The sequence below is a fragment of the Dipodomys spectabilis genome, unplaced genomic scaffold, assembly GCF_019054845.1.
Source record: "Dipodomys spectabilis isolate Male_0828 unplaced genomic scaffold, ASM1905484v1 ptg000783l, whole genome shotgun sequence".
Classification (NCBI taxonomy): domain Eukaryota; kingdom Metazoa; phylum Chordata; class Mammalia; order Rodentia; family Heteromyidae; genus Dipodomys; species Dipodomys spectabilis.
This window is the reverse complement of record NW_024871460.1, coordinates 23,603,992-23,675,856: the sequence shown is the minus strand read 5'-3', so window position 1 is coordinate 23,675,856 and position 71,865 is coordinate 23,603,992. Positions and strand designations below refer to the sequence as shown.

General features: G+C 42.2%; 1 protein-coding gene and 1 non-coding gene across 3 annotated transcripts; both read right to left on the bottom strand.

Moving 5' to 3' along the window:
* Positions 1-18,838: 18,838 nt before the first annotated feature.
* Cfap418 (cilia and flagella associated protein 418) lies at positions 18,839-40,288 on the bottom strand. 2 transcript variants are annotated; one of them, XM_042673221.1, is made up of 6 exons: positions 40,112-40,288; positions 36,363-36,441; positions 32,054-32,118; positions 31,478-31,543; positions 27,538-27,633; positions 18,839-19,939 (listed from the first exon to the last, which is right to left on the bottom strand). In XM_042673221.1, the coding sequence occupies exons 1-6, from the start codon at positions 40,264-40,266 to the stop codon at positions 19,786-19,788; spliced, it is 615 nt and encodes a 204-aa protein (XP_042529155.1). In that variant the 5' UTR covers positions 40,267-40,288; the 3' UTR covers positions 18,839-19,785. The 2 variants fall into 2 exon arrangements, with proteins under 2 accessions (XP_042529155.1, XP_042529156.1); XM_042673222.1 differs by lacking the exon at positions 27,538-27,633.
* A 437-nt stretch (positions 40,289-40,725) lies between these two features.
* Positions 40,726-40,807, bottom strand: Trnas-aga. Its single transcript has one exon. It is a non-coding gene; the product is annotated as a tRNA-Ser (tRNA).
* Between the last annotated feature and the right edge of the window lie 31,058 nt (positions 40,808-71,865).

Here is a 71,865-nt window from a genome sequence, read left to right as displayed (position 1 = left end):
TCAGGTAAGGGGTAGGTTTATTCATCATTCTGGCTGGTGCCAGGCCACGTTGGCCCTCCACCCCTCCACGCAGCTGGGAAAGGCCTGGGAAAGACCTGGGAAAGAGGTGGGAAAGAGCTAGAAAAGAGCAGAGAGAGCTGGGAAAGAGAGCGTTGGGGCCTGGGCTAGGCCTTATCTAGGGTATGGGCGGAGAAAGGTGTGGCCACATCAAATTCAGATGTGACCTCAGCGGATGCAGATGTGACCTCTTCCAGGTGTCCCAGTTGCCTAGGTAACGCAGGTACTGGGTGGAGACTTGCTGTGAGGAGGGTGGAGTCTGCTCGCCATCCTGGAGCGGACCTTACACTAATCACCTCCTAAAGGTCTCACCACAATTACGTTTCACCGTGAGGGGAGGGGACGTTCAAACCTTGGCAGTGTTAGTGATGGTGGTGGAGTGGTGGAGGCTAGGTGAATTAGATTTGACTAGGACTAGATGAGACCTGGCTGCTGAGGGACTAGAGTGGGGCTGTCTCTCCCCTGCCCCTGGCCCCTGGGGATTCTGATCAGCTATTTTTAATCAGATTGTACTCCCCCCCCTCCCCTCCCCCCCTTCTCCCGCCCCCGGGGATTCTGATCAGCTATTTTTAATCAGATTCTACTTCACTTGCTGCTTGTGCATTTGTTCCTTTTCCATGTAGCCAGCAGTGTTCTTGATGGTGGGCACTGGGGAGGCTCCTGGAATCAGCGTCAGATCCTAGGCATAGCTTTGAGGCTGGAGTGGCCCAAGACATCGGTACCATTAGCAGGAGCAGGGAAGGGAAAACCAGGGATAGCAGGTAGCAGCAGATGTCTAGTGTGGGAATTAAGTTCTTTAAGACATCCATCCCCCTTTCCTACCCAGTATTCCCTGGAATGTGTGTGAGAAGGGTTGGAGTTCCCTAAGAGTAGGAGGATGCAGAGAAAGACTGTCCCGAGTGACTCATTGTCATGCTGAGTTTTAATTCCAGTCTCCTGTTGCCTGGGAAATACTGTTCCTTCCCATTTCCCATCTCTTCACTTCTTCTTCCAGACTGGCCCTCTTTCTCTTGAGAGCCACCCCTCCTGCGTGTCTAGACTTAGACACCCCAGGCCTCGGGCCTGATATGACCCAAAGTGACCTCTTTCTCTATACACCTTCTTCCCCCACCCCTGAGTCTGCAGAGTGACTTCACCAGCCTGCTTGTGGCAGGGGCGGGGAGGGGGGGGGGGGGCTAGATAGAGCCCTGGCTCACAAAGGACTTCCTCTTCCTTTTTGTCTGTCGCTTGCTACCTACCATCAGACCATCCAAGCCACTTCAACATCACCCACATCCTCCGTAGTGTAGTATTTCCTTTAACATATTCCCTCTAAACACTCTCTGTCTCTCTCTGTTTAAACAGTAGGGCTTAAACTGAGGATCTAGTCACTTAACCCTTAGCTTAGTCACTCAAGGCTGGTGCACTACCACCTGAGTTACAGCTCTACTTCTGGTCTTTTGGTGGTTAATTAGAGATAAAAATATTATAGACTCGGCGCTGGGAAGGTGGCTTAGTGGTAGAGTGCTTGCCTTGCATGCATGAAGCCCTCGGTTCGATTCCTCAGCACCACATAAGCAGAAAAAGCCAGAAGTGGGGCTGAGGCTCAAGTGGTAGAGCACTAGCCTTGAGCTGAAGAGCTGGGGGATAGCGCCCAGGCCCAGAGCTCAGGCCCCACAACTGACAAAAAAAAAAAAATATTATAGACTCTTCTGCCTGGGCTGGCTCAGAAACATGATCCTCAGAACTCAGCCTCCTGAATAGCTAAGATTACAGGTGTGAGCCACTGGAGCCCAGCTCATTCTTACCGTCTGCTTAGAAAAATCAGGCCTCCTACCTTTGTCCAGCCTTGTCCCTCCCTCCCTACCCATATGACAGCATTCTCTGTGCAGCAAGCACCTCTCCTACCATTGTTTTCCTCCCTGGAAGCCTCCAGTGCTCCTTCCCTGCACCTTCCCTTCCACCACAATGCGTGCATTCTTCCCCTGATCAGTTTCTGAATATATTCAGCGTCTTCTGAATGTGTGCATGTGTCAGGGATACAAGCATGAATGATAGAATGGGAGCTCCTGGAAATGAGCAGTCTAGTGGAATAGGCACACTTTCAACAAAATGACTATCAAGTAACATGGCAAGTCCTGTACTAAATGTACAAAAGAGTCTCTTATGTGCCTAACAAATTCTGAGTCTGGTTGAGCAGCTGGTGGTTCATGCCTACTACTATTTAGAAGGCTGAGATCTAAGGATCACAGTTAGAAGCCAGCCAGGCAGTGAGACTCTTATCTCCAATTAACTGCCAAAAAACTGGAAGTAGAGCTGTGGCCCAAGTGGTAGAGTGATAGCCTTGAGCAAAAAAGCTCAGAGAGGGCTGGGAAGGTGGCTCAGTGGTAGAGTGCTTACCTTGCATGCATGAGACCCTGGGTTTGATTCCTCAGCAACACATAAACAGACAAAACCAGCAGTGGCGCTGTGGCTCAAGTGGTAGAGTGCTAGCCTTGAGCTGAAGAGCTGAGGGACAGCGCCCAGGCCCAGAGTTCAGGCCCCACAGTCAACAACAAGGACAAAAAAGCTCAGAGACACTGACAGGCGCTGAGTTCAAGCCCTAGGACTAGCACAAAAATAAAGTAAAATAAAGCCACGCATCGGTGGCTCACGCCTGTAATTCTAGCTACTCAGGAGGCTGAGATCTGAGGATTATGGTTCAAAGCCAGCCCGGGCAGAAAAGTCCGTGAGACTCTGATCTCCAATAAACCACCAGAAAACCAGAAGTGGCACTGTGGCTCAAGCGGTAGAGCGCTGGCCTTGAGCTGAAGAGCTGAGGGACAGCGCCCAAGCCCAGAGTTCAAGCCCCATGATTGACCAAAAAAAAAAAAAGTAAAATAAATACATATGTAAATTATATATATATATATAAATTTTACATGTATATTTTATTTATATATATTTATATATGTATGTATTTACGTATGTATATATACGTAAATATGCATATATATATATGTTCAAAATCTGTGTTAGGCTAGTTCTATAAGCACTGGTGTCCATTTTCATAGCTGCTAAGTGGGACTAATAGTACCTTTCTCATGGATTAAGGATAAAACATGGTGTGAATGCATCCTTCCAGGTTTTACCAGGCATGTTTAAAAAAAAAAAGACATGGGAAAAAAAGTTAACAAAGCCCTATTGCAAAACACAATCTAGACCTGACTGAAATGTGAAATGTAAGGTGCCCCGTGCTGTAGAAATGTGAAATGTAATGTATCCTGTTCTGTAGAAATGTGAAATGTAAGGTGCCCCGTTCTGAGGCAGAGGAGCCTAGAGCCTTTGCATGGGAACTGCAGGCAGACTACACGGGAGCCACTCTGGCTTTGTGTTCAGAGGAAGCAGCAGCTCTGGGCTGAGTCTTGGACACCAGTTTCCTGGGCTGGAGCTGGGGCTTGAGCAAAGACCACACCAGTGGCTCACCCCCTACTCCACACCCGCTCAGCTGCGCCCAGTCCCACAGGACTCAGCAAGGCAGCTTGGGTAGCAGGACAGGCCTAGACAAGGCCATGGCTGTCAAGCTTTTGTGCCTAGCTCTGCTTCATGAGAGCAGCTTGGAACCTTGCCTGCCCCTCTTGTCCTCCTCAGCCCAGGTTCCTACCGCAAGCTCCAGCTCACATTCAGAGTGGGGATGCGTTTTACACGGAGCTTTGTTTCACACCTTGCAGCCTCCAAAGCAAAGAAGCTGTAATTCCTATTGATGTGTGTGTATGTGTGGCTGGGATTTGAACTGAGGGGGCTCTAGGCTGCTAGGTGGGTGTCCTACCATGTGAACCCTCAGCGCTCCCCTGTTTTTGCTTTATTTTTCACACAGGCAAAATCTTGAGAGTTGCCTAAACCAGGCTCAAACTGAGATCCTTCTTCATCTGCCTGGAATTACAGAGTAGACCACCACACCTAGCTTGTGTTTTGTGATAGGGTTTTGTTAACTTTTTTTTTTTTCTCCATGTTTGGCCTCCAACCACAATCCTCTTATCTGTCTCCCAGCTATCTAGGATCACAGACCATTGAGAACATTTCCTCCCCATCCCTTCCCTCCTCTATTCCCTTCTTTTTCCCCTTTCTCTCCCCTGCCTCCCTCTCCTATTGTCCCTCCCTATCTCTGCTATATTCTTCTCCTCCCTCTCCCACCTTCTCTCTCCTCCTCCCTCCCTCTCTTCCTTCCTTTCATTCCTTCTTTCTCTACCTCTCCCTCCCTCTCACCCTCCTGCCTTGCCCCTTCCTTCCTTCCTTCCTTCCTTCCTTCCTTCCTTCCTTCCTTCCTTCCTTCCTTCCTTCCTTCCCTCCTTCCTTCCTTCCTTCCTTCCCTCCTTTCTTCCTTCCTTCCCTCCCTCCTTTCTTCCTTCCCTCCCTCCTTTCTTCCTTCCTCTCTTTATTTCTTTTCTTTCTTTCTCCCCTTCCCTTCCTTCCTGCTTTTCCTTCCTATCTTCTGCTTGCTAGTTTAGTGTTCCACCTCTTGAGCTACATTCTAGCCCAAGAGGCTATACTTCTAGCCTCCACGTGATGGGACCGGAGGTCCATGGTGAAATCCAAACTTGCTCAGTTTTTGACCTTGATGGAGATAGTAGCAGAATTGATGCTGCATCTCCTACCTTGCCTTGACTGTCACTGCAGCCGTGGGGAGGACTGAAGGAAATGTCCCAGAGTTGGGTGGATTCAGTGCTTCTGCAACTTTCATGTCAGAATCACCCAGGGAACATGACAGGCACATGTGATCCCAGTAAGCCTAGGTGGCCCTGAGAATCTCCATGTCTAACCCGCTCCCAGGTGATGCCTAGAGCACACTGTGAGACGGTGCTAGCCCTCGCTCCACCTGTTAGGCTCCCACCTCCTTGCAGTCTCCTCCCTCTGGGGGTCCTTCTTCATTTCCTGGTGACTTCCTGCCTGCAGGAGCCTTGGCTGCTTCTGTAGGAAAGGGGCAGGAGCCTGTAAGCTCAGAATGTGTTTGTGTCTAGAAAGCACCTGAGAGGCATCTTGGGGTGTGGGAGGTGAATCACCCAGAGCTTGTTTTTTTCTTTTCTCTGTGTCTCTGTCTCATTGTGTGTGTATGCACATGCATATGCGCACATACACACCTGGCCACTGCCCCTGAGCTTTATTGCTCAAGGCTAGCACTCTACCACTTGTACTACAGCTCCATTTCCAGCTCTTCTGGGTGGTTAATTGGAGATAAGAGTCTCAAAGGCTTCCTACCTGGGCTGACTTTGAACCGTGATCCTCAGATCCCAGCCACCGGTGTAGGTAGGATTTATACATTGTGTAAAGGTGATGTACAGAGGGGTTCCAGTTACATAAGTCAGGTAAAGTACATTCTTTTTGGACAATGTCACCCTTCCCTTGCTCACTCAATTCACAGCTTGTAGTCTAATGCTTAGCAGGACAGGCGGCTGTTGAAGACCAGACCTCTGCAGTGAATGGTGTCATCAAGCTTGTTGCTGTGGTCTGTTTCTCTGTTGATGAAGAGCTTAGCAGGTACTTGGGATCCTGGCCCATCCACTGCTGGTCAGTGAGAATCACCTGCTGGCGGGAGGAGACTGAGAGGAAGGGTCCAGAACAACTCTTTCTACCCATTTTATCCATTGCTACACAGCTGCAGTGGGAGGTGGGCAAGGAAGGGTTTCTTCAATCCCTCTCCCTTTCAGGAACAGTGGTGATGATGGAGATTCAGACAGATTCAATATTGCTTTTAAGAGCTCATGGTCATCTTCATAAGGTGCCCAGAGATACTCTGGAAAAAAGAGGAAACAGCTCCCAGAGATGATGGAATCTGTTTGGCATGAGGCTAGCTAGCTTTTGAGTGGGGCAACCTCCCCACAGTGTGTGTGTGTGTGTGTGTGTGTGTGTGTGTGTGTGTGTACATGCGCACCAGTCCTAGGGTTTAAATTCAGGACCTAGGTGCTGTCCCTGAGTTTCTTTTGCTCAAAGCTTGACCCACACCTCCACTTTTGGCTTTTTTGGTAGTTTATTGTTGGTGAGTGTATCATGGACTTTCCTGCGTCTGATTTGAACCTTGATCCTCAGATCTCAGCCTCCTGAATAGCTAGAAATACAGGCATGAGCCACTAGTGCCCAGCTGTGTGTGTCTTGTCCTTCGTTTCTTTTCTTCCTTCTTTCCTTCCCTCCTTTTTTCTTTCTTTTCTAGAATTTCAACTCCAGGCTTCATTTTTGCAAGATAGGAGTCTACCAGAGGAGCCACACTTTTATTCTTTCCCTATAGTTTTTTTCATCTAGCCCCAGTTCCAGAAGGATGGTGCTGGCCTCACCTAGTTTTGATGTCATGAATTAGAAAATTGAGATATACTCAATTGTGTAAAAATGAAGGAAAAGCTGTGTGCTAAGTCCTGAGTGGTACACAGTTCTGCCACAAGGGGTGAGTGAGACGTTCATCTCTTGTTAGATTCTGAGTAGATACGGAGGAGAGTAATTTTCTAGCTGACAAATGGAAAAATGCAGATGGGAGTCACTGAGCATAAAGCACATTACTGAGGACACTGGCGGCCTCTGCAAGGCTTTGTCCTCTTTTCGGTCTTCTTGCACAAAGACGATGATTGGTGTGAACCTGGCTGTTTGCTAGCCCAGCACAGATGTGTGCTTGCAGCTGTGAGGAGGAAATTGTACTCTGTGCATAATGAGCAACTGATTAAGCTGAGGAAGCTGAGTGTCCACCAGTGGACAGATGAGACAGGAGATCAAGTGCGTGCTGTAAGACATTTGAGGACTGGAGCTGATCTCCAACAAGTTTGTTTGCATCTATGGGGGACTCTGGCATTCGAGGACAGTTACAATCTTTCTTCTTTTAATACATTTCCAGAAAATAATAGACAGCTTTTAATTAACAAGACGGGCACTGGTGGCTTATGCCTGTAATCCTAGCTAATCAGGAGGCTGAGATCTGAGGATCATGGTCCAAAGCCAGCCCAGGAAAGTCTGAGACTCTTATCTGCAATTAACCACCAAAAAGCCAGAAGTGGAGATATGGCTCAAATGTTAGGGTGCTGGCCTTGAATGAAAAAAATGAAGGGACAGTGCCATGATTCTTAAGTTTGAGTCCCTGAACTGGTACAAAACAACAACAACAGAACATGTATGTAAATCGGGCTGCTTGAATGTAAGTCAAAAAGAGATCAGAGAGGAAACTGGGGGAAAATGGCTGACCGGAGACAAGAGGTAGAAGACAGTAGATGCAGTTTCGACACTGTCTTGCTCTTTCCACTTTCCATAGACAGGATGCTGGGGAGGTCACACGGCCCATGGCTTCCCCAGAGGAGTTGCGACACGGCTTCCCCACCGCTGGAGTGGGGATGAGCGCTGAGCAGCTTTCCGAGCCCAGAGTCTGCTCAGGTTGCTCTGCTCCAGCTCCACCACCCCAGGCCCTGTTCTCTCCTGGCTCAGAAAGGCCCAATTCCACACGCATCAAAAGCCCTGGGCTGGCCTCAGCTCACACAGGTGGCATCTGTGAAGACAGTGATGGCCAGGTACTGTGTCTGGATTTTGGCCCACAATTGATGCCCCTAACCAGGCTTGTCCAGCCTTCTTGTATGTGCTCTGCGAGAATGAGGAAACATACGCTTGTGGCTAGAACTCCCCTCTCCTGTGGCGACTCTTTCTTCCTCTGGTGACTCCTTAGTAACTGTGGCTGGGGGTAAGCCTTGGGGGGTTGGGGCCAGTGGAGCAGGGAGAAAACCAAAGGCAGGGAGAGACAGGAGGCTGGACCCAGGCTTCAGAGAGCAGGTGAGGAATGTAGGACTACCGAGTGCTGAGTGCAGGAAGATGGACCGGGGCGATCTGATCATCCTGTTCATAGCACTGGGCCTCAGCTGTCGTCGGGACAATAGGCCAAAGGCTCAGTTCACCAGGAAATTGACAGATGAAGTTGGGCAGTGCAAATGTCCTTGGACTGATTGTGGCAGATCTATCTTGTGGCCTCTTGGCCCACTGGGGCTGTCCATCTGACCCACGTCACTCACTCCCCTGATCTCCACCCTTTCCTTTCTGAGCTTGGTCAAATGTAGCTATTTAAGGAAACCCTTTCTTCTTTTCCTGTCTCTCGTGCCCTGGGGCTGACCTATGACAGTTTCCTTTTCCCGAATATAAACCAACAGCTTTCATACAGCCGACTGCTCTGTCCTTAGGAACATTGCTGATGTTTTATTATGGGCCAGGTCCTGTGGCACCGTTTGAGTCATTCTGCTCCCTTTTGATTACATGGGTGGGTTGGGAAGGCCTTACTTGATAGCCTAGCAGCCTCTCTGGTTTATGTATAGCTACCGAGCTCTCGTTTTGTTTTGAGGTACCATTCCACCTCAGCTCTCAGTCTGTGTGCTCTGGGGTCACGCCAGCCCAACTCCTGGGCTCTGAGAAGTGTGTGTGTCATGGGCTGGACTAGCTGGCACAATCCATCCCCCTTGGCTTCAGTCACTGCTTCATGAATGGACAAATGATCAAAATCTGCCGTCAAGGTTAAGGATACTGGATTTTTGTTTGGGTTTTAGGACCACTGACATACTTCTACTGGTCTAAGATAATGATGATATGTGCTGGAAGCATGCTAGAGATGCACTTGATGTCACTTAAGCTTGGAACCAAGCTGTACCTGAAACCAAATCCTGCAGGGGCTACTGTAATTCTTCCAACCTCCCCACCACCTTTTTTTTTTTTTGCTGAAGGCTGGCACTCTACCACTTGAGCCACCTCTCCACTTCTAGCTTTTTGATGCTTAGAAATAAGAGTCTCATTGACATTTCTTCCCAGACAGGTTTCAAATTGCTGTCTTCAGATCTCAACCTTCTGAGTTGCTAGAATTATAGGCATGAACTACCAGCATTTGGCTTTTTACTGAATCCCTTTTAACATGTGATCTGTTTGGGTTGGATTTATGTTTGCTTGAATTGAACCATCTCAATGATATCTTTGGCCTATTTTGACCTATTTTGTTTTCTTCTGGCTGTGAGTTCAGGGATGGATTCATGTCCCCAAGACCCAGCTTAGTGCCTGGTATCTAGAAATCTAACAGATGAATGACCAAATAGAGAGAGGGGCCTGGTAACTTCTCTATCTCTACCCTGGCTCTCTCTATGTCTTGAGTTGTGGTTCTTTTCTGAGTGATGATCTTGTGACAGAGTGCCATTGGAACCAATTTTCTTTAGAGTGAGGAACTTTAACAAGAAGACAGTCACATGGAAGTTGTGACAAAAGGGCCCTAGGAAAGATTGTTATTCCTTGAAGTTCTTAGAGCATTTGAAAATTTGTTAGCAATTTGACTGATGGTTCTTGGAACTTCCCTTTCTGAATATTCTCCCCCCCCCCTTTCATTTTGCTCAAGGCTCTCTCTCTCTCTTTTCATTTTGCTTGAGTATTCTCTTTCTGACAGACTTTGAACAAATATATATGAAATTAACAAAATTGGTTATTTGAAGAGTTGGAATGGCAAGGGGTCCAAATAGATATGAGAATTTTTATATTGTTATAATCTTGAGCTTTGTAAGTGAGCCTTTTGAATACACTATGTTACAAAAAGAACAGCTACTTAGGTGCCAATGGTTGATGTCCTCCTGCCCCTCACTCACATCCTCTGGGGAGGCCCTGAGCAGCCCCTTACGGCATGATCCCCTACAGGGCTTTTCAGCAGAGCTAAGTCTGTGCTGGTGACTGCACAGCAGAGAGGCTCTGGCCTTCATCTCTGAGATTCTCACCACCTGAGGGGTGTGGCGGGGGCAGTGGTGGTGGTCCATGGCAGCAGAAGGGGAATGGGCAGCATTTGAGGCCGACTGGATGCACACAAATTGAATGTTGGGTGATGGTAAAGCAGCTGGTTTGTCTGTGGGGCTGGAGGGTCGAGAACCCATAGCCACAGGGTCTGACAAGGGGCAGGGTAGCAGAAGGCCCAGGTGGAACATTCACCAAGGGCCCCAGGTTTAGATTTTAACATGACGGAAGTTAAGACAATAAATCTAGGATCAGGGATCCAGTGGCAGACAGAAAAACATTAATCACCCCATTCACAAGCGTCAGCCTCGCTGGCAGGGCAAGAACAGCAGCAGTGGCTCAGAGCTAGAAGAACAGAGTGGGCCAAAAAGGCCTTGCAAGCCCTGCAGAACCTCTACCATCCTTCCATCTGCCAGGCCCAGAAGCATGGACCCTGAGTGAGCAGTGCAAGAGTAGAGGGGAGTTTTGCTCTTCCCTCCCTCCCTCCCTTCATTCTTTCTTTCTGTTTTCTTTTTTGGTCAGAACTGGGGTTCGAATTCAGGGCCTTGGGACTGTCCCTTAGCCTTTTATACTCAAGGTTGGTACTCCACTACTTGAGCCACAGCTCTACTTCCAGGTTTTTTGGTGGCTAAATGGAGATAAGAATCTCATGGACTTTCCTGGCCTGGGCTAGTTTTGAACTGATTTTCAGATTTCAGGATTATAGATGTGATGACATGTATGAGCCACAGGCATCCAGTGACTTTTGCTTTTTTATTTTTATTTTGTTCATGGTACTTGAACTCAGGGCCTGGGAGCTGTCTCTGAGCATTTTTCCTCAAGTCTAGTGCTTTGCCACTTTGAGCCACAGTGCCATTTCAGGTTTTCTAGAGGTTAATTGGAGATGAGTCTCATGGACTTTCCTGCCAGGGCTGGCTTTGAACCATGATCCTCAGATCTCAGGCTCCTGAGAAGCTAGGATTACAGGTATGAGCAACTTGCACCTGGCTTTTTAATAGCACCATTTATTTACTTATTTGTTTATTCTTGTCAGTCATGGGGCTTGAACTCTGGGCTTGGGCGCTGTCCCTATGCTCTTCAGCTCAAGGCGAGTGCTCTACCACTTGAGCCACAGTGCCACTTCTGAAGTTTTGCTTTTTAAAATATTGCATTTCTATGTACAGAAAGGTGCTTTGAAATAATCTGTTTTTGCTGTAGTTTTTAAAAAAATTTTACCCTCTTAAAAACAAAACAGATCACTGTGCAATGGGAATATTTGTGCTGGGGTTCCTTCAGTGGTCTTGAAGATATGGTTTCCAGGATGCCTGTCAGCACAAACCTCTTCAGCCTTGTCATGTCCTTCCTGGGTTCAGGTCATCACCTTGACATCCAATCATTTCTTGCAGGCAAGGAATGTTTTTATTGTTCCTTTAGACTTCAGATCCACTTAGATTCCTTAAAGTGCTTAAGGAACCAGTTTGCCAAGTGACTCACTTAACATGTCCGAATTTTTTTCCGCAAGGCATGTTTCTGGGAAGAAAGGGTTGCTAAGCAAGCTTTAGTTATTGGGTACTTTTAAAATTTTATCCTAAAAACATGATTAGACTGGGGAGGATTTTTATTTTCAGCCAGAGATAAACATAATTCCAGTTCTACAGACTCTTGTTAGCAATAGCAGATTTTGATGAGGGAAAAAAAATGGATGTTTTAGAAAATTCTTGTGAGTGCTTTGAGCTCAGAGGTCCTCAGTACAAGTCTGCCCTCTAGGGGTTGTATACTTACTAGCTTCACTAAGTCTGCAGAACTCAGAATGTAGGTCTTTTAAAATCCTAGCGTTCTGGGTGCCACATTACCCATTTCTTTTTCATTGTAATTAGCTCTCCTTTGGCAGGGCCACTTCAAGACCTCCCTCCTTTTCTGGGAAAAGGCCTAGGATGTGATACTAGTGATTCAACAGCTAACTCAAAGTTGCAGTGAGAATTTCAGACTGTGAAAGGGGAAGTTTAAGTGATACGCCTTCCTTTTTCCTGTCTGGGAGCAGTGTACATTTCTGGCACAAGTACTGACCATACAGCATAGCGGTTTCCATTCTGGTCACATTCTAATTGATGAAAAACACAGAGATGTCCAGTGTTGGGTTTTAGTAGGTTGTGAAATAGTGTAATAGGCCAAGCCTGCCAGTAAATTTTGATGTCTGGTATTAACTGGAGTCAGATATCTGACATAAAAACCAGTTTTTACAATCGCCTATTTTGTTCCTCCTTCTTTTGCCAACTCATTTTCCCCAACATCTCCCACTGTTGCCTCCTGACCAGTTCCATTCACCATGGCTCTGGTTCGTGGGAAATGAACTCTTCATGCTCTAATTCTGCCTTAACTGAACATAACTTTTTAGGACTGTCTCCTCAAGACGTTTCATTCTCAGTGTGGGATCCAGTCTTCTCTTGAGTCCAAAAGGTGGGGATGTGCAATCCTCAGCATCTATGTGTCACTTCAAAAAAGTGCTTGTGGGCTGGGAAGGTGGCTCAGTGGTAGAGTGCTTGCCTTGCATGCATGAAGCCCTGGGTTCGATTCCTTAGCACCACATAAGCAAAAAGAAAAAAGCCAGAAGTGGCGCTGTGGTTCAAGTGGTAGAGCGCTAGCCTTGAGCTGAAAAGCTGAGGGACAGCGCCCAGGCCCAGAGTTCAGGCCCCATGACTGGATACCACCCCCCCCAAAAAAAGTGCTTGATATTTTTCTCACTTGCTTATTATCAATTGCTTATTTGAATTAGTTCAGTGTTTGTATCTACAAATTTAACTCTATAGGAGACAAGTTTAATTCTTCTTCTTCTTCTTTTTTTGGTTGGTTGTGGGGCTTGAATTCAAGGCTTGGTTGCTATCCCTGAACTTGTTTTCTGCTCAAGGTTAGCTCTCTTCCACTTTGAGCCACAGCACCACTTTTGGGTTTCTGGTGATTATGTACTTTCCTGCCAGGGGTAACTTTGAACAGTGATCCTCAGATTTCAGACGCCTGAGTTGGTAGGATGAGTCACTAGTGCCCGGCCACGTTTAATTCTTAATTCTGCTCTAGATCTCACTCTTGCAGCGTTTGTTCTTACAATTCCTTTTGCCTACATCACTGGAGGCAAAATCAAGCCAATTTCTTTTGCAAGTTTCCTTATAGTTCTTCAAACACATAACACCATCTTATGCCTCAAAGTATGCTCTTCTGTACTAAGTCCCTCTTAAGAATCATTTCCAACCAGAAGGACCTTCTTTCCTGCCATCCAATGGTGGGCCTTTGCACAGTGCTGGTTACTTGTCTCGTTGAGGATTACTAATCATTGCAGTAATAAGTGGTTCCTTTCCCCCCCATTGACTGGAAGCTCGGAGAGGACACAGATGATGTCATTTTGAAACCTGCTAAATCTCTAAGTTCTTCCTCACTACTTGAACCATAGCTCCCAATATATGGCTAGCGTAATTCTGGGCCTACAGAGGTGTTTTTCTTTTCTTTCCTTTTTTTTAAATTAAATTTTTATTTTTAAAAATTTATTTTGGGGGCTGGGAAGGTGGCTCAGTGGTAGAGCACTTGCCTTGCATGCCTGAGGTCCTGGGTTCGATTCCTCAGCACCACATAAGCAAAAAGAAAAAAAGCCAGAAGTGGCGCTGTGGCTCAAGTGGTAGAGTGCTAGCCTTGAGCTGAATAGCTGAGGGACAGCACCCAGGCCCAGAGTTCAGGCCCCATGACTGGACCCCCCCCCCCCAAAAAAAAATTTTACTTTGGGCTGAGAAGGTGACTCAGTGATAGAGTGCTTGCCTTGCATGCATGAAGCCCTGGGTTCGATTCCTCAGCACCATATAAGCAGAAAAAACTGGAAGTGGCACTGTGGCTCAAGTGGTAGAGTGCTCGCCTTGAGCTGAAAAGTTCAGGGACAGTGCCCAGGCCCAGAGTTCAAGCCCTACAACTGACGATTTTTTTCCCCTGGTTGTGGGGCTTGAACTCAGGGCCTGGGCACTGTCCCTGAACTCTTTAGCTCAAGGCAAGCATTCTACCACTTGAGCCACAGCACCACTTCTGGCTTTCTGGTGGCAAATTGGAGATGAGTCTCATGGCCTTTTCTGCCTGGGCTGAGTTTGAACCTCTTGAGTAGCTAGGATTACAGTTGTGAGCCACTGGTGCCCTGCTAATTTTTTTTTTAATTAAAAAAATTTTTTTTATGGGTCATGGGGCCTGAACTCGGGGCCTGGGTGCTGTCCCTCAGCTCTTCAGCTCAAGGCTAGCACTCTACTACTTGAGCCACAGCGCCACTTCCAGCTTTTTCTGCTTATATGGGGCTGAGGAATCAAACCCAGGTTCTCATGCATACAAGGCAACCACTCTTATCACTGAGCCACCTTCCCAGCTCCGATTTTTATTTTACTGTTATTGTAAAGGTGATGTACAGAGGGGTTACAGTTATGTAAGTCAGGTAAAGAGTACATGTCTTTTTGGACAATGTCACCCCTTCCCTTGCTCTCTCCCAGTTTTTCCCTCCTGTCTGTACCCACAAGTTATATAGTTCATTTTCACCATAGTGTCTAGTGAGTACCACTGCTGCATTTGTTTATCCCCTTTTTTCTTTTTTAAAGGATCAGTGTTCATACCATTATTTTAAGTAAAAGGAAATGAAGTTAAATTACTAAATCTGATTCTCATCTTATAGGTGAGCCTACAGGAACAGTGGCTTACAGTATAGATCAATTCTATATCAACATGTGGCAAGTGTGAGTTCCTTAAAAGTTAGCTGTAATGCAAAATCTAAAATCTTATCAAATGAACTTTGAGCACTGATTTACATTAAACTCCGTTGGTCTAACTTAGTATGAATGCATTGGTCTTTGGCAATATAAGTGCTGAATTACACACATTTCCCAAATATTGTTCTCTTTTATCACAGAGTATCAGAAATCACTTGTTAAACCTTACCAGGGAAGAATTTAAGTATTTGGGATGCTGTCTTGCTTACTGTGATAGATACAAGCTTTCTAAAATTCTAATTTTAGCTTAAAACCATATCCTTTATTCTTTGGTAGCTGCATCACTCATTTTCTGAATTCTAATAGTTAATCTGTGAGTCAGCCGTCAGCAGTTAGTTCAGCTAACTCCACTGCACAATGCTTTATGCATACTTCCCACGTAGACACCAAGAATATTAAAACTGTTTTGGATATTATTGAAGCCAATGATTTTTACTACCTGTATCAAAACCAATGAGAAGTGAAACTATTTTCTGGAGGAAACTGCAAGTGCACAGCGCCATTACTTTAAATGATGAAAGGGAGGGTGGCAGCAAGTTTACCTGCCATTTGTATCATCAGTGTAAATGTCCACAGATTTTAAACAAGGAAAATACCACCTAACTGCCATGAGAATAGATTTGCTGACCTGAAAAACTCTTGGAAGCCGGGCACTGGTGGCTCACACCTGTAATCCTAGCTACTCAGGAGGCTCAGATCTGAGGATTATGGTTCAAAGCCAGCCCAGGCAGGAAGATCCGTGAGACTCTTTTCTCCAATAAACCACTAGAAAACCGGAAGTGGCACTATGGCTCAAGCAGTAGAGCACTCACCTTGAGCTGAAGAGCTGAGGGACAACACCCAAACCCAGAATTAAAGCGCCATGACTGACAAAAAACAAAAACAACAACAACAACAACCCCCTCCCCCCAAAAATAAAAACCTCTTGGATATTCACCTGGGTGGACTTCACTTAGAGAACAGATGGTGTACAAGATAAGGGCTTGAAAAAATGTCTGGATAATGAGTGAGGGCAGTCCAAGATGAGGGGTGCTTGAGGATCAGTCTGCAGGTGCCCTGGCTGGAGGAGGGGGTGCAGGGGCAGATGAAGCTGCCTTCATGATGGCACACTGAAGTCAGCCAAAAAGAAGCAGGCCAGGGGCATCTGTTTTCATGCATAAAAGTGGCAGCCTCAACTTACATAAGAAGAATTGTAGTCATGTTTACAACAACTGCTAGGAATAGCACTGATGCTTTTCTCATAGGGAATGATCTATGGTCAAGTGATCTGCTGTGATACACATGCTACATGCTTACTGTAATTTAGACAGTATTTACTCTAAAGGGAAGATCAGCAAGAACATTTGCTGAGCACTTGATTGTAGACTAAACACTAGTCTAGTTACTTTTCATGTTATAGGAGTAACTCTTTCTGAACTTACAAATCACTATTCACTCAGATAAGGCAAATGAACTCCAAGGAGTCAAGTAACTTCCTAAGGAATATGATTTATACCTCTGATTCTATACACATCATTTTGTCATCCATGATTTCAAAGCATTTGAATATAGACAAATGGAATTATCATCATCCACGTGTAGATTTACACATCTTATCATCCTATACAATCAATTTTTTGGTTACTGTCCTGGGACTTGAATTCAGGGCCTGAACTATCCCTGAGCTTTTTTGCTCAATACTAGTGCTCTACCAACTTCAGCCACAGCTTCACTTTTGGCTTTTTGTTGGTTAATTGGAAATAAACATCACATGCACTTTCATGCCTGGGATGGCTTCAAACTGTGATCCTCAGCTCTCAGCCTCCAGTAGCTAGGGTTATAGGTGTGAGTCACCAAGGCCAGGACCTATACAGTCTTTTAAAATGGGCACACAAACCCAAAGAAATTGACTATTTCAATTTTGTCTCTGCTTCAAAACCTGTTGGAGATAACAGGTACAGCTGACTACTGGGCAGAGTGTGGTGGTTGATTAAGATTTTTGGTAAAATAGGATGGTTGAGAAAACTAAGTATTTGGAATTTACTGCTGAGCTTCATCTCACTCACTGCTGAGTATTTTAGATTCAAAAACTCTTTTGTATCCAAAAGCAATTCAGATTCATAGCCTCTACACGTGTACCTACAATTTGGCCCAAGAGAAGATATCAAGTTTACTGGCATTTGGACAGGAACTGTCATATCAACAGTGTCTGTGTTTCTTGGACCTGGACCTGCTACTTTGAATACCTATGTTCTTTTACATATGTATATATATTCTCTTTCAAACTTGTGGTGATATATCTCTTTTCCCTAGTGTAAACCAATTCTGTTTGACTAGATACTTGGAAACTTTTTTTTTAAGTCCATGAGACTCTTTTTTTGAAAATTTTATTTTTTGTTTATGTGGTACTGAGGAATCGAACCCAGGGCTTCGTGCATGCCAGGCAAACACTCTACCACTGGGCCACATTCCCTGCCCACTTGGAAACTTTTTTGGTGACATTAAATATAGCATCAAAAATATTTCAAATTAATGTCCATATAGTTTACTATAAAATGAAAACAATAAACACAGAGTAAAGCTATTTGTTATTTACTCATGTCTAGGAAGAACAACAGAGTTAGAATGTAATCAGTTCCAAATAAAGTAGTTTTCTGGCTTAACAATAGATATCTGCAAGTATAAAACAATTATAAATAATGAAAATACCCAAAATATCTTTTTTTTTTTTGGGTCCGGTCGTGGGCCTGGGCGCTGTCCCTCAACTCTTCAGCTCAAGGCTAGCGCTCTACCACTTGAGCCACAGTGCCACTTCGGGCTTTTTTTTTCCTGCTTATGTGGTGCTGGGGAATCGAACCTAGGGCCTCATGCATGCAAGGCAAGGGCTCTACCACTGAGCCACCTTCCCAGCCCTCAAAATATCTTAACAGTTTTAGATTTTTCATTTTTGAATTAAAGTTGACAAGAAGGTATGCTTTTCTTTTATCCCTACACTAAAATAGTTGCATTTATAGCAGATGATATCCATCTGTAAATAAACATAACCTTCTATCTACATTTTAGATGAAAATAGGACATGCTCATAAACATTAAGCTTATAAATTGCCAATAAAAGAAACTCATATGCATTTCTAACACTAAAGAACAATTATTATGTTATAGACTGTCAAACATGGGTAATGTGTCCAAGTTTCTGAATATTTACAATGAAATAAAAGAGAAAAAAGGAAACAGGACAAATTTGTCCCTCTAAAGGCAACATAGGTTTAATGTAGGTTAAAATATATAGGTTTAATATTTTCAAGCTAATGGTTTAGTACATTTGCTTACTGGAATAAAAAGAAATCACTCCCATTATGACTGACTTGCCAACTGTGAGCCTCTGTGTGGATCTTGTTGCTTGCACTTTTTTTTTTTGCCTTCAACCCAAATCTCCCTGAATTTCTGATGCAATTACAAAGAAATATAATTTTAGAGTAAAAAATTTTATTTAAAGATAAAGCTTGCAAATCATTTCAGCACAAAAAACGTGAGCATCAGTCACTTTGACATTTATTTTGTTGCAATGCTAGGCTCAGGGTAAGTTTTATAAGTATGCACGTGTGTCACAGTCAGGAAAAGGATTTGAAGGGTCACCTGTTCCTCCCTTTAGAAGGTGGCTAGAATAGGTAGTAAATACAAGATCATAACTTTGCTAAAAACTATTTCCTTTCGATCTACCCCATCTCATGTTTGAACCCAAATGTAGATACATGTATAGAGAGTTTTTGGCAAGCAGGAAGCCACCAGAATCTCTCAATGAAGCTATGAGGGGCAAACTGTGAGACTTGACTTTTTGAATGTGCCACTACTGTAAAGGTCAAATCTTAGTGATGTCAAGGGACCAGCACATTGTCTGCTGGTTTGTTATACTTCTATTTCTCTCTTTATATACTCATCTAATAAATAATATACCAATCTTATCCTACTAGAAAAATTCATGGGCTGATGAATTATCTTACTTGCTGTTCACTTGTTGGCATTAATTGTGAGAGTTCTTGAAAAACCAAACAATGACTTATTGGTATTAAGAATTTTTGTCACTTTAAGAGAGTTAGAAGAATTGTTTAGGGGCTGGGAAGGTAGCTCAGTGGTAGAGCGCTTGCCTTGCATGGCTGAGGCCCTGGGTTCGATTTCCCAGCACCACATAAGCAAAAAAGAAAAAAAGCCCGAAGTGGTGCTGTGGCTCAAGTGGTAGAGTGCTAGCCTTGAGCTGAATTGCTGAGGGACAGTGCTCAGGCCCAGAGTTCAAGCCCCACAACCGGACCCCCCCCCCCAAAAAAAAAAGAATTGTTTATACATATATAAATGGATATTTGTTAAGATAGAAACTAAATAACTTTTGATACTATAAAACAAAGGGAGAGGAAATAAGCTAAAACTGGTAATATAACATTATCATTATTGTGTATAGTTCTGCCTGTCACTGGTGAGGTCCATGAGCTATAGGCAGTGTTTTACAAATATCTGTATTCCTGACAACCCTTCAGCTAGCCACTCATTGTGTGGCTTTACTGAGTCCAAATTCTGATCTCTGGCAGTAACAGATCAGACTGGAGGAGGTGCTGTGAACATTTCTACAATGACTTCTCTACCCTGGCTAGATTCATCTTACGGCTATATATGAGGAATGTGTATATTAAATATATTAGCAGACAACACCGCAATTGCTAATTAATGGCCATATAGTTCTACAAACTCCATAATTAAACTTTCCATGGGACAAGAGATAGCCTAGCAAAAAGTCTGGGTTTGTTACCTTACTAAGTGAAGCATCCACGTACCAAAAAGGAATAATTCTGCCAGGCATGAGTGGCTCACACCTATAATCCTAGTTATTAAGGAGGCTGAGATCTGAGGATCACAGTTGGAAGCCTGCCCAGACAGGAAAAGTCCTTGAGTCTTTTATCTTCAAGACAAGACTCTTATTTCGGTGGTTAATACCACCAAAAAGGCTTGGGAAGTGGAGCTGTGGCTCAAGTGGGAGAGAGAGAGAGAGAGAGAGAGACACACACACACACACACACACACACACACACACACACACACACACGAATAATTCTAAATTGCTATAGTATAGTATGTCTGTCTCCTCCAGTTCATTGTGTAGGTAAGTGAAATTCCAAAGGCGTGGTATTAGTATACACCTCTGTCTAAATATGATGGCGATCAGTTAAGAGTCTATTCTTACTGATGCATTTGTCCAAATGTAAAGTCTGTATTCCTAATGTTTACCACAAACCCAGCGAAGCTGATGATCTGTCTGCAGGTTTGTCAGTTCTTCAATAGTTCTCCAGCTACACTGACAGGCATAAGCCCGGGCTCCTTTCTTCGTTACCAGTTTTGTTTTTAATTTGTGGAAGTCCGGCATGTTGTTCCTGTTGGTAAACAGGAAGGCTTCATCATTATGGCTTTGTTCAGTGTTTAATGACACAGAAGTTCTAATCGCTTTAGCTTCCTATTGTTTCCAAGCAGATTATCTTAACAGCAAATGACCTTAGTTCCTTCTCACAAATAGAAGACAGGCTTCAGCAGTTTCTTTCTGATGATATTTCTCTGATATTTAGTACTACTTTTTTCTTTTAAAGACAGGGTGTTGCTAAGTTGCCCGGGCCAGACTCCTATTCACGGTCCTTCTGTCTTAGCCTCCCAAGTGCTGAGATTATAGGCATGCTCCATCACACCCATTTAATATTCAGCACTTTTTAATGGTAATCCTATAGCATATTTATTAAGATATTGTACTGTAGAATACAGTAGTAAAAAGGTTGAAGAATTATTGATTTGACTTGTCAGAGATGACATGAATGAGAAAAATGGTAAGTACGGTGGTTCTCCTATCTCAGATTTGCATGTATATCATAAAAGTTAACAATATAGGAAGTGGAGAAAGTGTAAGAAGCATAAAGGTAATAAGCTCTTATGAAAAACCCTTAACAGAGGAAAAGGTGCCTGCTACTTCTGCATGTTGAACTGTCTGTATCTTTCATTTATTTCAGTGATTTTCTTATTTAGCCATACTATCAGCATCAAGTATATGCCAATCCCCAAATAAATGTTGACAAGGTTAAAGTAAGTAAATCATTGAGCAAGACAGTCATGAAAAATAATAATCATTAGATTTGGTGCCTTTACAAAAAGGAATATAGAATTCACTATAAATTTCATTAATAAAGAAAATCAATTATAATTTTATGATAATTCACATGCTAGGTTTATATAAGCATTCTGTGGCAAAAATGGACAAATTCAAAATGGAATGACAAAATATATAAAGTGAAACGATGAAACGGTATAAACACTACAGGGAGCATACTTCGTGCATACACAGGCATCAGAGTGCCCTCTGGTGGTCAGTGGGCACCACATTCATCCTGTACTACAAAATTAGGCAATGATTTAGGCATAGACCCTAATGAATCCTCCTCAGAGATATTCCAGGCCAATGGTCTGACTAGGAAAGTGAGCCTCTAACTAGTTAAGTGACTTAGCTAAGGTTATAGGGTTATAAAGTTATAAGGTGATAGGGTTAGAACTGAGTAAGTTTTATCTGAAAGAAAAAAAATCAGGCTATGCACCTGTGGTTCACACCTATAATCCTAGCTACTCAGGAGGCTGAGATCTGAGAATTGGGATTTGAAGCCAAACTAGGCAAACAAATCTGAGAAATTATCTCCAAGTAACAAGCAGGTCAATATACACATGAGGAAATGCTAAAATCTCCCTGGCCATCAAGGAAATGCAAATCAACATGGAGATTCCATTTTACCCAGTAAGAGTGGCCAGCATAGATAATTTGAATAATAAAAAATGATGGGGGGGTGGTGTGTGTGGAAAAAAAGGAACTCTATTACAATGTTGGTGGGAATGTAAACTAGTACAACCACTCTGGCAGTTCCTTAAAAAACTAAACATAGCTGGGCGCTGGTGGCTCACGCTTGCAATCCTAGCTACTCAAGAGGCTGAGGTCTGAGGATCACATTTCAAAGCCAGCCTGGGCAGGAAAGTCCATGAGACTCATCTCCAATTAAACATCAGAAAACCGGAAATGGCACTGTGGTTCAAATGGTAGAGTGCTTGCCTTGAGCTGAAGAGCTCAGGGATAGCACCGATGCCCAGAGTTCAAGCCCTATGACCAGCAAAAACAAACAGACAAAACTAAAGAGAACTACCCTATTATCTAGCCATATCATTCTTGCCCAGTGCACTGCAAGTCAGGATACAGTAAAGACTTTTGCACATCCATGTTCATTGCTGCATTGTTCACAATAGCCAAGTTATGGAAACAGCCCAGATGCCCTACAATAGATGAGTGGCTCAAGAAAATATAGTACCTATGTATAATGAAAGTGTACTAATTATACAATATGATAACATTGTATTAAAATATTGTATGAACAATATAATCATTTGTGGGGAAATGGATGGACCTAGAAAAAATTATGTTAAGTGAAGTAAGTCAGGCTCAGAGAGACAAATGGTGCACAATTTCTTTCATATGTATTTCTAAAATACAAACAAACATGACAACGTATACAGTTATATCCATATATACACAAACGATTTGCCAAAAGGATGATATACTTAGGGGAGGAGTCCAGTGGTGTAACTTCTCTGAATAGCTAAAGAACCATTTAATAAAAGGAATACCAGAAAGCCGAAACACGCGCTCTCTGTGTGTGTGTGTGTGTGTGTGTGTGTGTGTGTGTGTGTGTGTGTGTGTGTGTGTACAGGAGCACAGGAATGGAAGGAGGAAGGGTGAGCAAATGTAGTCATTACATTCAAGGCTTAGTATGTAGAAAGTGAGCTAGGGATGGGATAGGGAAAGTGGGAGGAAAAGGGGTGATATTGACCAGCACGCATTGTAATCATAACCTGACTTCTGACGTCTGCAATTAAAGCCCCTTACTTGCAATGACTTAATAAAAATAAGTATTTAAAGGAAAATAACCAGTGAAATGACGCAAGTAATGATGCAAGTGGTAAAGTAGCAGCTCTGAGGGAAAAACAGAGCCAAGAAAGGGTGTGAGCCCTTGAGTTCAAACTCCAGTACAAAAAAAAAATCACCACAACTAAGCTAATTAAAATGAGAGAATATGTTTTTTATTCATTTTGGTTTTTAAAAAAAATTGTACTGTGGTTTGAATTCAAGCTGACATACGTGCTAGGCTGCCACTCTACTACTTGAATTATGCTTCCAGACTTTTTTGCTTTATTTTCAGATTGGGTGTTGTGGCCTGGAGCACTATCTTTTTTTTTTTTTTTTTGTCGGTCGTGGGGCTTGAACTCTGGGCCTGGGCGCTGTCCCTCAGCTCTTCAGCTCAAGGCAAGCGCTCTACCACTTGAGCTACAGTGCCACTTCCGGTTTTCTGGTGGTTTATTGGAGATAGGAGTCTCACTGTCTCTCCTGCCCGGGCTGGCTTTGAACCTCGATCCTCAGATCTCAGCCTCCTGAGTAGCTAGGATTACAGGCGTGAGCCACCAGCGCCCTGCTGGAGCACTATCTTACTTCTGATTTCCACACAGTTGGAATGATAGGCCTACACTGTGTGTGTGTGTGTGTGTTTGTGTGTGTGTGTGTGTGTGTGTACATGAGGTCTAGCTAAATCATTTTTTTCCTACGCTGGCATTAAACCACAATCCTCTTAATCCCTACTTCCTAGGTAGGTGGAATTACAGGCATGAACTACCATGGCCAGATATATTCTGAATGACAAACCTAACCTAACTTCACATCTTATTGCTTTTATTTTTGTTTGTTAGTTTGTATTTGTTCCAGTAATGGGGCTTGAACTCAGGGCCTGGGTGCTGTCTGTGCCTGAACTTTTTCATTCAAGGCTGGTACTCTATCACTTAAGCCATAGCTTCACTTTTGTTTTTTTTTGCTGATTAATCGGAGGTAAGAGTCTCACAGACTTTCTTGTCCTAGCTGGCTTCAAACTGCAATCTTTAGACCTCAGCCAGGATCCTGAGTAGGTAGGATTACAGGTGTAAGCCACAGGAACCTGGCCTAATCTAACATTTTTATACTTGACTGAATCCTTAGAGATTTTAGGAATAGGAGTCATGAGTAGTCAGAAAACTGATACACTACAAGTGCTTTTTTCCTTTCTAAAGACAGGGTTTTCTTATACAGCCCAGACTTGGCCTCTAACTTATTCTGTTGTGTAGGCCACTCGAACTTGTGATCCTCCTGCTTAGCCTTCTCAGTGCTGGAATGATAGACATGTGCCATCACACTCAGTGCCGGGAGCTTTTTAGGAAGAATATATGTTCAAAGTTTAGGAAATAAATTATCTTATCATTTTTCCTTAATCACATAAATTAATAAAATGATAAAAGTGTTTTTCTTGGTGACTGTGGTAGTAATCACTCACTACTTACTGTGTTCAATAATTATTGATTTCATTCCTTCCTATCTTCCTTCCTTCCTTCCTTCCTTCCTTCCTTCTTTCCTTCCTCCCTTCCTTCCTTCCTTCCTTCCTTCCTCCCTCCCTCCCTTCCTCCCTCCCTCCCTCCCTTCCCTTCCTTCCTTTTTTTTTTTGTTGGTCGTGGGGCTTGAACTCTGGGCCTGGGCTCTGTCCCTCAGCTCTTCAGCTCAAGGTGAGCGCTCTACTGCTTGAGCCACAGCGCCACTCCCGGTTTTCTAGTGGTTTATTGGACATAAGAGTGTCACAGACTTTCCTGCCCAGGCTGGCTTTGAACTATGATCCTCAGATCTCAGCCTCCTGAGTAGCTAGGATTATAGGTGTGAGCCACTGGAGCCTGGCTCCTTCCTTTTTTTTGTGTGCCAGTCCTGGGGCTTGAATTCAGAGCCTGGCATTGTCCTTGAGATTCTTGTTCTCAAGGTTAGTGCCCTACCTCTTGAGCCATAGTGCCATTTCCAACACTATTGGAGATAAGAGTCACATGGACATTCCCATCCAGGCTGGTTTTGAACTGCAATCCTCAGACCTCAGCCTCATGAAGTAGCAAGGATTACAGATGTGAGCCATCAGTGCTCAGTTCACTCTTGTTTCTTTTAGAAAGTTCTAGCACTTGTCAATATTAGGATACCTGATTTCTTCATCTATAAAACAAGAGCAATAAAACAATAAAATGGCACCGCACAGCATTTTATCCTGCAACAGATATGCAGAGTGATACCATTGAAGATAGATGGACTCACTGCACTATGGGAAACACTTTCAATAGCATTTGCAAACCTGTTTTTCCCTCTCTTTTTCTTTTATTTAGTACTAGGGATTGAACTTAGGGCTTTGTATTTGCTAGACAGGTGCTCTATTACTTGAACTATGTTCCTAGCCCTTTTTGCTTGAAGTTATTTTTCGGGTAGGGTCTTGTTTTTCCATGTCCAGTTTGGCTTTGACTGTGATCTCCTATTTTAAACATCCTGTACAGCTGAGCTGACAGGCTCATGACACCATGCCCAACTTTCTTCACTGAGATGGAGTCTTGAGACCCCTCTCTCATCTATCATATTCACATTTATTGAATTCATCTATGATGAACTGTGCATTATTTGACAGCAAAAACTGGGTACTGAATAACATCTGTTGGATTAAGAAATGCTAATAAGTTGTGCAAAAATAAATGTCATTTATATCTTGGTTGGGACAGCCTATTTTTTTTTTCTGGTCCTGGGTGTAGAACCTAAACGCCTTTTGCACAAGGCTAGCACTCTACACATGAGCTATAACACCACTTCTGTTTTTTTTTTTTTTTCTGTGATTAATTAGAGATAAGAGTCTAACTGATTTTCCTTTCCAGTCTGGTTTTGAACCTTGACCCTCAGATCTCAGTCGCCTAAGTAGCTAAGATTATAGGTGTTAGCCACTGGCACCTGGCTAGCTTCTTCTTTAGTTGTTCCATTCTTTTATCTCTCAAACATATTCCTAGTCATCTTGATAGTCGAGATACTATCCACTGATTTAAATAATAACACAAAGTTTATTTTTAGTACAGTAATAAATCTTCTAGTAGTCACTATTTTTTTTCCTGTGCTGGTCCCTGAGGCTTGAACTCAGTATCTGGGTTCTGTCTCTGAGTTTTTTGTGCTCAAGACTAGTGCTCTATTACTTGAGCCACAGCTCTACTTCTAGCATTTTGGTGGTTAATTGAAGATAAGAGTTTTATTGACTTTTCTGCCCAGGCTGGCTTCAAACTACAATCCTTAGATCTCAGCCTCCTGAGTAGCTAGGATTACAGAAGTGAGCCACTGGTGTGTGCCTGCCTGCCTGCCTACCCGTTTTTTTTTCTCTTTCCTTCCTTCCTTCCTTCCTTCCTTCTTTCCTTCCTTCCTTCCTTCCTTCCTTCCTTTCTTTCTTTTTTTTGGAGACAGGGTGATAATATATAGCTCAGAAACCATTATCCTCCCGCCTTAGCCTCCAGAGGTGTGTATACCATGCCTGACTCCAATGTTCTTGCTGACTCAGATGCTGCATAATTCAGTTCCTCATGTACCAATCAAGATAGTTTATAAAAATGCATGGTGTAGAAATGGAGGGACAAAGGGTGAGCAAATGGAGCAGTAGTACTCACTAGATACTGTTTAAGATGAACTATACAACTTGTGGGTAGGGAGGGGAGGAAAAAATGGTGAGAGCAAGGGAAGGGCTGACATTGTCTAAATGTGCTCTTGACTTATGTAACTGTAACCCCTCTGTACATCACCTTTATAAAAACAATTAAAAAGTATGGGATCTAAGCCGGGTGTTGGTGGCTCATGCCTATAACCCTAGCTACTCAGGAGGCTGAGATCTGAGGATAGCAGTTCAAAGCCAGCCTGGGCAAAAAGTCTGAGAGAGACTTATCTCCAATAAACCACCAGAAAACCAGAAGTGGTGCTGTGACTCAAGTGGTAGAGTGCCAGCCTTGAGCTGAAGAGCTGAGGAACAGCACTCAGGCCCAGAGTTCAAATCTCCTAACCACCAAAAAAAAAAAAAAAAAAGGTATGTGATCTCTCTTGTTGACACATGATGATTATTAGCCAGAAGATACTAAATGGGTTTAGAAAAAGTGGGAAAGGCAAAGGGAAACTGAAATTAAAAGCTAACATTTCCAACTATGGGGAAAAAAGTAGGCTAAATCTGAGAGCAGGGGTTCTGAACTTTGGACTTCTGGGACAGAGCTAGGCTTTATTTGGGTGAGGAACTATAAAGCCTCTGAGGTTGTAATTTTCCCTAGGCTTGTATGTTTTATGTGTGGATTATGAGTGCATGTGTGAGTTTAATGCCAAACTGGGTGGTAAGGGAACCAGGGAAGATGCAGTACACACTGCAGTCTGAGAAGCAGGGAGGGCTTGGTTAGGTAAAATGTCAGGCAGGTCCCCCAGGAACTTGCACAGCCATCAGGAGTGGGCACTGAGAACAGAGATGGGCTTAAGTCTTAAGAAAAGTAAAAGTAGAAGAGAAAGCTGGGCAGAGCCTGGAGAGGCCTAAATGCCTGCTAAGAAATTTGATTCTGTGAGTAGAGGAGTGTTGGGTATAATAGTAGCAAACTTGGAGCTATGCTTTAGAAAAGCATGGTCTGAAAGACCAGCGAATACTTCTACACTGTTGTCCAGAAATAACAAATCCTTATTTAGACTGACAGAAAACAAATGGAAAGGAAGAGGTAAGATGGCAAGAAAAATATGGAAGAGGAAAGCCACATTGTCTCGTGGCCAAGACCAGGAGACAATACAGCAAAATGAGAAATGCAAAGTCTTTCATGTACTTTTTCAGAGTGAAGTTCCTTAAAAACATATCCAAGGGCTCTATCTGATGTCTCAGACCTCAAAGCCCAGGTACGTGGGAGGGGGAGAAAGCAGAATGGAGGCTGAGTGGAACAAAAGTTAGTGAGATCCTATTTTGAAAACAAACTAAAAGTGAATGGCTGCAGGCGTGGCTCATGTGCAGTAACACATTTGCTGACCAAGTGAAGTTCACAGCTCAAGCCCCAGTACTGAAAACAGACAGAATAGGAGGAAACATACCTGAAAAACAGATAATCACAGGATTTGTCCCACATATAGTCACTGTAGCTCACTACCCAGAAATCACAAGCTATACAACGCAGACGGTCACATGCTCTGATCAAAGAAAAAGAAATGTTCATTAGAAACTATAAGTATCACAGGGTACATTTACAGATTACAGATTAGTCAATATGTAAGCAAAAAGTACAGATTAACTATGAGTGTTTGTACTAAGGAATTATTTACACATCTAAATTTCAGGTTAATTTTTGCATACATCCAAGATCTTGCACATGAATACATATAAGCACACAGACATAAAACAAAGATCTATATATCTTTTTTTTTTTTTTGTCGGTTGTGGGGCTTGAACTCTGGGCCTGGGTGCTGTTCCTGAGTTATTCAACTCAAGGCTAGTGCTCTACCACGTGAGCCACAGCGCCACTTCCTATATATCTTTTAATTAGATGATGTTCAAATTATATCGGAGGGAGCTCTTTATTTAAGTGCTTTTCTTCCTACTGAAATTTCCAGAAGCTCTCCTATCAAAGAATATATGACACTACCCTGAAACAAATCTATCTCTACTGTAAAAGACTTCTGTGCTGGAATCATAGCTTATGTGTTTTAATTTCCCCATGACCTGGAATCAATGTATTCATTTGTTTGGTTAAAATGTATTCATTTGCTTGTTGATGGCTCATGGCTATAATCCTTGCTACTCAGGAGGCTGAGAATCCAGCCTGGATAGGAAAGTCTGTGAGACTTATCTCCGATTAACTACCAGAAAACAGGAAGTGGTACTATGGACTCAAAGTGGTTGAGCACTAGCCTTGAGCTAAAGATCTCAGGGACAGCACCAGAACCTGAGTTTCAGGTTCAGCCCCACGACCAAAAAAAAAGATGAAAACTTTTCAACAGATGGTCAAATATGTCTCTTTATTCCTTATCCACCAAGTGCTTATAAATGACAACAAAGGAAAAAAAATATTCACTGTCACAAGTACAGTTAGCAAAGTGCATGGACTCTGGGCATAGAGAGGTAGGCTTAAATGCTGATCCTATTATTATTATTGTTATTTTTAGTGTCAGGGTGGCTCAGCTTGCTTGGCTTTCTTGCACATAGCTGGTGCTCAACCATTTAAAAATATATATAAATTTCATAAGCAACTCTATATTTTCTTTCAATTTGTTAACCATTTATGAAGGTGTATCTGGTACATATGGAAATTCAACAGATTCACATTTGTACAAATTTGAATTCACATTTTGGATGTACAAGTCAGCAAATGCAAAGTGATGGTTCCCAAAGCGACCATTACTTGCTTGCTTATGCATCTAGCTTATTACATGACTGCACAGAGTGTTAACTTTAATGCCTTAATACATATATGCAATTTGGCTGAATTATTGCTGTGGTGGGAGTCATTATTTAGAATCTCCTGACATCTTATATGTGTAAAATCTCAACCATAATGTTAAACACAGCTTTGTAATTTAATTTAAAATTTAGTAGTTTATTTAAATCTATTCACACTACCACATTTTCTTACAAGTAATGTTCAGTTAAAGAAGTCATTTCACTGCTCTGACTCACTCTACTACATCATAATTAGTACAGTCTATGGAATAATCCAGTCTGGCAAATGGTTTAAAAAGTATGCTACAGATAAAATTCAGTTGGCTTGAAAATAACACCTTGGTTTTTTATCTATATCACTTACTAATATCACTACGCAACTATTCTTTCTCTTTTCCACAAACTGAGCTAAAGAACTAAGTCTTTTTTTTAATTTCTTTTTTTTTTTTTTTCTGTGCTGCTCCTGGGGCTTGAACTCAGAGCCTGGGTGTTGATGCTGTCCTTGAGCTTTTTTGTTGAAGGTTGGCACTTTGCCACTTGAGCCACAACTCTTCTGGCTTTATTGGTGATTAACTGGAGTTAAGAGTCTCCTGGGCTTTCCTGCCTGGATTGGCTTTGAACTTCAAATCTTCAGATCTCAGCCTCCTGAGTAGATGGGATTACAGGTGTGAAATACCAGTGCAGCTCCAATAGCAAAAGCAGTTACTTCCTTGCTACCCACATTAAATGCAGTAAATTGGTGCACTTGAAAGTGTATTTAACAGGTTAGGGGTCAAGTTTCCAGTTTGAGTCCTTGTTTCATAATAATGAAAATGACCCTGGGCAAAGCATATTACCTGGGAATTTTATTTTTTGTATTGGACCTGGGGATTGAAATTAGGGTCTGGATGCTGTCCCGGAGCTTTTTTTTTTTTTTTTGTCAGCTGTGGGTCTTGAACTCTGGGTCTAGGCACTGTCTCTGAGTTCTTCAGCTCAAGGCAAGTGCTCTGGCACTTGAGCCACAACACCACTTCCAATTTTCTGGTGGTTTTATTGGGGATAAAAGTCTCACAGACTTTTCTGCCCAGGCTGGCTTTTAACCATGATCCTCAGATCTCAGCCTCATGAGTAGCTAGGATTACAGGCGTGAGCCACCAGCGCCTGGCTATGTCCCTGAGCTTTTTTGCTCAAGGCTAAGTGCTCTATCACATCAGCCATAGCTCTACTTCCAGCTTTTTGACGGTTAACTGGAGATGGTTAACTGGAGACAGACTTTCCTGCCTGGATTGGTAGTAAAAAGTCTATGAGACCCTTATCTCCAAATAACCATCAAAAAGGTGGAGGTGGAGTTGGGGCTTAAGTGGTAGAGCACTAACTGTGAACAAAAAGCTAAGGAACAGCTTAGGCCTTGAGTTCAAGCCCCAGTACCAGCAAACAAATAAAAACCCCAATAAAGTAATGTAGGAGGTAGGTTTTTTGCCAAAAATAGAACCAAAGATAGAACCAAAGATAGCAAGGCAGTGCAAAGATTTTCTTTTTTTTTTTTTTGGTCGGTCGTGGGGCTTGAACTCTGGGCCTGGGCGCTGTCCCTCAGCTCTTCAGCTCAAGGTGAGCACTCTACCACTTGAGCTACAGCGCCACTTCTGGTTTTCTGGTGGTTTATTGGAGATAGGAGTCTCACGGTCTCTCCTACCTGGGCTGGCTTTGAACCTTGATCCTCAGATCTCAGCCTCCTGAGTAGCTAGGATTACAGGCGTGAGCCACCAGCGCCCGGCTTCCAAGATTTTCTTAAAATCATCCTGTATTGTGAAAATGGTGCTGGAATACGCTGGGAATTAACATGGGCTTGGAGTAAGACTGTCTGAGATAATGGGTAAGAAAGTGAGTCTGGAAAGGAGAAGGGAACATACAAGCAGTAGTGGTGGGGTTCTGGTTTAGAAATATGTAAATCAAGTGACTGTGCTTGAGAACTTTTTGTGTAACGAGGACCTGTAGTTTTCTGCTGTTTGGCCAATCAGTGTGGCTGAGGCATCGTGGGTAGTGCCACTGTACTGCTTCCCACTGCCTGGAAGGTGCTTTCTCCTGGTGCTTGTGAAAACCAAGCTTAAGGACTGGTGCTGGTGGCTCACTCACGCCTGTAATCCTAGCTAGTCAGGAGGCTGAGATCTGAGGATTTCGGTTCAAAGCCAGCCTGGGCAGGAAAGTCTGTGAGATTCTTATCTCCAATTAACCACCAGAAATTTGGAAGTGGTCAAGTGGCTCAAAGTGGTAGAGTGGTAGAGCAAAAGAGCTCAAGGACAGCGCCTAGGCTCTGGGTTCAGGTCCATGACTGACAGAAAAGAAAAAAAAAAGAACCAAGTTTGACCTTAGTGAGCTAGGAGTTTCTACACAATGAACACATACCCTACATCACAGCCATTGGTAGCTAATTGCCAAGAAAAAGAAACATTTCAATGAACTGTCCTTAGAATGCCTAATAAATTATGCTTCTCATTATAAAATAAATTGATGCCAAGATGGTAAGAACTACATCTCAACAAAACAGCATCCATTAAAAAAAAACAAAAACAAAAACAAAAAATCCTACTGGGAAAGAATAAGGCATTTGTGACATCCTACCTCTGTGATGCATTCGTTCCAATCCCCCACGGAACATTGCTTCCACTCAGGTACACGGGTCCGCAACTGGATGTGTTCAACAGAAAGAAATAGGAGGAGTTAATTTGGCCCCACTGACTTTGTGTGCTTCTAATCAAATTGCACATCTCCCCTAGCAAGCCAGCTATTTTAAAGAAGAGGTATTTATTTTATTGGACATAACCTACATATTTAGGAACACTCAAAGAATCCAAATGAGTCACAGAAAAATGTGTTTGCCAAATAATGTAAGGAACAAAGTAAATGCTTCAGAACATAACAGAACATTAATTTTGAGAAACTGTTCACACATTTTTTAAACACAGAAAATTATTTATAATAGCAATAATCTCCCATTTAATTTCCTTTATACTAAGGTGGGGGGGGGCATAGACCATAAGAACATTGAGGATATTGTTATTGATCTTTCTCCTAAAGACCAACCTACATTTTATTCTTCAGTGTCACTGCTCTTCAAATGGTAACAAAATCTATTAGACTAGGCTCACAGTGTTTGCTCACTGGAGTGTGTAACTCACTAAAGCGATCTCAACTTACCTTTTACTGAGGCCTTGAATAGAGGCTTTAGTAGATGTGTTACCTGAAGATCTAGATTTTAATTTCTGTTAGAAAACAAAATAAGAGGCCAAGAGTAACTTTGAGAATGGCAACATGAAAGCTAATATTCTTTGTTTTAAACTATTACTTTAACCTATTTTTTAAAAATTTGGTAGCATCATTTTGTAAGTGTCTGAAAGGAAAACAATGATCATGACCATTTAAAGGTTAACAAGGAAGTACAAATCCATAAGGAATTTGTAAATTACCTTCCTACACTAACTTTTAAGTATAGGAAATTGATATACTGCCACTAGCATGGTAAGATTTACAGTCACTTTATAACTCTTCAGTTAATATCAGAGTTCAATGATTTAATATGAAGGACCTGCTATTTAAAACTTAATTCTGGAAAAATTCAATTGAGGAAGAAAAAAACCCAAACCAACCCAGACTAATTTTTAAAGGCTGTGAGTGGTATGCATCTGAATTAAAAATAAATGAACCAAACTCCTGTATAACCTCAGGAATATTAGTTTTGACCAAAGGGAATGGTATCAACCAATAGATTTTTCAAGGAAAATGTAGTTACCTAGTTATAATTAAACAGTAGTTCCTAATGATTACATAATCTGCCCATCACTGGCCAGCATTATTAAGTGTTAACTGGTATATGTTCTTAAACAACATAAACCAAGCACATATTAGGACCACCACTAAGGAGAGGAAGTAAGAAACAGGAAGTCAATTTTAACTATGTAGAGACATGCCTTCATTTTACCTAGTGAGTGAGGAAGTTGAATGGAGGCAAAAATATTTTGTTCTTTCTCTTATTTTTTTTTACATTAAACAGGATTTTTTTCCCCCCTCACATCTGAAAAATAGTAATGTGCATGGGTCTTTTCTTTTTTGCCAGTCCTGGGGCTTGAACTCAGGGCCTGGGCAGTGTCCTTGAGCTTCTTCTGCTCAAGGCTATCGCTCTACCACTTGAGCCACAACACTACTTCCAGCTTTTTCTTAGTAGCTGATTGGCGATAAGAGTCTCGCAGACTTTCCTGCTATCCTCAGATCTCAGCCTCCTGAGTAGCTAGGATTAGAGGTGCCAGCTGGGTCTTTTCATATTAGGAAATGTTTTATATTACCATCCAAACCTGACACTTTAATACAGTGACATTTGTTGTTGGTTTCTGGGCTTTCTAGAGTGGGTCTGAGAGCAGTTTAAAAAAAAATGTAACAAATGAAGCCAGCACCCATGCCTGGCTCTAATCCTAACTACTCAAGAGGATGAAATCTGAGAATTATGGTTGGAAGCCAGCCCAGGCCAGAAAGTCCATGAGAATCTTATCTTCAATTAACTACCAAAAAGCCAGGAATGGAGGTATGGCTCAAGTGACAGAGCATTAGCTTTGAGTGAAAAAGTTCACAGACAGTGCCCAGACCCTGTGTTCAAGCCTCAGGACTAGCATGCATGCATGCACACATGCAGGCATGCACTCAAAATGTAACGAATGAGAGGGGGAAGGCTGCGTGAGGGTTAGTGCTGTGGGGTATGAGATGCCTGGTAGGGCAGTGTGGGCAGGACCATTCATTCATAAACACTTCTTTTACTCGCCCAATAAATATTTAACTCAGATCAGTTCTCTCCCTTAAGGGATAGAAAACCAGATATAATAACTAGGAAGAAACATAGAAATGTACAAAATTTATTATTTCTTCATGACTTAAGAGCTATATTCACTTTAGTATATTTTAAAGCCATACCAGAGAAATATTTATCTTCTGAACCCTTCAAATTGAAAATAATGTCTCATATATACCTTAGAATAGTTAATAAGTAATGTTCAGATGATTAATGGGTAACAAAAACATCATACCATTTTCTTTTTTTTTTTGGTTCTGGTCGTGGGGCCTGAACTCTGGGCCAGGGCACTGTCCCTCAGCTCTTTAGCTCAAGGCTAGCGCTCTACCACTTGAGCCACAGTGCCACTTCCGGCTTTTTTCTTTTTGCTTATGTGGTGCTGAGGAATCGAACCCAGGGCCTCAGGCATGCAAGGCAAGCACTCTACCACTGAGCCACCTTCCCAGCCCAATCATCCCATTTTCTTTACCTACTAATTAGCATCACCATTTGGCACTTAGGCTGCACTAATTTGGCACTTGTGCTTCTTGCAGAGTGTTTAACATTACCATTGCACTGACTTATCATGAGACAGGTGAATGAAAATGTCAAATTTACTAAATTCAGATTTTAAAAGCTATATTAATACAGGCACTGCAATCCTAGCTACTCAGGGGGCAGATACCTGAGGATCAAGGTTCAAAGCCAGCCTGAGCAAGAGAGTCTGTGAAACTAATCAATTAATTAGCAAAAATCTGGAAGTGGAGTTGTGGCTCAAGTGGTAGAGCACTAGCCATGAACAAAAAAGCTTAGGGACAGTGTCCAAGTCCTGAGTTCATGTCCCAGGACCCAGATCCAACAGACAGACAGACACACACACATGCATACACGCACGCACACATGCACACATGAACACACTATTCCAATAAGCTCATTTTTGGTCTCACTGACAAAGATACCAGCGGCCTACATTCATAACCTGTGCTTTTCAGTCCACTGTCTTAACCTTGTTCAGCTTAAAAACAAAACAAAACAAAAACACCCCAAAGCTCTTGTGCTATATTTATTTCTTTGTTACATATATTTTCTGGGTGTTCTTTATGACCTTTGTAAATCAGACATTTGTTTGAAATCTTTAAAAAATTCTAATGAGTAATGTTACACACATATCACACTGGTATACACTAGGGTGTACAAACTCTCACACTGCTGGTGAGAAAAACTAGACACAGCTACTTTGGAAAAGAATTTGGCAATGAGTAGAAAAGGTGAAGCTGAGCATATAGCTTATGACCTAGGCCTTCCTTTCCTAGGTTTGCATAGGTAAAGACATCTAATGGAGTACTATTTGCAATAGTAAACTACTGGGTATAGTCTAGATGTCTGTGGCCGGTGAAGTGAATAAATAAGTTGTGGACTATTATATGCCACTTAAAAATTGTTTATGGTATTTACCTTCTTAAAATATCAAAGCATTGATGGAAAGGATAGCAGTTACCTCAGAATAGGACTTGAGGTCTTAAACAATATCTCTGCTATTTATTTACTAAAAACAAAAGTTTGGAGGACACCCAGATCAACCTAGGCTACATAATGAGTTTGACTGAGGCCATCCTAAGCTACAGATGGCCTCAGTCTAAAAAAACTGTTTTAAAAATTAAAAATAAGTAAAATTTTAAAAAGCACAACAACACAGCAAAACATTGAAATATATTTAGTTTGGATAGCTATTAAGATATGTTCAGTAGAATGGTGACTATATTATTATTTCATGAACACTTTACAAAATTAAAAGAGATACATAAATATTAAAAAAAATGTTGTTGTTTGAGCTGGTTCTGGGGCTTGAACTTAAGGCCTGGGCATTGTCCTTGAATGTTTTTGTTCAAGGCTAGAATTCTACCCCTTGAGCCACAGCTCCACTAATGGCTTTTTGGAAGTTAATTGGAAATAAGAAAGAGTATCATGAACTTTTCCTGCCTGGGCTGACTTGGAAGTGAGATCCTCAGATCTCAGCCTTCTCAGTAGACAGGATTACAGACATGACCAGCAGTACTCAGCTAAAAAGTTGAAATATTAACACTTCACAGGCTATTAGCAATAGCACTGCAGCTGAGATGCTAAACATATACCTACAGTGAACGTTTTCTGTTTTGAGCTTTTTACAAAAGTGATTTTAGACAACAAATAAATACAAGTGAACAACCTGACAGCTGTGTGTTGACTTTTGCACCAACAGCTTTCCTAGTTTCTTATTCTTGCTGAGAAAGAAACAGGGAAGCACACAGTGAGAGTTTCTCATATAGAATTTCCTCTATATTTTATTTTTTAAAAGTAATTGTACTTTTTAAAGTAATTGTACTCAGGGTTCAAAGGACTACATATAGCCACTGTGCCCTCTTTAAGGCTATTCTAATAGTCTAGAAATATAAAGACTTACTAGCTAGGCGCCAGCGGCTCACACCTGTGATCCTAGCTACTAAGGAGGCTGAGATCTGAGGATTGTGGTTGAAAACTAGCCTGGGAAAGAAAGTCCATGAGGCACTTATCTCCAATTAACTACCAGAAAACCGAAAGCGGCACTGTGGTAGGGCATCCCCCTTGAGATGAAGAGCTCAGGGACAGTGCTCTGACACTGACAAAACAGTGTCCCCCAACTGACAAAAACAAAAACAAAAACACCTGACTTACAAAAGTTTTTCTATCCAAGTTGGGTTCTTCAAATATTTCATTAATAAGACTATCAAGATCATCTTCTTTTTCTGTTGATCTGAAAAAGAAAAGCACACGAGAAAATCTCTCCTGAAAGTGTAAGAACAGATAAGCTCTTTACATGAGGAATTTTGTTTCAGGTCCACTACTGGAGATTATCATGCCAGGAGAAGTATGATGTTAACTGTTTTTCTTGTTATGGATGCAGCCTAAGTTTTTGAGACAAAGATATACCTTATTGGTATAAATTCACATAGGCTCTTTACTGTTACATATGTAAAAAAGACAAGACAGCTACACCCACGTTACATTCAAGAGAAAACTGAGAATATACTTTTCTAAATGACATCAATTACTTCTTTAGCGAATATGAAAACAAATGGAATGTTAAGTAGTACTTGTTATAAGCAAAAGTTTCCACTGGATGTCAACCATGCCTCTTTACTAGAGGAGCCAAAGTTCACATCATCAAATGACAAAAAAAAAAGACAAAGAAAAGCCAACTCAAACCAAGCAAAGTAAAATTCTTGATGGGTCCCCGTGGGTCACACGACTCAGGAGGCTCATATCTGAGGATCACAGTTTGAAGCCAGACAGGGCAGGAAAGTCCATGAGCCTCGTACCTCCAATAAACTACCAAAAAGCTGGAAGTGGATTTGTGACTCAAGTGGTAGAGCACGAGTCTTAAGCAAAAAGAAGCTCAGGGACAAGGCGCAGGCTCAGAGTTCAAGCCCAGAGTTCAAGGACTAGCACCAAAAACAAACAAACCCTCTACAACAAACAAATATAAATAAGCCAACCAACCAAAAAAAAAATACGACTCTCCCAAACAAAACAAAACACACACATGCTATCTCTTTATCTTTTGCTGGCAAAGTCATCCTGGATTACTAATATGCACTGTTTCTGTCCAAGACAACTTCTACTTAAAAGCAAACACAATATTTACTAAATGTCAGGCTCTGTCTTTACACGAGGTATCTTTATTATTCTAATTTTTAGGTGAAGAGACGGCACTGAGAGATTCAGAAGTTTGTCCAAAGTCATACAAATCACAGGAGAAAGCAGGGCAGTCCACCGCCTTCCATGCCATGAGATGAGTCCTTTTTATAGTTCAAATGTTGTGGATACTATATATCAGTATTATCGCCACAGCTTCATTGGACATTTAATTGACTTGTATTGGAAGGCAAGTTTGTTGTTGTTGTTTGTTTTGGCCAAACTAACTTAGAAATGTATTTATTCTTAAGTGTCTTAACACCAGGAGTTGTAGCTCTTCTTTGTTCCTACCTTGTATAAGATGAATTTAACATGATGCAAGAAAATCCAGAGCCTATTGCTTCATGCTTGATGGTTGATCTAGCCTATCTGCTTCATCCCCGGCCCCCTCCCCGTCTCTTTTATCCCTAGTGTCTTGCTTTCCCCTGGCTTGTTCCTTTGCTTTGAGAGCATGTTTAAAACTTTTCTCTTTAAGAAAACAAACAACTACCAAAAAAAAATCATAAAAAACCCCACCCAACAAACTCAAGCCACTTTAAAAAAATAACATTTATTTAAGCTGCTAACTTTCCTTACTCACTACTGAAAATAGTTTCCATCCATATGCTGCTTCTTCAAAAGCAGGTTAGACTTGGCATCAGTTGGTAACCTAGATGAATTTCTCAACTTAAAACTCCCAAAACGCCTAATCTGGTAAATGAAAAAAAGATAACAGTATTTACTTCCTAGGGTTGTGGAGATTAAATAAAACCTAGAAAGCATTCAGCATAGAGAAGTGACTCAATCAGTTTTAGCTATTATTATTGTAGTTATTATCTGAGAGATTATATGTAAATATTCCCATTGGTATCACCCTAAACTACTTTGTTACTACTGCACTTTTACCCAACCAATACAAGTCTTTTTTTTTTTTTTCCCCTCTCAAAGACTGCTTGCTGTGTAGCTCAGGCTGGTCTTAAAGTCATGATTCTTTTGCTTCAGTCTCCTGCATGCTGGGACTACAGGCATGTGTTACCATACCTGGTTTCATATCAGTCTTAAAAAAAAAACTTCATTATGTATTTTTCTGTATCATTTTGAATACTCTGACAAATTACATTTTTACTACTATATTAGTTAATTTGTTTCCTAGCTCTTTATTAATTTTAGCTCAAGGCAAAATTTTAATGTAACATTACATACATACATATGTGATATATTCATATATGGATAATATATTTAGCATTAGATTTATGATCTTTGTTGCTTTTTGCTTAGTTGCCAGACAAAATGTTTAGCACAAATGACAACACTAGTGATTCACTAAAGCGTTTTATAAATTTATTACTGAAAATCTAGGGGCCCATTGAGAGTAGTGATCACAGTTGTTTCTACATTTATTTTATAAATGTTCCTTGATATTCAAATGATTTTTAGAACTTTTGGTTTAAACTACTTTAGAATTTTTTCAATGGTTTTATGTTCTAATACTTTTTTTTTTTAAATTTTATCTTATTTTATTTGAGAACATACTGAGTCCCTAAGCTTTTGTGTTCAAAGCTAGTACTCTATACCACTGGAGCCATATCTCCACTTCTCAACTTTTGATGGTTTAATTAGACATAAGAGTCTCATGGACTTTGCTGCCCTGGCTGGCTTCCAATTGCAATCTTCCGATCTCAACTCCTGGGTAGCTAGAGTGCGCGGCTTGATAGTGACTTTTTTAAAAAATAAATACATGTCAGTATAAATAAGTCTAGGGAATTGATTATAGCACTTCCGGGAAATCATATACACACACCTCACAAATGTAGTTATAAAGTTAACAAGAAATGATCCAAAGGTGTCTCTGTGTAATTTCCCAAATATTCTCGGCAAATGGCAATTAACAAAAGGACGACTCCCAACTGATGATTTTGAGGTTGGGGGGGAAATGGAGGAGGAAGTAAGTCCTATTAGTAATTATTACGGGGGGGCAAATTTGAAAGTTTATTTTGGGGGGGGACTAAAAAAAAATCAAAGATTTAAGAAATGTCCCCAGATTTCGATATGGCTGTCAGTCAACTGCTTGTTCCTTAACTTGGATCATGGAGAGGAAAAGGTAGTTGGCTAATTAACGCAGACACTGTTGACAACAATAAACTCCGTTGGCATGAGTCTCATCTAACCCCGTGGGTTTAAAGACACATCGGGTAATGCCATTTAGAAAGACGTTTTCTTCTTTCGCAGTGACAGGCCAGGTGCCCCGGGGAAAGGGGGCAGAGCAGGTTTTCTGCTAGGGAGCACCGCAGGGTTAGGAGAACTGCTGGGACGCGCGAGCTACAAACCCTCTAGCCTCGGGGCGGCCGGGACAGAGAAGCGGTGCCTCCACGAGCACGCGGGCCGGACCCGCGCGTGGACTCCAGCCCCAGCCCTCAGAGCGGCTGTCTGGTGGGACCGGGAGGGAAGGGCGGGACTCGGCGGGCGCCGGGGGCGGGGCCAGCCCGGCCGGGGCGGAGCCGGGAAGGGGCGGAGCCTGCGGGTGGGGCGGGGCCTGCGGGTGGGGCGGGGCTCTGGCCTAGTCTGGAGAGCTCGGGCGGCTCCCGCCCGCCAGTCCGGGTAGCGCGGCCTCCGAGCGGGGTTTCGCGGGGCCGATCCCCGGTGCGGGGCGGGGGTCGCCCGCGCGTTTCGCGTGGGGGCGCCGGCGGGGGCGGGGAGGACGGCTTTGAGCAGGCTTTCGCTAGGACAGCCCACCCTTCCCGCCCGTGAACCTGAGATTCTTCCTCGTCTGGTCTTGGCTGGAGTCGCTGAAGTTGGTGAGGCCGCCGCGGCCTTTGGCCCGCTCGGTCTTGCCCGGCCTCAGAGGGTCGAGTCTGCAAAACTTGCTCTCGACTTCATCCAAGAGCTCATCCAGGTCCTTCGCCATCTTGAATCGTCACGTTTCCCTCTCGGGGGTGGCCCGGGGCCGCGGGTTGTTTCCATGGCAACGCGAGAACCCGCGCGGGGCGGGCGCGCATGCGCGAGGCCCGAAGCCGCGGCGGCCGACGCCCGCGAGGTGGGGGCGCTGCTGAGTTCGCAGTGGAGGCCGGGGCGGGTCCAGAGGTCGGGGCGGCGCGGGGTGCCCCGCCGGGCCGGAGACCCCGGCTGTCGGCTCCTGCGGGCCCAGCGGACGCCGTCGCTTTAGTTCCTAGCTTTTCCACCAGCTCGCGTCCGTTTTCCTCGCCCGCACTCACGCTGTTTCCGCAAGTACGACAGTGCCCTTCGCCCCCTCCTCTGCCCCTCCGTGCGGGTCAGCCATTCGTAAATACCTTAAATAATCTGCGGATGGTCCGGAGAGGACGCTCCTGATGAAAAAGAACATTGTTTTGGGAAAAATTTCGTTTCCCGTAGTCGGCAGGATTCGAACCTGCGCGGGGAGACCCCAATGGATTTCTAGTCCATCGCCTTAACCACTCGGCCACGACTACTGCTGGTGTGAATTTTGGCAGTGAGATTCTATGTAGACTCTGGGCACCAGCGTCTGCCGCAGTAACAGGTGCCACGTAGATCCGGAGAAGGCCACGGCCCGGCCGCCCGGCTCAGGCTTAGTCCGCGCGGGGGGCTGAGATCCGTTGTCGGAGGAGCACTTCGAACGTGCCCACCCTTAGTATTCCGTCAGATAAAGGGAGTTTGAGTCAGATCTCCAGAGTCACAGCGAGCGCGAGGAGGAGCGAGGGCCAGAGGCTCGGCGGGAGGGGAGGGAGAGAGAGGAGTGAGAACGAGGGGAACGCTCTGGATTAGGACTCACCTACCCCATTGCACCGCCCGGGGGCCACGTCTACCGGAGGGGCTGGAACTGTGGCGCCGCCACCAGTTGGGCTGCGCCCCTCTCTCTAAAGGATCAGCCTCCAGGACTCTCTTTTTCTCTACTAGTATGTAAATTGCTGATAGCCACTGTTCACAGGTGCCGTGCCCCGTCAGGCCTTCCCGCCGTGCGGTAACGTGCTGCTTGGAAGACGTGTAACGTCGGTTTCAGAGATAGTGTTGCGAACGTTATTCCTGACAATGCTCTCGCCGTCTAACCAGTGCCCCGGGAGCATTTCTAAAATGGGATTAGCAAAGATCCCTGGAAACCCTGGGAATGGTGTGATCCAGATGATTTATTAGTTTCATGAATTTACTTTGTTGGGAATATCCTTGCTGTCCCGGAAGAGCGACCTAAAACGAGTGGCGCGCTAGAAGGCAGGCTGCCTCACCACTGGACTCCACCTTTGAAGTCTAAGTAATTTCCAGAACATGTTATCGAGCAATTAGCTTTAAAAAACTAAGTTAAAAATTCGCCCCCTTCTGATTATTATTATTATTTTTTACTCCACTTTACCATTTCTTATGGTGGTGAAGTATTGGTGTGTATTGTTTCTGGAAAATTGTAAATGCTATAAAATCTGTGCCCCCACCCCCAAGAGCTGCTAAAACTTGTGTTTTCATCTAAGCCGCATGTATGTGTGTGTTAAACTTGTGTTCAGGTTCACTAATTTTACATTACCATCAACAGTGTGTGTACAAGGGTTCATCCCTCCCCCCCTACCCCCCAGCATCCCTGCCAGCATTGTTTTTTGTTTATCTTTGGTTTTAATTTTTAAAGTCATTATTGTTCTTTTTATTTTTTTGCCAGTCCTGGGGCTTGAACTCAGGGCCTGGGCTCTGTCCCTGTGTTTCTTTGTGCTCAAGGCTAGTGTTCTACCATTTGAGCCACAACTCCACTTCCAGCTTTTTCTGAGTAGTTTATTGGAGATAGTCTCCCAGACTTTCCTGCCCTAGCTGGCTGAACAGCTCAGCTGGCTGAACAGATCTCAGCCTCCTAGTAACTAACATTACAGGCATGAGCCACTGGAGCCTACCTTTATCCTTGGTTTTCAATTTTTTTTTTAAATTTTATAATCTTCAATTAGTTGTACAAAGCATTTTTAATTCAATATATCAATTTATTAGTACGATGAATCTATCAATATCACTCCTTCTATTGTTCTCCTTCATTTCTCCCAAGGTTATCCATTTCCTTGTTTTTTGATGTTTTGATGTTAGCTGTTATGATTGGACTTAAAGGAAATGTCATTGTTATTTGATTTGCATTTGTTTATGGCTAAGATGTTGGGCTTAAATTCTATTGTTCTCCTTCATTTCTCCCAAGGTTATCCATTTCCTTGTTTTTTGATGTTTTGATGTTAGCTGTTATGATTGGACTTAAAGGAAATGTCATTGTTATTGATTTGCATTTGTTTATGGCTAAGATGTTGGGCTTAAATTCAGGTCCACAAGCTTTTCCTTGGCTTTTTTTACTCCAGGCTGGTGCTCTATCTTTTGAGCCACACATCCACATCTGACTTGTTGTGGTTTAATTGGAGATAAGATGCTCTTTTTTGTTTGTTTGTTTGTTTTTGTCCTGGGGGGAATGGTTTCAAATCTTCTCATATCTCAGCCTCCAGAGTAGCTAGGATCAAAGGTGACATGTAATAGCAGTTGAGAGAATCTCTTAGCAGGTAGATGATTCTTGAGAGACTATGAAAATATAGAATGACATGTTTCTGGTTTTATATTTTTGTGTGAATTTTAGAAGGAAATTGGAGCTTGTTCCCTTGATCTACAAACCACGTGTTGTAGATTATTCAGACTTGGGTATTTTCAGAGTTTTGTTTATGGCTGTTTCAGGTCTCCAGTGGCTCTCCTGACTGTAGGCATATTCCTTTTCTGGATTGCAGTGCCACATTTCCCCTAAATGTTATGACATGAATGGCTGCCTAATCAACTATACAATGACAGTAAGCCATCAGAATGTCAGAATGTCAGGAGTGACTTCAGAGGACTCCAGACCATGGAGGCAGATGCCCACGATGAGTGTAAGCATGTCTTTCCACTTTATACAAATCATTAGAAGATAAAAATTTAAAAAGTTACATATTCCTTTGGGTTTTTGTTTTATTTTTAAAACTTGAACAGTCTTGCATAGCTCTAAGTCTTTCCTAGACTTAGAAAACATACTGAGCATCAGATGTTTCAGAAAGAACTGGCAAGTGCCTTCAGATGCTACAATTATTAAACAAGGTAAAAGGGGGAATGCCATGTATTATTATATACACCTAGTATTCCAAGGAAGTATTTTAGGGAATAAGTATTCAAATGAAGAAAATAAATCCTAGATACTATATTATTGTACAGAGGGGTTACAGTTACATGAGCAAGGTAATTAGTCCACTTCCTAGTGAGCATTATTACCCCTTCCTTTGTTTTTCTCCTACCATCCCCTTTCCTCCCACCTCTCCATCCATAAGACTCTTATCTCCAGTTAACCACCAAAAAACTAGAAATAGTGCTGGGGCTCAAGTAGTAGAGCACTAGCCTTGAACAAGAAACCTCGGACATCGGCACAGGCACTGGGTTCAAGCCCTAGGACTGGCACAAAAGAAAAAAAAAAAAAGGAAGCCTTATGGGCTTTTCCAAGTAGTTAAAGAGTGCTCTCTCAGAGCCTGTTTCTTGTGAGTTAGAGGTGGTGAGACAGCTGGTTGTCGTCCCCTATAGCTCCAGGCTAACCCCTTCGGTTACAAGGTGTTTTATAATTCTCCTGACTATTCACGTAATGAATTGCAAGGCCTCTTTGAATTCCCATGTACTTAGGTTTAATTTCTCAGCCCTGCTGTTCTCTGCACACATCACAGGCCTGCTGAATAAATACCCACTGCTGGCCAGTGGCATTGGCACACGGGAGGCATCCTCTAGGAACACGGCAAGCCTCCAAGCGAGGAGGCTAGGGGAGAAATAGGACAGTTGTTTTTAAGGATACCCTGAATTAGGCCTCGATGTCATGTAGGTAAATTCAGTCCAGAGAACGCAGAATCTTTATTGGAATTTGTACATTCATCTCTCACAGCTGTGGAGAGTTTAGACTAATCACTGCTCTCACGGGGATGCTATCATGTTGGTAATTTGAAAAAGGATCAGGAGCCTGCAGGCTTGGAACATCTTGAGAAAACTCTGGCTCTGAAATACACCATCACATGCCGGGGAGACCACTTGCAGCATCTTCGCAGAGAGCTGAAGAATGCTGAAATCAAGTATTTCTTTGGCACGATTTCAAATGGCTTGAGAAATCTGAGACCTTTTTTTTCCTTCTTAAACTGCAAAACAGATTCTTTCCTCTTCCATCAGCCCCACTTGCTGTCAATATGTCGAATGTTAGGTGCCAGAAATGAGCCTAGCTGCCTAATGATAACAATGCCAAGGTTACACAGCCATCAGAGGCTCCTCTCAAGAACCAGTTAGGGTGGATTTTGAAGGTGTATACCTCTTTGGTCTTTCTAGTCTCAGTATATTTCTCTTCAGCAGTTGGGATAAAATCTGTCACTTTTTGCCATATCCTAGGTTTTGGGACCCTCTCAGATACCATTTTTCATTGACCCTTTATGTCTTTATGATAGGGCCAGGTTCACAGTTGGTGTTTGCGTAGCAGCTTCTGATAGCACAGAGGCTTAGTGAACTACTGTCATCTGTTCAAAAGGCCAGGATTCACAGGTGTGCCATGAGAGTAACTGGGCCTCTGGCTCCACCCAAATGGATATTTTATCACCATTCATGTAGCAACCAACTAACATATGAGCCTGAGAAGGCAAAGTGCTAATGTGTGTGGCTCATCAACGTTCTGAGGAGACAGTCCAGCTTCTTTCTGAAGATTTTGCATTGAAACATTCTCCCCGCTTCCCCTCCCCGCCACGCCCCCCTTTCCCCAGTTCTACAGCTCCTTCTTCTCCTCTCTGTGTTTCATATGATTTCTTGCTTTATGATTTTGAGCCTTGGGCTTGGATTTGGTGCCTATCAGTTTCTCTCCATTGGCTTCTTAGGAAGGATCCCAGGTTTTAAATAAACCTGTTTTTTATGACTCAACTGAAATGTACCATCACTTTAAAGTTAGCCCTGATTGATCAATATGATTGATCCACCCCTCCCTTGGGTATCTATCGTCCTTTAACAACATTTTGCTCTTATTGTCAGTTATAGTTATTTCCAATGTTACTTGCAAGAATGTGAAATCTAGCTGGGCGCTGGTGGCTCACCCCTGTAAGCCTAGCTACTCAGGAGGCTGAGATCTGAGGATCAAGGTTCAAAGCCTGTCTGGGCAGGAAAGGCTGTGAGACTCTTTATCTCCAATAAACCAGCAGAAAATTGGAATGCCACTGTGGCTCAAGTACTAGAGCGCTAGCTTTGAGCTGAAGAGCTCAAGGACAGTGCCCAGGCTCAGAATTCAAGCCCCATGACCGACAAAAAAAGGAATGTGAAACCTATGAAAATGGGAAGCAGGTTCACCTCAAGGATCTTCTTGGAACAGGCACGCCTAAACAGCTGGCACAATGATGGTTCCCCCAAATTCATAATTTGGAATCTAATAGTCAATGTGATGGTATTAAGAGGCGGGGACCTTAGGGAAGTGATGAAGAAATGAAGGTTTCATCTTCATAACTGGGGCGATTGCCCTTCTAACAGCTAGAATAAGCTCTGCCTTCAGTTATTTGCCTATTGAAATTGGAATTGCTGGATCATATTGTAATTCTATTTTTAAGATTTTTGAGAGGATGGGGGAGAAGAAGTCATAATATTCAATGTATATCCTATGAAACTAGGAAAACTGAGGGAATAGGTAGGGTTGGGAGGGATGGGAGAACAGTGAAAGGGGTGATATGGATCAAGATGCACTGTACTCAATCTGACAGATTGAATTGTAATTCCTAAGATTTTTGAGGCTCTGCTATATTATTTCTAAAGCAATTGTACCATTTAAAAAATATTATGTTTCGTGAAACCCAGAATCTTTTCATGTGTTTATTGGCTATTTGCCTGTTTAAGATCTTTGTCTAGTTTTCCGTTGGGCTGCTTTCTGGTTTCCACAGATCCTGATGAAAAGTGCGTTGATAATGTTACAGATGATCCATCATGTATGGTATCTCATTTATCCTTTGCTGCTTTCAGGATTTTTAGTTTTAGTCTTTCGCAAGTTTGATTATATGTATTTTGATGTAGGAATTAATCTTATTTGGAATTCATTGAACAACTTGGTGGTTTAAATTCATGTATTTTAAAAAAATCAAATTTGGGACTTTTTTAGACATTACTTTGTGAGTGTGTGTGTGTGTGTGTGTGTGTTGGTTGTGGAGCTTGAATTCAGGGCCTGGGTGCTGTCCCTGAGCTTTTTCACTCAAGCCTTATATCCTACCATTTTGAGCCACAGTGCTACTTCTGGTTTTCTGGTGGTAAATTGGAGATAAGAGTCTCATGGGCTGGGAAGGTAGCTCATGGTAGAGCGCTTGCCTTGCATGCATGAGGCCCTGGGTTCGATTCCTCAGCACCACATAAGCAAAAAGAAAGAAGCTGGAAGTGGCGCTGTGGCTCAAGTGGTAGAGCGCTAGCCTTGAGCTGAAGAGCTGAGGGACAGCGCCCAGGCCCAAGAGTTCAGCCACCACGACCGGATCCCCGGCCCCCCACCCCCTCCAAAAAAGAGTCTCTTGGACTTTCCTGCCTGAGCTGGCTTCAAACCACGATCTTCAGATCTCAGCCTCCTGAGTAGCTAGGATTATAGGCATGAGCCACCAGCACCCAGCTTTAGATATTACTTACTTATATATTCTCTCTTCCCCTTCTAGGAGGTCCACTTGATACAATGTACTGTCCAATAAATTATAGGTATTAGTCTTAGCCAGGATATTTCCTTCACTAGCTCATGTACCAAGTGTTTTATTTCATTTTTCTTGTGTATTTTCTTGCCTATTGCTTTGGCTCTATTCATTTTTGTTCAGTCTTTTCCTCTCTATCCCTCACAGTCAATAATTTTTCTTGTCTTAGCTACAAGTTTTTGCTGTTTTTTTTTCTTCTGCCTTCTCAAATCTGCCTTTGAGTTCCTCTAGTGCATAGGAATGGCAGTTGAGCAAATGTAACAAGCTGCACGTGTATGTGAAGGTATGCCACAGTGAATAGTCTCAGCCATTGAACTAGATGGGACTAGTGTTTAGTATGCACCTGAGGTAGATGTCAAGGCAGTGGTGCTGGTGGGTTAATATACCTTTATGGCTAATTATCCCACCTGACTTTTTATTAATATAATTGACCCTTTTTAGAATCAAGACAGACCCCTGGATGTTGGACCATGTGGGGATGGAGTATTGGGAAAGACTCTGAGGAAGAAATATCAGGCTTCCAGATAATAAGGTTTTGGAGCTTCAAGCAATATACAAGAAATATAAAGTTAACAAATACTACTTGTACATGAGCTGGTGAAGCAGCTATCCTGGTTCATACTAATAGCTATAATCTATTGGACTGGCAGTACATTGCACTCCTCATATTCCTCTGCATTGGATGCATTCTTGTGGGCACATTCAGAAGTGTGACACTTCTGGCTTGGGTCTCAGGCCAATAGAAGGATCTCCTTCACCTTTTCCTCCCCCATGGCTTGTTGGAACCTGGTAGTAATCTAGGTAGATGCTAACAATGTCACCCCTAGGTGGCCCTCACAAAGCAACCTGAATACCTGAATAGTTGAGTGGAGCAAGACTTCATGGTTATTCTGAACTTCTCACCTGGAACCATTATGGTAGAAAACAAAGACAAGCTTCTTTGTTCTTTAAACTTGGATGTCTCCAACTTTATTTTTTATTATTATTATTATTTGTTGGCATTGGAATTTTTGAACTCGAGTTTCATGCTTCTAATCAGTTGCTCTACCACTTTAGCTGCTCATCTTACTCCAATTTTCTCCAAATTAATGGATAAAAATATCACCTGGAGGGGCTGGGAAGGTGGCTCAGTGGTAGAGCGCTTGCCTTGCATGCCTGAGGCCCTGGGTTCGATTCCTCAGCACCACATAAGCAAAAAGAAAAAAGCTGGAAGTGGCACTGTGGCTTAAGTGGTAGAGCGCTAGCCTTGAGCTGAAGAGCTGAGGGACAGCCCCCAGGCCCAGAGTTCAGGCCCCATGACCGGACCCCCCCCCAAAAAAAAATCACCTGGAGATTATGTGAAAATGAAAATCCTGAAATGGGGATTTTTGAGCCCAGGCTTCAGATTTTACATTTGTATCAGGTTCCCAGATGATGATAATGCTGTTGGTCTAGGGTTTATAGATGAAGTTCTTTCTCAGTAATTCTGGTGTAACTAGTGAGAGTAGGGCCGAGGGACTTGATACAAAACAAGAAAATAACTCAAACACCAAAACCCTCACCAGGTGATTCCAGTTGACCCTAGGCCTGCCACCTGGTGAATAGAAGGAACCTTTCCTGTTGCCTTGTAGGAGAGGAGGGGATTCCATTGAAATAGCTCTGTCATCTTTTCATTAACTACTTATGGATAATGATTATCACCAACTGTTGCCAGTACTTGTGTGTGTGTGTGTGTGTGTGTGTGTGTGTGTGTGTGTGTGCATATGAACTTTGTGTTTGAAAAAAAAACAAAGGGGCTGGGAAGGTGGCTCAGTGGAAGAGTGCTTGCCTAGCATGCATGAGGCCCTGGGTTTGATTCCTCAGCACCACATAAACGGAGGAAAAAAAAAAGCTGGAAGTGGTGCTTTGCCTTACGTGGTAGAGCAGTAGCTTTGAGCTGAAGAGCTGAGGGACAGCACCCAGGCCCAGAGTTCAAGCCCCATGACTGACCAAAAGAAAAAACAATAAAAAACCAAACAAAGCCAAGATAATAATGTAGACGGTATGCAAGTTAGACCCAGTGACCACTGCACAGATCTACCAAATGGAGCACACCTGTGGGGCTGTGGAGACTATCAAAATACTGCAGCATGGCTTCTCCCTTAAACCACCTATCTACCACAAATGGAAGTGATCTGTGGCTCTATGTCAGGAGGTTTGGCAGATCCAAGGACTAGATCTTGGATTAGTGTTTCCTAAGGCACCATTCCAAGGCATGCTGTGCTAATTGCCTGGTATTTAGGATCCTGAACTGCAATCCTGTACTATAACAAAAGGCAAAAAAACAAAAACAAAAGGCAGGCTTACAGGTCCGCAGGGCCCTCGCTTTGCAAGCTGATATTGCATCCAGGTAAGGGTATTCTGGCTCCTGCGTGTGGATATTTTGGTGGTCACCCATGCAGTGGGAAGGTTCCACTCCACGTGTGATATCATGCTGATCCACGATTACACCAAACCTCTCCAAGGCCCAATGATGAAAGTTTGGAGTTCATTTCCTGCTATGTCTGAAGCTTATGACTCAAGGAGGAAGCAGAAGGTTCACACAAACAGGACACAAATTGGGGAGTAGAGAGAATCACAGGAAGACAAAAGCTATCCCTAGCTTTGAGGTAATAGCGTAGTGTTAAGCTGCTGGAGGAGCTAGGTGCCAATGCTGTTGGCATGAACACAGTACTGGAAGTTATAATTGCCTAACACTGTGGACTTTGAGTGTTTGGTTTCTAACTCATCACTAACAGCATCATCATGGATAAAAAAAAAACCTGGAGAAGGGAAATCATGAACAAGTTCTGGACACTACCAAGCAAGCAGAGCAGAAGTTACAGGTTTGCCTCCTTCCTTATGGCTATCCTTCTACTCTCTGTTTGCCAAGAGCTGTCCCCTGAAGTGTATCTGGTGAGTCCAAGTGGCTGCCACCAATTCTGTCTCCTTGTTTGCTGAGGTGGTATGCCTGTGACCCAGGTAAGTAGCAAGAAGGAAAGAGGAAGACTTCTGTCTCTCACCTTCCTTTCCCCATTTTTCCTCAGTAGATCATTCCAGTGCCAGGTTCTTTTGCTCAGTTGCCCTCTTAAGAGCACTTTGAGCTGGGCACCAGTGGCTCCTAGCTACTCAGGAGGCTGAGATCTGAGGATCATTGTTCAAAGCCAGCTCAGGCAGGAGCATCCATGAGACTCTTCAATAAACCACCAGAAAACTGGAAGTGGCACTGTGGCTCACGTGGTAGACAGTAGCCTTGAGCTGAAGAGCTCAGAGACAGTGCCCAGTTCAGAGTTCAAGCCCCATGACTGACAAAATAAAAACCCAAAACAAAAAACCAAACAACAACAAAAACAAAAACAAACCAAAAACCCCCCCAAAAACAAAGAGCACTTTGACTTTTTGTTCTTCTGTAGGAGCTGGAGCCTATGCCCTACCACATCCAGCGAATTCTCTATGATTGCACATTTCTCTCTCTCTCTCTCTCTCTTTCTGGGTTTGAACTCAGGATTGTTAGGTTGCTGCTGATACTACTTGTGGCATGCCCCCAGTCATGCTTTTGCTGTTTATTTTGGAGATGGAGTCTAGAAACTTTCTGCTCAGGATGGCCTCAAACTATTATCCTCTAGATCTCAGCCTCCTGAGTAGCCATGAGTCACTGGGGCCCAGTATGGATGTATGCCTTTGAACTTCCAGCCTTGTGAGTGGATGCCCTCATGTTTTTGGAGGCTCAGTGATACTTTGCTTAGAGACCAAAGACCAGCCCAATTCTTCTTGGATTTTATTTAACACTCATGTTTTGAAATAAAGAGATTAAAAAAAAAAAGAAGCTGAATGTTAGCTCTTTCCAAGATCTGCCTTTAGGGATCACATATAAAGCACTTAATCTTGAACACTACAGCAGTAATCTAATGCGAGGCTTCAGCCATAAGACAGACAGACGCTCACCATTACTGAGATGGATGATGTAATAATTAAACTATTATTGTGTGTGATCTGTTTCACCTGAAGGTTCCAAAGCTTTAAGAACATCTGGTGGCAATTTATTAGTTAGCACAACATGATTCTGCATTTATTAAGTGTTGATAATGCACTAGGTGTTGTACAGAATAAAATTCCTGCTCAGAGGCCAGGAGTGAGGACAAGTGTGTCCCGCTGGAGAAGGCGAGGCTTGCAACATGTAGGAGAAGGATGAGTCCTAAAAGTCATTTCTGTGCAGAGCAGTTGGAACTATGATGTTGGAGAACTTTGTCTTTTGTATATTTTGTCTGTAGCTCATAAAATGCTTTAACTAGATTAGCTACATCTCTACTTCTGTCATGAGGAATTGTTAGCAACAAGTAATAGGAAACATGATCTAATAAGCAAAAATATAATTGTCTCAATTCTAAATATGGAGATGTAGGAGTTTCAGTTCAGTGAGCACTCATGTAATTCTTTTAAAAATACAATTTTATTGCTACTATTAAGTTGTTTCACAAAAAAGGTTACTGTTTCTTAAGTCAGATAATGAATATATTTCGTTTGGGACAATGCCACCCCTTCCTTTACTTTCTCAGTTTTCCCTTCCTGCCTCTACCCACTAGTTGTATAATTCATTTTCCACATAGTGTGTACTGAGTACATTGCCTGCATTTGTTCACCCTTCTTCCTCCATTTCTAGTCTCTCCCTTGCCTCTGTCAAAAGATAGACAAGAGAACAAAGCAAAAAGCAAACAACACCTCCCCCAAAGCAAAAATAAACAACACTATCTCCACCACCTACACCACCACCAACCACACCCCCTCCCCACGCTTCCATTTTCTGGAATTTGTTTTGATAGAAATAGAGGTGTTATGCCTTTGGGTTCTCATTCTTCACATTTTGTAGTTGATGGCACTGGTTCCATTCAAATATACTCTCCTTTATGATGGTAAGAATCTGTAAGGCTACTTATTAACAAAAGTGGTGGCATTGTTCAAGTGATAGAGACCAGCCCCAAGCAAAAAAGCCAAGCAAGAGATGAGGTCCTCAGTTCAAGAACCAGTATTGGCACCAAAAAACAAAACAACAATATGTTCCATAGCTTGCTTACAAGAAGAAAAAAAATCTCTTCTACAACAAAGAAGAGAACTTCTTTCCTGGTTAGTCTCTCTTGGGTAGTTAGTTAAGGCAATGTCCCATGGTAGTTGACCTATAGCGGCTGACTGGTTCCTGAATCAGTTGCTGACAAAGAAGGGGGGGGGGGGGCTGTTAGGGTGGCCTGGCTCCTCTGGAATTAGGAATAGAATCTGTTTTCCCTGGATTACATGAAGTAGGTGGATGAATGAAGTTGGGACTTTGTTAGGAAAGGAGCAAGGGGGATGAATACTGGTAGCTCTCCATAGGATCTACTTTAAGTATATGTTATTACTTACAGAGGAGAGACCCCGGATTTCTGAAAGTGAGGTAACTATCCAAGTTATTCCAGTTACTTGGTGGCAGAATAGATAATTCTACTTAGGAATCAGGTGCCATCTTAGAGCAAGTTCTGGTTCAACTCAAGAAACAGGCTTTCCTGTAGAACCTCTCATCTGATTCCTCCTCTCTCACCTGCTTTCTCATAGGGAGAAAGGCTCTTAATGGCCTAAAGATACCAGTTGCTATGCTGTCATGAATCCTATAACCTTAAACACATTATTTAATTTCTTTGGGATTCCATTTTTTTTCAAGAAAGAGGATAGAACTGTGTATAATTTGCTAATTTCTTGAGTTTTACAGTCCAGTCCTTTCCTTCCTCATTCACTATGGAGTTTCCATTTATTAGTGGTTTCAAAGTTTTCAAAAAATACATAAATAAGTTTATTGCTGAATTTCCTAATTAATATTGTAGATTTTAAAAATATTGAAACTAAACAAATTGTTGAATCTAACAGTTAACCATACTTTATTTTTTAAAAAGAAAAAAGACATTAGAAATTTCTTTTAAAATATAATTTTGTTATTATTAAGGTATTATATGGAGGCGTTATCATTTCCTAAGTGAGGAAATGGGTACATTTCTTTCTTTTTTGTTGGTTGTGGGGCTTGAATTCAGGGCCTGTGCACTACCCCTGACCTTTTTTGCTCAGGGCTAGTGCTCCACCACTTCAAGCCACAGTGCTACCTCTGGTTTTCTGGTGGTTAATTAGAGATAAGAGTCTTATGGACTTTCCTGTTGTGGGTGGCTTTGAAGTTCTCAGCTCTTGAGTAGCTAGGATTACAGGGGTGAGCTACCAGTGCCCAGCTTGGATACATTTTTTTAAAATTTAATTTTATTTTGTTGCAAAGGTGCTGTATGGGGATTACAGTTAAATAAATAAGGTAATGGGTACATTTTTCTTCCACTATCCCCCCATATATTTCTTTTTGGACAATGTCATCCCTTCCTTTGCTTTTCCCCAGTTTCCCCCTCCTGTTCCTGCCCACAAGTTGCATAGTTCATTTTCACATGACTGCATTTGCTTACCCTTCCTCCTCCATTTCTTAGCCCCCTGTACCTCCCCCAAGACAAAACAAACAAAACCCCCCAAAGCAGAAACAAAAGACACCACCACCACCAGCAAACATTAGAAGTTTTATGAAGAGAGGTATATCATCTAGTAGCAAAGAAATATGAACTAGAGAGTGGCACAAATACAGTACTAAAGAAGCTTACCACACAGAATTCACTGTCTGTGTCATGAAGAAGATCCTCCTTGGGAAGTTAAATATTCAATGTCTTTCTAAACTTTCTAAAGTCTTGTGTCTGCCTTTCTTTTGTAAGAAAAGAGCTAGAACTCTACTGTTGCTGGAATAAAATAATGTACATGAATCAAAGTCCAAGGACTTTGATCTCCCCAGTGTTTGAATAAGAATCAATTAGGACAGAAATAGCTCTGGTACTCTGTGTGTTTGTGTGTTCTGATACAGATCTTGAACTCAGGACCTTATAGCCTTGCCTGGATTTTTCCACTTGAGCCACCACTCTACTTCTAGATTTCCCCCAGTTTATTGGAGGTGAGAACCTAAGAGATTGGTTTACATGGGCTGGTTTTGAACCACAATCCACAGATTTCAGCCTTTAAAGTAGCTAGGATTACAGGTTTGAGCCACCAGCACCTGGCTTGGCTTTGGTACTTTAATCCTTAAACATTATCCCAATCCTAGTTACTTCAATATTGTAGTGTCCTATGATTAAAAAAAATACAATATAGGGGTTGGGAAGGTGGCTCCGTGGTAGAGTGCTTGCCTTGCATGCATGAGGCCCTGGGTTCGATTCCTCAATACCACATATGCAGAAAAAGCTGGAAGTAGTGTTGTGACTCTAGAAGTAGAACGCTAGCCTTGAGCTGAAGAGTTGAGAGACAGCACAAAAAAAAATACAATATAATTTCTATACTTCTTATGTAATATATGCACATATACACACAATAATAAAAACTTTTCATTCTGAAACACTATAGTTTGGCCCCAAACAGGACTACATTAAATCTCTGTATTAGCATTTTACTCATATAGATATTTTTCTTGATTCTTATACCATATGGCTAATTTATGGTTGTTATATAAGCTACTTTCTGGAATTGAATTAAGGTTTTTGGTTCATGTAAGCAGTTTTGTTACAATACGAATCTCTTAAGGCTCAATAACATGCCAAATTATTTTGGAGCTCTTTTGGAGCTATTTCTCTGCATTGTATGAATGTAGTAACTTGTCTGGGTGATTGATAGGGGCATATAGAAACACATAGAAGGGCTCCCAGAACAAAGGTGAATATTGTCTGTAATCCAAGCAGAATCACTTGAGCTGATTTACACTGTACAAGTGTGACTTTACCACACAGCATGAAAACTGAAATCCACTGTAGTTTGCTAAGTGTCTGGTTTAGCATTAAAACAGACCATGAAGCAGTACAGGAAATCTGCAATTGCTATGTCACCTGGTACATTGCTATATCCAGACTGCTAGGAAAACCATGTGGTTCTGAATTCCACACACAACCATTGGTTCACTCAACACATCACAACCTTCTCAAGATGTTTTCACTTAAAGGTGCCTTGTAATCCTAGCTATTCAGGAGAGTGAGATCTGAGGATCATGGTTTGAACCCAGCCTGGGCAGAAAAGTCTGTGAAACTCCAAATTCCAATTAGTCAGCAAAAAGCCAAAAGTAGAAGTGGGGCTCAAGTGGTATTCAATGTTGAGTGGAACAAGCCAAATAAGAGCAGAAAGCCCTGAATTCAAGCCCGAGAGTAACACGCACACACACACACACACACACACACACACACACACACACACACACACACACACACACACACACACACACACACACACACACACGATACCCTGAGTCAAACTACTGGTTTTCTTCAGCTAAAAAGCTAATATTTAGCAATAACTTTGTAACTTCTGTGATAAACAGTATACCTTGTAGACTGACTTTTTCTTGTGTCAACTATGACACTGCAGTAGCCCCCCCCCCCCCTCAAAATAAGTCTGTCTGGGTCATGGTTAATGAATCAGCATGCAAATGTGTACAGACACCTGAATTAAAAAGTTCCATTAAGTAATATTTAGTATGGAAAGTCAAGCTCTCTTTTAGTATCAATGTCTATTTTATATCTGAGCCTAACATATTCTATTTTTTAAATCTCATCCTTATTTAAAAAATATAGAGAAAAAACTGAATACTTTGATTTCATGATCCTTCCATTGAACTCTACTCTTAGTGAAGCTTCCAGGGTGAATTTTCACCTGGTGCTTTGCAATCATGGACTAGACCTCCTATGCATTACCTGAACATAGGTAAGATTTCCTACTGTTACATATCCTCTCCTGGAAATGCTACAGCCCCTTTTCCTGTCACAGTTAGATACATTGTTAGATTCAAATATTTCACAATGAGCTAATAATCTTGTAGTCTTTTTTTTAAAGTCAGTTGGAGGGCTTGAACTCAGGACCTAGCACTGTTCCTAAGCTCTTTCACTCAAAGCTAGCGCTCTAATACTTTGAGCCACAGCACCACGCCTAGTTTTCTGGAGGTAAGGGTCTCACAAACTTTCCTGCCTGGGCTGGCTTTGAACCTTGATCCTCAGATCTCAGCTCCTGGGTAGCTAGGATTATAGGTATAAGCCTGTAATGAGACTGAGCCTAAATTATAACAAAATCTACTAGTTTGATCATGTTGGGTCCTCATGGGCCTTTAGTCACAGTTCAGAATCTTTTTGACTTTGACACTAGGAAATCATAAATGAGAAATTATTATTTTTCTTAAGAGTAGGGGCAAAAAACAAGCATTGCAAAAACCAAGCTGTTTCTCGTTGTCCTCAGATCTTTATCTTTCCTCCCTTCATCCTCTGGAGTGAGGTGCTAAAAATCTAAGACCTAGCAATGGTTTGCCTCACCCAAATACTAAACCCCATCATCACCAATGTCAACATGGGTTCTACCTGGAAAAGTGTATCTTTGCCTACAACTCTTAGAGAAATGATGGATTCATGCAGGTTCCCCAGCAACCTTAGCTTCCAGAAATCAAGACCAGCCTAGCTCTTTCTAAGTACATAAATCATTTTAGGAAAGGTGAAAGTTCATTTGGTCCCATATTTCTCCTCTGTTTTGGTTTATCTTAATCCCATTTTGCTATTTTTTTCCCACCACACCCTCAACTTTTTACAAACTCTGCTAGAAGCACTTTTCTCCAATAACTTGTTCCATATGTTGCATATATAAGCTCCATCAGAACCCTGCCCCCCCCCCCCCCCCCCCCCGGCCGCCTCCTTCTGCTTCCTATTTTTGTATGGTATCCATCAGTATGTGAATTATTATAAATAAAAAGGGAAAATACCCTCCAACTCCATTCCAGTGGGACACTGACATGTTTAGTGTGATCCCTCACTTTAAAAGTTCAGTGGGATATTTTCTAATGCGGTGAGAAACAGCTGGTCTGCCTTCATGATGTTCTCCTTTCCCTTGAAACATTGGGTGCTCTCCTTCCCTGCTCAGGCCGCAGCTTCCTGGGACAGTGGGTAGCAAAAGCCACTGTTTTCCTAAGAAAAATCCAACAAAAACTCTGACAGAGGTTTTCCAGTCAATGGCTTCTGGGAACACAAGCTCAGACTTTAGTTGTTTTAAACTGCAGCTGATGATTTAAAAATATACTTATGTTTTTTTTTTTTCTTCTAAATCACTTATCTCTGTCGGAATTTCTTTTCTGACCTTTACTGAGATTTTTGACTCTTCTGCACTGTTCTGCACTATATTTCTGGTTCTCTGTTACCAGACGATTTCATTTCTCACTAGTAATAATGATGCCTTTTATCTCTCAGGTTTGGCTGTATCTTTTCTTTGCGATGAGGTGTTTTCTTTTGTGTGTCCTAGCAGGCCTTATCTATTTTGCAGTCCAGTTTAACTCCTCCCACACATCTCTGCCGCGGGACAGGTGGCCTCTCCCGTTGCCTCATTTGCTCTGGGGCCTGAGTACCACAGGTGCTAGGAGCTCTCAAACAGTTTACTGTGCCTGGCAGGGCTGCAGTAACAGGGAGTTACACTTCATTATTGTTGATTTGTGAGGCTGACCTTTCTTCTACCACTGCCAGCTGCTTTGGAGTGTTTGCCATGCCTCCCGGGTGCGGAAGCCCCATGGATGTGGTCAGCCTGGAAAGGCTGTGCCAAGACTTATGAAAAGAGAGTGATGTGGAGTGAGCACTTGACAGTACTCATTTCTTCCTTTCTTCTTCCCAGACTGAGAATGATGTCATTAAAGAAATGCTTATTCAAGTCTTTAGGCCACTTTTTTTTTGGGGGGGGGGGATGGGTGCTGGTCCTGTGGCTTGAATTCAGGGGCTGGACACTGTTCCTGGGCCTGGCTTCTTTTTGGAGGTTAATTGGAGATAAGAGTCTCACAGACTTTCTTGCAGGCACTAGCTTCAAACTGTGATCCTCAGATCTCAGCCTCTTAAATAGCTAGGATTACAGACATGAGCCAGCGCCTGGCTTTTCCCAGTCCATTTTTGAAAAGGTGTTTATTCTGAATTGTAGGAGTTGCTTATACCTTCTGGAGAGTAACCTCACATGAGATCCTTTGCAAATATTTCTCAATCATTCCTTGGGATGGAATCCTAATCTATAGATTGTCTCCTTTTCTGTTCAGAGTTTTAGTCTGATATAATCATGTTTTTATTACCTTGCTTTGGTATCAATTATATCCAAGAATTAATTGCTAAGATCTATGCTGAAGCTTTCCCTGTGTGTTTTCTTCTAGGAGTATTAGGCTTTGATGTTTTAGGAGTTTTATAGTTAGAGGATAGAGCCCCAGGGGTGAGGAAGTCCAGCCTGTGGGCCCATAGAAGGTCCACAAAATCATTTTAATGCATGATGATACAGACAATATGCTTTTCATATGCTTCTGTTGGTATTGATCATTTTGTATGGCCTATGAATGATGTTATAACTACCAAATGTCCCCTGGCAGAAAATAGGTTCCTGACTCCTCTATGGTATAAGGGTCTAATCTCCAAATAAGACATATAGATTGCAAATAAGTGCATGAAATATCCCTAGTCATATCTGTCAGGGTGATTAGTGTCAAAAAGCAAGACTTACCCCATTGGGTGGCTGCTATTAAAAATCAGAAAGTAACGGTAAGAATGCGACAAAGGAACTCCTTTACCTTGTATATGGGAATAAAAAAGGGTACAGCTGCGAAGGACAACGGCATGGAGTTCCTTAAAAATTTTAAAGTTAGAGCCAGGCTCTGGTGGCTTATGCCTATAGTTCTGGCTACTTAGGAGGCTAAAATCTGGAAGATCATGGTGCAAGGCCAGCCTAAGCAGAAACGTTCTTGAGACTCCATTCCAAAATAAGCTTTAAAAAGCCAGGCTAGAGACATGACTCAAATGGTAGAGCATTAGTAAAATAAGCAAAGCTGAGTAAGTTCAAGGCCCTGAGTTCATGGGTGCCTGGCTCAAGTGGTAGTTCCATAAGTATGAGGCCCTGAGTTCAAATATCACAACAAAAAATTAAAACTGGAACTCCCATATAACCTACCAACCCTGCTTCTGAGTATTTATCTAAAAGAATTACAATTAGGAGCTGAGAGAGAGAGCGAGAGAGAGCGAGAGAGAGAGAGAGAGAGTGCAATACTCGCATAGTATTGCAGTACCATTCACAATAGCAAAGATGTGTAAACAACCTAAATATCCATTGAGCAAGGGAAGTTTAAAGAACACATTGTATACATACAGTGGAATACTACTCACCCTAATAAAGGAGGAAATTCGAAAATACTTAACAACACGGGTGAACTGTGATGACAGTATGTTCAGTGAAATAAGCAAGGCACAGAAAGACAACTACTGTGTGATTCCATGTATAGATGGCACTTAACACACTTAAATTCCCCTCTGTACGGAATTTTCAGAATAAAATAAAAAATAATAAAAAAACACTGAAATTCAAAGAAACAAAGAATAGAATGGTAGTTTCTAAGGGCAACTTATAGGGGTGGGAGAGGGAAATGTGGAGTTATAATCAAAAGTATAAAGGGAAGATGAATAAACTCTATAGTCTATTGTAAAACAGGGTAGCTATCCTTAACACTTATGTATTGTATCTATAAAAATTTCTTTCTTTTTTTTTTTTTTGGGTCCGGTCATGGGGCCTGAACTCTGGGCCTGGGCGTTGTCCCTCAGCTCTTCAGCTCAAGGCTAGCGCTCTACCACTTAAGCCATAGCGCCACTTCCGGCTTTTTTCTTTTTTCTTATGTGGTGCTGGGGAATCGAACCCAGGGCCTCATGCATGCAAGGCAAGCGCTCTACCACTGAGCCACCTTCCCAGCCCCCATAATAATTTCTTAAAGGAGCTGGTGTGCTGGTGGCACACCTCTGTCATCCCAGCTACTCAGGAGGCTGAGATCTGAGGTTCGTGATTCAAAGCCAGCCCAGGCAGGAAAACCTGTGAAACTCTTATCTCCAATAAACCACCAGAAAATGTAGGTGGTTCTGTGGCTCAAGTGGTAGAGTCCTCGCCTTGAGCTGAAGAATTGAGGGAAATGCTCAGGCCCAGAGTTCAAGCCCCACGACTGACCAAAAAAAAAAAAAATCTTAAATATGTCTGGGAATGCGGCTTAGCGTTAGAATGCTTGCATAGCATGTGTGAAGCCCTGGGTTCAATTCCTCAGTACTACATAAACAGAAAAAGCTGGAAGTGGTGCTGTCCCAAGTGGTAGAGTACTAGCCTTGAACTGAAGAGCTCAGGGACAGTGCTCAGGCCCAGAGTTCAAGCCCCACCACTGACAAAAACCAAACAAACAAACCCCTCTTAAATGGGTAGAGCAGGTAAAATGTTCTTAAGACAGAACAAATTTTAAAAAAAGATTTCAATAGATTTGCTTCATAAGCCCAGATACTTGCCTCTTTGCAAGCCAGGGACTTTTAGTCTGAATAGTACCCAATGGATTTCTTATTATTGACTTCATAGCACATTATTTAAGGGAAAATCTTTGCTTGGCTCTATAGTGAGTCTTCAGGTGAATCAATTCATATCCACATTGCCTGGACAAAGCATCCAGGCTCTGCCTCTAATTTACTGTGGACTTTGGGAAAGTGACAGCAACATTAAAAATCTCACTTTCCTCATCTGTAAAATGGAGCTTATAATATCAGCTTCCTGAGAGTGAAATGAGCTAAGGCACTGGAGTGCTTAGGAAAATAGATGTAGAGTAAGCCTTCCACAAGTATCATTCTTTGATATGTTTGTGTTCTAGCTGTTATACAAATCCCTAAGTGAAGAACACTTTGATGAAGGAGTTAGATGAGTTCTAGTAGGCCACACTAGTCATTGAAATTGCATCATTTTTTCCTGCTACTGTTTTTATTTTGCCAACTTCTAATCTCTACAATAGTATGGATGGAAGATTTTGTGTCTGAAATACAAATCCAAGGAGCCCGGGGAATCATGGTAGGGAAAACAAAAGAGAGCATCAGTTGTATTTGTGCCACTCCAGAGAGAAATGGCGTCATCATTCCCCTGGCCAATTAGCCCCATGGCCTGTCTGATGTAGCCATTACTTAGGAATTTATTAGCTGTGCAGTGGCTGGCCTTCAAGGTGCCTTTTGTTCATAAAACTTAGCCAGTTACTTTTTGGGACAGCCATAATTATAAGCTCTAGCTGTCTTTCTAAGCTCTTTTGTAAAAATTTATATTATAATTTTATGTAATGGTCTAACCAGCCACTAATTCTTGTATCTTTCTCTAGGCAAACTATCATTAGAACTTTTTTTTTGGTAAATGAATAGTTCATAAAGGCTGTGATTTTTATCAAACTGTGTCTGTCTTCTCCCTCCCTCCCTCCCTCCCTCCCTCCCTCCCTCCCTCCCTCCCTCCCTCCCTTCCTCCCTCCCTCCCTTCCTTCCTTCCTCCCTTCCTTCCTTTCCTACTTTCCTTCCTTCCTTCCTTCCTTTCCTCCTTTCCTTCCTTCCTTTCCTACCTTCCCTCCTTCCTTTCCTACCTTCTTTCCTTCCTTTATTTCTATTTCCTTATCCTCTCTCTCTCTCTCTCTCTCTCTCTTTTAGAGAGGGTCTTGTCCTATAGCTTAGGCGTGCTTGGAACTTATTATGTAGCCCAAGCTGGCTTCAAACTCAAGATCCTTCTGCCTCAGCCTCCAGAGTACTGGGATTACAGGTGTGTGCCTTCACATTTGGCTTGTTTTGGTTTTTGCTCTATTTATATTAGAAGGAATCCTAGCATCTGTGCAGAACAGCTGTGGAACTTCTGAGATCTGAGACCATGTTTCTCTTCCTTTACTACTAATGAAAAATAACACAACTAAGCATGGTGGTTGTAAAAAGTTAAAGTCAAGCTTTTCCTCTTTGCTGGTTACAAGATCCTTGTGCGGAGGGTCTGTGTGAGGAGGGGTGGATATGGTTAGTGTGTCTATTTGTCTACCTTGTCCTTTCATTTCTGCTCTGCTGCTCTGTGGGAGTGTGGGAGGGTGGGAAAAGGGGCAGGAAAGTCTAATTAGACAGTTGTACCTGACATAACAATGTAAGCTGCCATGGGGCAGCTAGGTGTGTTGGATGCGATGGCTATTGACTCTTGGAAAAATAAAATCAAAAGGAAGTTTTCAGGGACTCTGACCCTAGTACTTTCCTACCTTTTTATGCCCCTTTTCATGTGGGCAGTTGCTCCAGCCATTGGGCATTTTTGCTTTTCTCCCGAGTCCCTGGCTCCTGACACTCTGTCCCTCCATAGTGGTCTCCTAGTTCCTAGGACATTCATTTAAAGTAAGTGAAGCCTGGTTCTCTTCTCTATGGTTTATAGCTACCTCAGGGAGAGCTGTGAATGTCACTGCCTCTAGACAGTCTGGCTGTTCTTGTGGTCTTGCTTCTTTACTAGGAGGTAGGTCCTTCCATCCAGATTTTCATTCTTTACACTTAGGGGATGAGTCTCATGACAGTCTGCAGAGAACAACGGACTCCCCCCACCCCCCACACTTGGCTTGAAGTGAGGGAAGAATCAGCTTCTCTCGTGCTTGGCACGGAAGACTTTCTTCAAAGAACATCACAGCTGCCTCCTTGCTGTGCGTGTTCTACTTAGCAAAGGCTCAAAGGCTGCTTCCCCCCTTCCTCCCTCCTCCTTCTCTCCTCCTCCTCCTGCCAGCCCTGAACTTGATCTCAGAGCTGGTGTGCTGTTCCTGAGTGTTTTTGCTCAAAGTTATCACTCTACCACTTAAGCCATACCTCCACTCCCTGCTTTTTGGTGTTTAAGTGGAGATGAGTCTCACAGAGCCTGGCACCAGTGGCTCATGCCTGTAATCCTAGCTACTCAGGAGGCTGAGATCTGAGAATCACAGTTCAAAGCCAGCGTGGGCAGGAAGCACGGTGAGACTCTTATCTCCAATAAACAACTCAGAAAACTGGAAGTGGCGCTGTGGCTTAAGAGTGGCACTTGCCTTGAGCTGAAGACCTGAGGGACAGTGCCCAGGCTCAGAGTTCAAGCCTCACAACTGACAAAAAAAAAAAAGAGTCTCACAGACTTTTCTGCCTGGACTGGCTTCGAACTGCAATCCTCAGCTCTCAGCCTCTAGAGTAGCTGGGATTAGAGACGTGAGCCACTGCTGCCCATCTCATTTGTTTTCTGTTGTCAGGATGTGGGTGATGCTCTCCCATTGGTGAAATAATGTTATTGGTTGTGCTTTGAGAAACTCTGTAGGGATGATTTTGGATTTGTTGCAAAAAAAAAAAATGGGATAAATGCTGAGATGGGAGGAGTTCCTCTAAGTATCCTGCTTACTGTGGCTGGGCCAAGTGTTCACAGGCTACAGGCAGGACATGTGGACGCCCAGAGACCTCTCGGCCCAGCTGTTGCAAACTCATTCATTAGTCTTAATTTTTAGTCACTATGAATCCCAAACTGAGGTGGTTTCCACTAGTTGTTAGATAAAACCTACTTGGTAAAAGGAAGTCATTTTACAATAAATGAAACACCAACCCAATTAGCCATCCATAGTTATTTTCATGCTGCAAAAGAGAAAATTCAGCCAAGCAGTGGTGGCTAGCTACCCAGGAGGCCGAGATCTGAAGATTGTAGTTTGAAGCCAGCCCAAGCAGAAAACCACAAGAAACTCTGATCTCCAATTATCCAGCATAAAACCCCACGTGGAGGTATGGGTCAAGTGGTAGAGTGCCAGCCTTGAGCAAAAATGTCAATTGAGAGCATGAGGACCAAGAAGAATCTAAGCACACAGTTTTTCTCTGTTGGGGGAGTACTCTTCTACTGCCTCCTGTAATTTGAAGTGCCTTTCCTTCCGTTGACACTCCATTGTCACCAAAGTGACTCATAGAAATTCTCAGTTAACATCACCAGATGGCGTATGTACAAAAAAGATACCCAAATTGAGAAGCATGTGGGAAGAACACAAAACAAAACTTTTACCATATGAATTATTTCTTCAGCACCATTAGAAAGTTGCTGCCTCTTCTTAAAATGATCAGTAGGGGGCAATGCAGGGTGAGATTCCCAGCACTTCCCTGACCTTCTACCCATAAAAAGTTATTGGAACACAAAGTATGGGAATCTATTTTAGTTACATTAATACTTGCTGAGGGCTTGATATAAATTTAAGATCTCAGTTGTTCTTGGGATAAGATTAAAGGAGGATGTTTTAGTTTGAAGAATGTAAAACACATTCTGACTGGATGTTTGAAGGCTGTTAAGTATTGGGGCCTAATGATTATTCCTGGAAAAATGCTTCAGACAAGGCCACTGTGCAACTCTGATGCATTTGGATAAGGGCACTAAAAGAAGGATCTGGCAGCCTTGGATTGAAGGACTGGGAGTGGGGTGGGGAGTGGCATAAGGGATGTGTTTTAAAATATCAGGAAGCAGCTCTCTTCTGTGCTGACTTGGATTTTTATTGGATGTCAGGCAATTGAACTTAAAGCCAGCAGCAAGTTTATTATAAAATCAAAACAAAGAAGGGACAAACAGTTCTTCTTGCAAAGGAATGGAAATTGAGGTCCCCGTGGAGAATAAAGAGAGAATAATAGATTTTTAAAGAGTCACAAACACAAAAATAATGATCCAATGCAGAATTTTGAAGCAGAGGCTTTTACATTTATAACAAAATTATTTACAACTACCATATAACTCATGTTAGGCAAATAAAATAAATTCAAATAGGCTTTGGAGAAGAAGTCTCTTATTCCTTTCTACCTGGCTACAGTTTCCTTTTCCTATAACTTTATAACATCTAGAGATGTTATATGCACATATATATGTATATATATGTATATATGTACCATACTGATTTTAAGTTTTAGCATGAGTATAACAGATGTCTATTTTAGTCTTACAGGATTCCTTCTTTTTTATTGCTGTAAAATGCTCTATTTTTCCATAGATAACCATCTGGGCTGTTAAATTGGATGTAAGAGTCTCATGTACTTTCCTACCTGTGCTGGCTTTGAACCACAATCCTCAAATCTCAGCCCCTGAGTAACTTGCATTACATTTGTGAGCCACTAGTGCCTGGCTGGGTCTCCTTTTTTTTTTTTTTAATGCAAGTATCTGGGAAGTTTGTGAATCTTCAAGGAAGGACTCGAAAATCTTTGTTTTTGGTGTTGTCTGCCATCTACTAGGAACCATTATCTAAGAAATGCTTCATCACAGTGCAGGGCATTTCTGAAGTCTTTTGATCAAAATGAGTTTGTACAGGCAAATGACACATAGCAGAGTGCAGGATGAATCCTAAAAAAGTCCTAGATTGGCCCATCAGCCTTTGAATTGAAGAATAGGGACCTAACAAGCCCAAGAGCAAGGGCATGAACTAAGGAATTAGAAGTTATTCTTTTAATTTTTGTCGGTTCTGAGGCTTGAATTCAGGGCCTGGCGCTGTCCCTGAGCTCTTTTGCTCAGGGCTAGCACTCTACCACTTTAGCCACAGTGACAGTTTTCTGGTGGAACTTTGCTTTCTGGGCTGGCTTTGAACCACAATCCTCAGATATCAACCTCCTGAGTAGCTAGGAGGTGTGAGATACTAGCACCTGGCTGAATTAGAGGTTACTGACAGTGTTCCAACCCCAACCAACAAAAGAACTTTGTGTTGCTCATTACAATGGGGTAGAGTCAATGTAAATCTCAACACTTCCATTGTTACTAATTTTGATGTATAGATTTTTCTGTATAACAAGAAGGAAAAAATCCCCCACTAAATTGAAAATATATGGTTAGTCAAATAGTTTATCAAATTAACTCTGAGTAATTTGAAAGATCTCTTAGAATGTTTTCAATAACTTTGAACAAGTAAATCAAAAACCTTTGGCCCGATCTCTTTCTAATGTTCATCCTTATCAGTGGAGAATATGGGATTTATCTAAATGTAGCTGATATAAGATGATAAGCTATTCTCCAGCAAATCCCATGAACTCAGAAGAGAGTTATTCTTTCTGGGGTAGTGCAAAATTTCAAGTTATGTTTAAGAAATGTTTTTTTATTGTAAAGATACTGTACAGAGGGGTTATAGTTACATGAGTAAGGTAATGAGTACATTTCCTATCAAGCATTATTACCCCTTCCTTTATTTTTCTCCTACTATCCTTCCCTCCCTACCTCCCCTCAAGTTAAGCTTTAAATTAATTCAAGCTGGGTTCTTGTGTGGCTCACACTGTGTATAGGGACTCAGGGGGCTGAGATTTGAGGATTGCAGTTTGAAGCTAGCTAGGGAAAGAAAGTCTGTGAGACACTTATCGCCAATCAATCACCAAAAATCCAGAAGTGGAGCTGTGGCTCAAGTTGGTAGAGGGCTAGGCTTGAGAAAAAAACAAAAGAAAAAAGCTAAACGACAATGCCTAAGTCCTGAATTCAAGCCCTAGGAATGGCGTGCATGTGTGTGCTGCATTACCCGCCTCCCTCCCCCTCCCCCGAATAGTTTAGAGGAAAGTGGCTCAACTAGTAGGTGTTAGCCTTGAGTGGGAAAAGCTAAGAACCTAGGTCTGGCTTTCAAGCCCTAGTACTTCATACCAAAAGGAAAAAAAAAGATCCAGTAAAGCTCCAAATATCCTCCATTCAAGTTCCAAAATATATTTGTATAGCCACAGTATAATAATAAGCAGGGCATTAAATTAATTTAATTAAATTAATTAAAATTATTAATTTATACATCTTGTCCAAATCTCAAAAACTGTCCTACTAAGGTCCTTTTCCTGGTTCAGTATCTGATTTGGAACTACAAATTGCATTTAGTGATAGTCTTAGGTTATTTTGTGCTGTTCACAGTAGGCACTTTACACACAAGACAGGATTTATTTACTCCACAGTTTTGGAGTCTGAAAGTCCAATATCAGTTCACCTCTAGTGAAGACCACAAAACACGGCAGATGACATCCTGGTAGCTGAAGACAGGAAAGGGAGAAAAACTCACACATGGTGAGACAAGAAAGCAAGAAACCAGAGAGGAGCAATTCTTACACTTAGGACAGTCCACTCTCGCAGGAGGAGACCATCATCAATCCCTTCATTAAGTGTACTGTCTCCACAATTATCTCTCACTGAACTACCACTTCTTACAATTTCCACCACCTCCACATTACCCCACTGGGGTCCAGGCTTCTAAAGCTTTGAGTACATGTCTACCTGAGTCATAGCAGTCAAGCTCTGTGGTCTTTTTCTTTTATAATCTTGACATTAAAAAGGATTAGACATTAAAAAGGATAGATTTATAGATTGTCCCTTAGTTTTGAATTGCTTGATCTTTTCTCATAATTCAAATAAAAGCATACATTTATTAATACCATTACAAGTGCAGTAGATCAGGAGGAACCCAATGTTAGTTCGTCTCATTAATGATTGCTGGTGATAAATTTTCTCATTTGGTGCACTGGAGTTTGCCAGGCTTATTCATTATAAACTTACTACTTTCTTGTTTGTAAAGAGGCATCTTGTGGAGATGGAGTGAATCTCTGTGTAGATACCTTTTCTCCTTCATTCTCTGCTTTTAGTATGTGTTTCTCAGGGTGTCAGATGCATTCTAAGCTTACATTTCCAGCTTGTAATGCTCTACCAAGACGTAATACCAATTTTAAAAGTTAAGGAACATTTATTTGTGCATTCATTTGTTCATCCATATCAACCAAAACTTACTGGTTTCTTAAACCTGTGTTCTGGAATTGTGTTAAGCACTGGACATGAAAAAAATGGTCACAGCTAAGCTGTTACAACACAATTCAGTGTGATGCAAGTAATGATGGGTGGTGCACTGATTTAGTAACCCACATACACTATGCATGGAATTTTCCCTGAAAGGGAGTTTGGATTTTATCCATCCATGTTTGACACCATATGAAGAATATTGAGCTGGTATGAGGGGCTGATGAACATTATGTTGGTGGGTATGCAGGGAAGTAGCCTGATCATGACATAGACTGAGTGCTTATTGCCAAAATACCACAGTGAATATGATAAAGAAGGTCTGGACTTAGGAGATATGTTGAAGGAAGAATGACAGGTCTTGAAGAGGGGAGAGAGGCTCTAATGACTTTCAGCTATCTAAGAAGATTGTGGTATCTTGTACTAAATTAGAGGAAAGGCTACGAATGGGGATATACAAAATTCAGTTTTGAACTTGTTGTGGTTGTGAAAAATAGGTGATTGATGTATGGATCTGGTATGGAAGAGGATGTGTCTATTAGAGATGAAGCTGGACTTGTAGCCAGCAATTGAAGACACATTATGTATGAATCCATCAGACAGAATGCATAGAGAGAGTAAGAAAAGCCAAAGGCCTACCTTAGGGAAGCAGGGATCTGGGAGCTCTCAGGCATCATTAGCATTATGTGTGGGTAGAAGAAGAGGAGAGACTAGAGAAAAAGAAGCAAACCAAGGAAGGAGAGTTTCAGGGACAGTCAAGAGGAGGGAGTTTGATGAAAATCAGATTGGCCAGCCAGGCAAAGGCAACAGAAGAGTCAAATAAGGTAAGGCCTGAATTGAACTATGGTAATTGGATTTGGCTTCCAGGTGGGCATAAGGGACTTTATTGAATTTGTGTAATGAAATTTGTGCAGAGTCTGTGACCAGGTTGAAAAAGTCCTCATTCTTACGAAATCTTCCCTGACTAGTTCCACACCTCCTGTTTACTGAACTCATTAGAAGGCATTCGATGATACCTTCTCTGAGCTGCAAGTCCTCTTATACGTCATTCAGTCCAGGCTGGAGGAAATTAGGGCCTAGAGTAATCATTATCTGCTTGAAATCAAGTGGCAGATTCAAGACCTCAATCCATGATTTTTCCATCTATATTGGCACTGATATGATTAGCTTGTACTAATGTCGTGCTTTTCCTTGTGTTGCTTGTTTACTTTCTGGTTGTTTTTTTTTTTTTTTTTGCCAGTCATGGGGCCTGAACTCTGGGCCTGGACGTTGTCCCTCAGCTCTTCAGCTCAAGGCCTAGCACTCTACCACTTAAGCCATAGCACCACTTCTGGTCTTTTCTGCTTATGTGGTGCTGAGGAACTGAACCCAGGGCCTCATGCATATGAGGCAAGCACTTTACCACTGAGCCATCTTCCCAGCCCTTTCTGGTTGGTTTATATTTAAGTTGTTGGTAGTTTCTATTATTTTCTGAGTCATAGAGAATACAAGCTGAACTCCTACTAATTTTACCTTTTATTTCTCTTCCTATTGATTTTGACTTCATGGGCTCACTGGAAGAATAAATAAACTATCATGGATAAACCTCTTTTCAAAATCACCTAATGCACAGCAATTGTTCAATGTACATAGCTGCACATTCAGAAGGCACATAGTTGTGACAAAAGAGATGGGTGAAAGACAGCCCATAATAGTCAGTTGCATTTTAACTTTCATGGTTAATCAGGGACCTCTAAGTTTTGTGTGCCTCTGAAATCAAATGTTAGTTATAGACACAGGCCCCGTATCACTGTACAGGTCAGATGAAAAATCTGACTCCAGAGCTCTACCTGCTTCTCTGGAATTCCCAGTTCCTGATTCTGTAGCATGCAGTGGTACATGCATGCAGCGTGTATACAAGAACCACGAACACATCAGGGATTTGGGATAATGCTATTTAAAGTAATGGGCAATTAAAATGTCTGCATCAGTTTTCTTCTTCTTTCTTTCTTTTTTTGCCAGTCCTGGGGCTTGAACTCAGGGCCTGGGCACTGTCCCTGAGCCTTTGTGTGCTTGAGGCCAGCACTCTACCACTTGAGCCACTTCTGGCCTTTTTTGATTATGTGGTATTAGGAATCAAACCCAGGGCTTCATGCATGCTAGGTAAGCACACTACCACGAAGCCACATGCTCAGCCCCCCAGTTTTCTTTTTTTAATATACATTTTTATTGTAAAGATACTGTACAGAGGGGTTACAGTTACATGAGTAAGGTAATGAGTACATTTCCTATCAAGCATTCTTACTCCCTCCTTTGTTTCCCCTCTACTATTCCTTCCTTTCCCATCTCCCCAACTCCCTCCTCCCCCCAAAAGTTGTAAAGTTCATTTTCGACAGTGTCTTGTACATGTCATTGTTACAATAGGTCAACCTATACCCTTATTTCAGCATTTTATTTCCCTTCCCCTCCCCAAATTAGAAAAATGTGTATCTAAGATGCAGGACACCGGAATCAAATGTAGTGAAAATGGGTTATACCATGTCAGCCCCTCAGTTTTCTTTTGAAGCAAGGACTCACACACTTGCTTGAGGTTGGCAAATTATATTAGTTTATCAAACAATGTGGCTTGAACAACAGAAATTTATTTTCTCACAGTTATGGAGGCTGGAAAGTCAAAAATTAAGACCTGAGTAGGGATTGGCTTCTGGTGTGGGCATTTTTTTTTTAAGGTCCTGGAGACTGAACTCAAGGCCTAGATACTGTCTTTTCCTTTTCCTTTATCTCAGGGCTAGTGCTCTTCCACTTGAACAGCTCCACTTATGGCTTTTTTGGTAATCAGAGATAAGGATCTCTCAGACTTTCCTGCCCATGTTGGCTTCGAATCTCAGTCCTCAGATCTCAGTCTCCTGAGTACTAGGATTGCAGGCATGAGCCATCAGCACCTGGCTTGGTGTCTCTCTCTTTTTAGCTTGCAGATGGCTGCTTTTGGCATCATATAACCAATGAACAGTTGAATGCATGAGGAGAGGGTGAGGGTAAAAAAGAGGACCAGTCTCCCTTATAAAGACACTAATTCCATCCCCTCTTATGAACTCATTTAACCTTAATTACTTTTTTAAATATAGCAACATTGGAGGTTAGAGCTTCAATATATGAATTTATTATTTTTTGTGGGAGGTTTGGGGGGTACAAACTTTCAGTCCATAATTCGACATTGATTACTTCTGCTTGAAAATTAGTAACTCAAAGTGATGCACCTTAGTCTGTTTGGTTGCTCAAAAAATAGTAGTCTGCTAGGCGCCAGTGGCTCCCATCTGTAATTCTAGCTACTTAGGAGCCTGAGATCTGAGAATCACAGTTTAAAGCCAGCCTAGATAGGAGAGTCCATAAGATTCCTATCTTCAATTAACCATGAAAAGCTGGAAGTGGTGGTGTTGTTCAACTGGTAGAACCCTAGTCTTGAGCTCAAAAGCTCAGGGACAGTGCCCAGAGTTCAACTAACTAATTAACTAAAAAGTAGTCTACTTAACAAAAATGAGGGCTCTTTATTGACATCAGTCTCCCTTCTACTACTACTTCTTATGTCATCTGTGGCATTTCTTGAGCAACTTTGTCACGCAGGCAGGCGATTCTCCGATGTCATTCTCCACACTGATGTAAGACTCTTAACCTGGGAGCAGGCTGGGTGGAAAAATGACCAGCTTGGCTTTTACAGTTCTGGCTCCATGTTGCAAGGAGTTGGCAGTTCTCCTCTTGCTTTTTTCTTTTTATGACTTGTTCCATAGTCTGAGACACCTACACAGCTGGTTGGCAGTTCTGCTTCTAAGGTGGTAGCACTCACCATCTTAAAGGCTCATATGGGGACAGTGACATATTATGTTGGATCCCTCTCTCAGGGATCTCTGAGCTAGAAGTCTATCTGTGTGAAACTTATAGATAGTATTAAATTGTCTCCAGGAAATGGCTATTCTTAAATGAGCAAGACCAAGTGCCACAAGCTACACTTAGACACGAGTCACCAACCAGCAGATAGGTGCATATAAATATGTTTCTGAAAAACTTTTGGTTCATACTCATGTCATTTTTTTTTTGCCCTCGTATTCCCCTCTGCACCTGGAAATCACTCAGCATAAAGTAAAACACAGCACTTTCCAGAACTGTTTTGGTGTTTTTTCAACTGCAGATGTCCGGGAAACAGTAAACTCTTGTTTTGAAGCTTTTTAAAATTGTGC

Excerpts from the sequence above, each read along its gene's own strand:
- Cfap418 (XM_042673221.1), bottom strand. The coding sequence starts at position 40,266 with ATGGCGAAGGACCTGGATGAGCTCTTGGATGAAGTCGAGAGCAAGTTT. Across the intron at positions 32,119-36,362 it reads ACTTGGATAGAAAAACTTTT|AAATTAAAATCTAGATCTTC; the intron begins GTAAGTCAGGTG and ends GTTTTCTAACAG. Across the intron at positions 27,634-31,477 it reads GGAACGAATGCATCACAGAG|AGCATGTGACCGTCTGCGTT; the intron begins GTAGGATGTCAC and ends TTCTTTGATCAG.